The sequence below is a fragment of the Alosa alosa genome, chromosome 1, assembly GCF_017589495.1.
Source record: "Alosa alosa isolate M-15738 ecotype Scorff River chromosome 1, AALO_Geno_1.1, whole genome shotgun sequence".
In the NCBI taxonomy this organism is placed as follows: domain Eukaryota; kingdom Metazoa; phylum Chordata; class Actinopteri; order Clupeiformes; family Clupeidae; genus Alosa; species Alosa alosa.
Window position 1 is genome coordinate 3,838 of NC_063189.1, and position 72,089 is coordinate 75,926.

The window sequence follows — 72,089 nt, forward strand, 5'->3', positions numbered from 1 at the left end:
AGAACTGTTTTTACATACAAGTTGGTTCAATATTGCAAACAACTCATCTATATTATATTTTACCACGTCTGCTCGCGGACCACTTGGGATAACTTGCAGACCACCAGTGATTCCCGGACCACACTTTGAGAAACACTGGTCTACGAGTATGACAGTGGTCCAGTCAAATCTTTTACTGTCTATGGTCAAATCCCAGCCGAGCTATAACTGTAGCTCGACTTACCTGTGCATGTAAACATACTGACTGACAAACAATCCGAATGAGTAATTATAACAGACGAGTAGCCCTGTGGACACACAATATTGTTGGAAAATTGAGATGTGTGAAACACTATTTGACTCAAATGGTAATCAGAAATAATTTGTTATAAAAAAAAGACTAAAATGTGTTGACTAAAACTGACTAAGACTAAGATACCTTTAGTTTTCTTTTGACTAAAACTAGACTAAAATGACGAGACTTTTAGTCGACTAAAACTTGACTAACAAAAATGATATTTGAATGACTAAATATGACAAAGACTAAAAAGCACATTTCGTCACAAGACTAAGACTAAGACTAAATTAAAAATAGGTGACAAAATTAACACTACTAGTAATGTGAGCATCTGCTATTAATTTGAATAATGCTTGAATTGCTTGAATGGACTGATGCTAATGATTTAGCACCTAGCCTCTTCCCCTCAGCTTCTCCCTCCCTTCAACAGCCTGGACTAAATTCACTTAACCCTTAGAACCCTAAGCTGTTTTTAGGGCATTTTCACTACCTTTATTCATAAGGATTTATTCTGGTCATTGTAAATGCCACACACACATATTATATATTGTTTTTTTTTTCAGGAGAGTCTAGGCTATCCAGATCTGCCATCATTTCATGTATTAATACTAGCATTGATTTTATTTTGATTTTTAAAGAATTAAAATATAAAAAGTGTATTATAAAAATTCTTATATTCCGACATGTATCTCACCACAGCAAGCTCACAGCTCTACATGCATTTCATGTGTGTGTAGGGCAGACTGTCCTGAATCGGGCAATATAATTGCCATGTTGGAGGGATACTCTGGGGCTGAGCAATTTACAGAAATATGTGCTGTGTGATTTACAGAAATAAATGCCATTTTTTATTTAGTGATGAAAAATGACCTTTCTGCGCTCCATATCTGTGACACGAACTGATCTGACCTGACTTGACCCGAGGTTGCGTTTTAGCCTGCGTGCCTATGTGTATGCAGTCATAATAATTCTCAACTTTTTACTGCATTGCCATGAACAAAGTAAAGCCAAAAAGGTGTTTATTTGTTGAACAAATTGGGATGCAATGTGAGCCTTGAATTGGATGCCATGCAGGAATTTGCTAGGATCTCAAAACCGGAATATGAACATGCTTTGCCATAGAGAAACACATGATAGCGTTGGATTATAAACATGCTTTGCCACAAGAACAGACAAAAACGTGGGTAAGTCCAGCTATATGAAGTTATTATTTTGCTGTCACTTTGTCTGTTTTATAACCCAAAGGGTGTACTTGGTATCAAATGATAGCTCTGAGTCTCCTCTTTCATCTTACATGCGTGGCATATCTATCCGATCACGAGTCCGTGAGTAATTCAAACGAGAGTAATGGGTGTGCAGCGTTGGTTTGTGTACATGACGTTATTATTTTGCAGTCACTTCGTCTGTTTTTATAAGCCAGAAGGATCGATAAACATGGTACCAATGGATAGCCCTGTGCCCCCTTTTTCATCTGATATGCTTGCCATATCGATGCGATCACGGTTTCGCGAGTAATTCAAACGAGAGTAATGGGTGTGCAGGTGAACGCACAGAAGTATAGACTGTAAATATGATGCAATTTGATTTAATTTCATGATTTTTTTTTATTTTCATACTTGATCGTATAGACAAGTGTGTAGTCTCGTTGGAAAGCCCCAATTCTGCTCTGTCATGCAATAAAGGTTTCATCTCGCTGCGATGAACAGTTCCGGAGCAATGTAACAGAGAAGAAAGGGTGTGTTTTTTGACACACTTTGCGTCAATCGGGTTCTAAGGTTAACTCTAGTTCTGACTTATTGCGTTGCCTCCAAAGTCTACTGACTTAAAACTGCACTCTCTTGCCTTACTTTTTTGCACTTTACCAAATAATACCTGAACTCTCCTGTACCACAGGGTCAGTCCCTGCGCTGTCACCCTTATCACACTTATCACACAGCCTCAGCACATTCATGTGGACCTTGTTTGTTATTTAGTATCTTTTTCATAGTATCTTTATTCTTATTGTCTAGTGTATAGGATCTTTATTCTTATGTTTCTATTGGATTCATATTGACAGTGATGACTGATGACAGTGTGATGACTAGTGTTGTCACGATACCAAAATGATGACTTCGATACGATACCTGCCATAAATATCACGATGCTCGATACTGAAACGATACTATGGCGAAATCCTAAGATATCTGGAAAAGAAAGGACTCATACCTCCTCCAAGTGTATTGAGTCATTTGTGTTGAATCTCGTGCACTTTTGTAGTGTGCAGGTCAATTCTGGGTTCTAAACTTCCTACATAATTATTATTTTTATAGTCAGTAAAATAGTAGGCCTACTTTGTGTGATTAAGTCCTTTATTTTTTGTTATAGTTCATTTACATTGTGTTGTGTTTTGCCAATAAAGTAGCTTTAAATAGCCAAACTAGGCTAGATCAAGGTCAGTGTTGAAATTACTGCATGCAAATCACTGAATGCTATGCAGAGGGGCCTAATCTTTAGGCCATCTGATGTACAGTATAGGCTTCCCTAAGCCTTCCCGTGTTCATTGGATTTCTTTGGCTGTTGCAAAGGGAAAAATGTGAGGATAGTCTTCTCTGCGCCCAGTGTACAAGTACGACGTTCCAACCACTCAGGTCTTCGTCAGATAGGCCTACACCATTACCTGTTGCAATATGTCTGTGTGCATTCCTACATTACGTCTATTTCTTTGATAACATGATTTGCTACCATGTAACAATAACCCGCTATTATTATTAGGACTCAACACGCTTTGGTGGTATTATATGCTCTGGGCTTTAATTAGAGCATTTCGGGTAGCCTATCCTACATCTGGGCAATACTTATTGAACAAATTGCAGTCTACATGCCATGACAAATATTGTAAATACAGTAGTACTGACCGAACATGAAATAGATTTTTCACAAGTTATGGTAATGTTATTCTGGCGTGAACATTGCGCTTTCATCACGTTAGCACCCTATGATTACAGCTCGTTATGTCTCGTCAAAATGATTACAGCTCGTTATGTCTCATCAAATTCATTGATGAAGGAAGGTTCGCTTTATCCCAGAGAACCATACTCGTTTAACTTAGGCTAGACTAAAACAGAAGAGAAGAACTTGGCACTAACCATGTAGTCGTGTTTTCTATAGCATATTCGTGAACCTGTCGTTCTTTAAGGCGAGACACGGCAGGTGAAAACATCGTTTTTTCATGCACTGGTCAATTTCGAGATTTTGGGCTAATTTGCTACCTTAGCATGTATTCCTTCACACTACTACAACAACAAAGCCCGATTTACACATTTAGGTGTTTATTTCATTACATTTTGTCTACTCGCGCCTGTATATTTCTCCTAAATTCACCAAAAGTTAGTCTTCTAACGTTTCATGCTCTACCGCGACCGTGATACAAAACATAACATGTGTAGTACCGTTGGAAAGCTCTGTTTTTCCTGCATGACGTTGTGCTATCCAAATATGGACACTTCCTTTGTAACCGCAACTAATCGCGAAAGTTCAAAGGAGAGTCTAGGCTGAGAACGGAATCTCTTGGCTGTGTTCCAAGGCTGTTTTCTCAAATTGAGTTTTTATCATTTTCCAGTAGAAACATCTCAGCCTATGTAGCACCTATGTACACCAAACTTTCCAGATATACACTTAGCAGTATTCTGAAGATATTTACAGAGGGATTTGTTAATAAATCATTCCTGGCCTGATTTATGTGACATTTTAATCAAAAATATAAGGCAAAAATCGATTTTTTTTAAGGCTATGGACAGTATATTCTGATTTCCTAGGTAATGAAAGCAGATATCCTGAAATCCCTCTGTAATTTTATTTTTATCTTGTATGCAAACAAAATGAAAGAATAATTTTGTACCAGGCTTTATCATATGTTCAGATCTATCTACCGAAAATATATGCAAATGTGCGCATATTTAATGAGATAATGCCTAATTTGCATAATTAAACCTTCGAATTTCAAAAACTTGTAATACATTTTTTGTTCATACTTGTGTAAGTAATCAACTGAGAAAGTTTCATGGTGATGTCTATTATTTAAAAATTTTACCCTATTCACCTGTAGTGTCTCGCCTTAAACAAAAATGTTGGGATATGTCTGCGAGGTGTTTAGCCAAGTTCCATGCGTAGCCTACTGCTTTTAAATGACTTTGAAACATATTTCACAAACGGGCCTCTGTGTACCTGATGGCTTGCCTTCACTATTCGTGATGTATCCGAAATAGTTGCAGATTTCACTTCACCTTTTGTTTTATCCACAAGGCCGAGGACGGTCGGCAAAGAACTACTGTATGTTGACGTTGGCTGCACACTCACTCACTCAGAGCTGCCTGCTTGACACGCCCACTTGCCTAGATGCATGCCAGGAGCAGTGAGAGCAGCAGAGGAGGGAGGGCAGTTCACGCAGACACAGAATGTTAATTTGAATAAAGTATCGATTCTAAAAACGTCGGAAATCGTATCGTTTTTTGCGTGAAGGCATTGTGATACCTTTTTAGTATCGATACACCGTGCAACACTAGTGATGACAGTGTGACATCTGTAGAGGAGGGCTTATCTCAATGAGATGCAAATGAGCACAATTGTCTTTCATTTGACTCAGGTGAGGTGACAATTTGCAAATCTATCAGGCCAGTTTTCTTAGTAAAAGGTTTTCAGAGGGGTATACATTCATATGACCACAACTTATTCAAATATTATCAGATCTCCATTTGTGAGACATCATTGGATAGCTTTGAAACTACACTTTCAGAATTTGTCTCAACTCAAAATGTCTCTAGGGAGACATGTGGCTGGTTTTCATACGGCTGGTCACATATGGTTATAATTACGCTACTTAGTGCATCGTATGGTTATAATTATGCTACTTAGTGCATCGTATGGTTATAATTATGCTACTTAGTGCAGTGGTTCTTAGAGAGAGTAGAGCCTGTTCATTTAAAAACATAGCCAGAGGACATATTCTTGCTTTAATATAGCCTACATAGGCTTATTCTCAAATTCAGATTGCGTTATTAGCCAATTTCAATCGGACAATTTGACCGGAGAGATTTAATTTTGTTGGACATTTTATTTTTTTCCGGCCAATGTCCGGTAATTACCAGACAACGGAAACCCTGGCCACCCGTCAAACTCATTTCTACCGTTAGCCGTCAGCTAGCTTAATTTAACGTTCCGGCTTTTGCTAACATCATACTGTTGTGTTAACCAAAGAATCTACGCTCATTCTTAAAGATGCATTAAATTCAAAGTCATGTCTAGTGAGACAGCTCTCTATTTAGGCAGTGAGGCAGCAGGTAGCTGTCTTCCATTTCAAACAGACCCCCTGTCTCCTGCAATTGATGAGTCGCTTTGGATGAAATACATCACCTAATTGTATAAATGACTCACCTTGGAGGGGACTGAGTAGAGGCATATGATTGGCTGATGAAGGGCTGAATTGACAGGTCGGAATCAGACTGGAGCCCTAGTACCTGGTTGAGGAGATCTAGCGCCCCCTCTGATGGCATCACAGAATTGCACATGTTCAGCAGGGAGTACAGTACTGCTGGCAGCCATCCAGTACCAAGACGCATCCCACCTGAGAGAAACATTCAACAGCCCACTTGAGAGAAACATTCAACAGCCCAGCTGGGAAAATAAACATTCAACAGCCCACCTGGGAAAATAAACATACAACATCTCACCTGAGATTGAAACATGCAACATCTCACTTGAGATTGAAACATGCAACATCTCACCTGGACATGCTCCAGGGGGCATTAGGTGACTCCTTTTGACAAGGTGACTGGGTATCATCAATACATTTGACAAGGTGACTGGGTATAATCGATCCATTTGACAAGGTGACTGGGTATAATCGATCAATTTGACAAGGTGACTAGGTATAATCGATCAATTTGACAAGGTGACTGGGTATAATCAATCCATTTGACAAAGTGACTGGGTATAATCGATCAATTTGACAAGGTGACTAGGTATAATCGATCAATTTGACAAGGTGACTAGGTATAATCGATCAATTTGACAAGGTGACTGGGTATAATCGATCAATTTGACAAGGTGACTGGGTATCATCAATACATTTGACAAGGTGACTGGGTATAATCAATCCTTTTGACAAGGTGACTGGATATAATCGATCCATTTGACAAGGGGACTGGGTATAATCAATCCTTTTGACAAAGTGACTGGGTATCATCATTACATTTGATTAGATTAGATTAGATTAAACTTTATTGTCATTGTGCAGAGTACAAGTACAGAGACAACGAAATGCAGTTTGTGTCTAACCAGTGCAAAAACGCAGAAAAGTGCAATGTGATATACAAAGCAGGTGGTGCATGGACAGGACAAAAGATATAGTGCAGTGCAGACAGTACTATACAGTTGTTTTCAGAAGGTGGTTTAGAGTAGGATAAATTAAATATAAGTATGTGCAGTGTATTAGCAGTAAACTTTTAAGAGCAGAATAAATATGGCTATGTAAAATGAACAATGTATGAACAACATGTACAGATATGTGCAATGTAGTGGTAGTACCAATATAGTAGTAGTAAGAACAATATAGATATATGCGGTGTATTAAAATAATATATTACAGAAGAACTGAATAAATATGGATATTTAGTATGAACCATTTAAACAGATATGTACAGCTATGTGCAGTGTGGTAACAGTACCATTGTAGTGCAGAAATAGTAACATTATAATAGTATTAAGAATTAGTGTATGTGCAGTAGAATATGCACTGTATGAGTGTAATTACAGTATGTACATTTGTAAAAAAATAGACACTATGAATGGGATAGGGTATTGCAGTTGTGGTGGGGGGGCTGAGGGATGTCTGCCTCCTTAATGTCCCTGTCAAGGCTGTCATGGAGATCAATAAAGTATCTATCTATCTGGTCGTGGACACCTCAACAGGCACAGGCAAGGAGGCATCAGGCAGGGGCAGGGCGGGGGGTGATGGGGGCTAAGTTTGTTGGATGTCACCGGGATGCAGAGCTAGAGTTTAGTAGGGTGACAGCCGCAGGAAAGAAGCTTCCTCTGAACCTGCTGGTTCTGGTGCAGAGAAACCTGTAATGCCTCCCTGAGGGGAGTGGGGTGAACAGTCTGTGGTTGGGGTGAGAACAGTCTTTGATGATGCTGCGCGCCTTGACGTCATTTTCTATATTTTTGATATGTTGCTGAGTATAACATAAACAGCAAAGAAAAGTGATTGATAATGACTGACTGACTATTATTGTGTTACATGTTTCAAATGTAAAGCACTTTGAGCTGCATTCTGTGTATGAAAGGTGCTATACAAATAAAGCTTTATTATTACGCAAGCATCGCTTGCCCTGGATGGCCTCGATGGAGGGGAGTGAGGAACCGGTGATGCGTTGGGCAGTTTTCACTACCCTCTTCTTTGTCTTCTTTGTGTTGACAAAATCAGGTTGATATCAGTGCACCACGATGTTAGGTGCTGGACCTCCTCCCTGTAGGCCGTCTCATCATTATAGCTGATGAGCCCAATCACCGTAGTGTCATCTGCAAACTTGATTTGACAAGGTGACTAGGTATAATCAATCCATTTGACAAGGTGACTAGGTCTAATCAATCCATTTGACAAGGTGACTGGGTGTAATTAGAGATGCACCGATTGCAATTTTTGGGCCGGTTCCAATTTTTCATAGAGTTTCACCTGCCGATACCGATTTTAACCGATTCCGATTTAATTTCTTCTGACCATTTTACAGCACACACAAATAGTTATTTTCTATACTACTATACTTCAAACTATAATGCCAATGTAATTATAATGCCATATGCTATAATGCCAACTACAGTGTGGGACATTCATTTCACAGACTACTAATATAAATGCACTGTTATGGAACATACATTTTTTTATTCTCACATCCAATATCCAACTAAAGATATAAGAACAATTTTCATGATACATTTGAACATGCTACCATGTAACTATATATATATTTTCATATGCATTGATGAATGTATGGGAGGGAGAGGGAAAAGTGGGAGTAGGCCATCACGCAAACACAGGGGAGGAGAAGTGTTAATAGCGATTAGGTGCTCCACCATATGAAAACAGCGCACGTCTGTTTTGCGGTGAAAAGTGAAACTTTATAGAAACTTTCAGAGACAGCTGATTTAGTATTCAGAGCATCAGTTTTCTTCATTGTAGGCTACATTGTAGGCAACTTTAACTTTTGTTTGCCTTTTTAATAGGCTATCGTTTGTTCATTTTCACGACATCACTTCTCAATCTGCTAGGCATAGCCCTAGTCTACGTGCAGTAAATAGTTCTAGTATTTTTTTTTAAAGTGGAGTAGAACTACTAGGGCTATACTACAGTATGTCGCTGCTTGTTGACATCTTATTATCATGTAGCCTATGATCGCTAAACTTTGATTCTTTTTAATGTCGCAATCGGTTAATCTCCGTTCAGCTGCGCTTGTGGTTCAGCTGTGGGCACGCAATTAGCGGCAGGGATGGGCGGTGATGAGCGATGTTTACGTAGCCTATGAAGTGACAGCTTAGTAAATTCCACGCAATATGGCAAAGCACAGCGTTCGCTGCATAGAAAAACTCAATAGCCTATTAGCGCTTTCTGTGTACGTCCAAGGGGACAGGCGAATTCCCGAAAGTAGAAGAATCAATGGAGGCTGGAGGGACCACTTCTCTGCTAACCCCATAGAAGCCCATTCATTTTAGGATTTTTTTGAAATGCCATAACTTCATATAGCATATATCCTGTGCCGACATTGTAGCTTCTGTATTATCTACATAAACAATAGAAGGTTCCCGTAAGAAGTATAGTTAGCGAGTCCGGTTGTAGGGAAGCTAACGCACCGTAGGGAGATAACCGTATTGTTTGGATAAGAAGCTCTGTAGCCAAAGCTATGTAGCCTACAATACCATTGTATGTGAAGGTAAAGCATTGGAAAGAGGCAAGTAAATGAAAAAAAGGCACTAACGATAATCATTTGAGGTTTTCGATGGATTGACTGTAGGTCAGAAAAGTGTTAAGAAGATTAGCTTAGATAGATTATAGATAGATTGTCAGACACCAAACAGGACGAGGACCACAAAAGCGTCACGTTCAAAAGTTTATTTAAGGGTTGGGGGTTACGGGGTTTCAGGGTTCCGGGGGTACGGAGTTCCAGAGTCTGCGTGTGTGTGTTCCCCAGTAGCCAACAGCGATGGCAGGAGCTGGATGATCCGGGAAGTCCTGGGGAAACACACACACAACAGCAATTGAAACGAAGCAGCAGTACAGTCAAGGACTAGGCGGTATTCGTGAGAAGAGGGACGGAAGGCAGGTCAAGATTACCGGGCTGGAGAACACAGAAGTAGTCGAGCCCGGTCCGGGATCACAGGCAAAGAGTCAGCGGCGTTTTCCAAAACAGGCAGGTAACTGGTGCTGGTTGCAGACGATCTGACAAGTGTGGACTGAAAAGCAAGGTTTTATATACAGGGCATGATGAGTGGTGAATGCAGTGCAGCTGGTAGGTAACGAGGGTGAGGCAGAGCAGAGCAGAGCAGGAACAGGTGGAGGTCATCAGACTTCAGTCAGCGTGTGTTACCAGGCAGAGAGAGAGCTCATGACAGAACCCCCCCCCAAGGGACGGCCCCAGAAGTCCCCAAGAGTGACACCACGTCGGGAGGGCGGAGGGGAGCCGGTGGAGGGCTAGAATTCCTCCGAGCGGTCCGAGTGAACATCCTCATCCTCGGAGGGAGCTGGAGGGTCGTGGACAGAAGACGGGACGGGTACCGAGACAGGGTCAGGGTCAGGCACAGGACAGGAAGCCGGGCGGGCAGGACGGTTAGGGACCCCTCTGGGGCGGCCCCTACGGATTGCAGGTTGATCAGGATGCAGACGGTGGAAGTCGGCGACAAGTGTCCGGTCCACAATCCGACTGGCTGGCACCCAGGTTCTCTCCTCAGGTCCATAGCCCTCCCAGTCGACGAGATACTGAAGGCCCCTACCTCGCCGTCTGGACCGAAGCAGGCGTCGAACGGTGTACACCAGCCCACCGTCAACGAGGCGAGGAGGAGGAGGAGGAAGCGCCACGGGGACCAGCGGGCTTTCATGCGTCGGCTTGACTTTCGAAACATGGAAAGTAGGGTGCACCCTCATGGAAGTTGGCAACTGGAGCCGGACTGCGGTTTGGCTGATGACCCTCTGGATTGGGAACGGACCGAGCTTAGATAGATTATAGATAGATAGATAGATACTTTATTGATCCCCATGGGGAAATTCAAGGGTCTCAGTAGCATACAGACATCACACACAACAGAAATGGTAAACATAAGTATAAGTATAAACATATAACTAAACTCCACTGTACAATAAAGACAGTAGAAGATAAGAAAGATAAGAAAACTAACAAAACTAAATACTAAATACACTATATAAATTAAATTAAGAAAGTCCAATGTGCTTGAGGGTGATCAAGCATAAGATGCTTGTAGTGACAGGGCCGTGACTGGTAAGGTGCTAAAGGGAGTGAGTGTCATGGTGAAGGTGCAAAAGTAGTCCAACCATAGTCCTTTAGTTATGTGTGCATGGCAAGGTGCTCAAGAGAGTGAGTGTCATGGTGAAGGCGCAAAAAGTAGTCCAACTGTGCAAGAGTAAGGTCTAGAGACCAGCATAAATGATATGGACAAATAGGAGAGTAAAGTATAATGTAGACAAGGTAAAATAAAAAACTATTTCAGTGCAAGAACAGGTTGAGGTAATAGGGTTATAGCCATTCATTCATTCAGTACATACATTGTAGCAGAAGCCTGACCGCAGCCATTGATCATGTGTGCTAATATAGCATGAAAAACAATGTAGCAGTAAAACAGTAGTGGAAACATTAGGCTGTGTACATTAGTAAAACAGTAGTAAAACAGTAGTAAAAAGTAGTAAAGCAATAGTGGGCAGTCAGTAGGGCTGTCACTTTTGTGAAAAAATCCTGTTCGATTTTTGAGACATAAGTCGATTTTTTATGTCTAAAGACGTTTCCATTTTCAACGCCAAATATATGCCAATCCACAAACAACTAACAGGCATTAAAACGAATGTAAAGAGGGCGCTTGTAGACGCAAGCCAGCAATATTTCTGATGATTTATTGGTGTGAAGTTTCGTGCACAATGACAAACAGGAGTGCAACATTCTCGAAAAACAATAAGCCGAGTGGACTGCCATTACATCAGTGACAAACATGACTGCAGGTTTTCACGTAGCTGTGTCTGTGTTTACGATTAGAAATGTCAAACAAAATTCACCTACGTAGAACTCAATTTAATTGCACAGTTTGCATAGCCTACCGCTTTGTTCTTCTCCATAGTTTGATATACCAAAAATCCAAAGTACTTCCACATTGAACTCCTCAAGTTATTAGGGCCTATCACTCGTCTCTCTACATGTCGCACAGGTTGATAGCGTTGTCCTCCATTTTTTGGCAAAACACGAGCTGCACAGCAGCTGATTGAAACAGCTGTTTCCGCTGCGTAAAATTGGTGGGAATTTTCTTTTTAGCTTTCGCAATGCTTACTGCACTTCGGAATTCTTTTATATTCTTATATTTTTGTTTGTGAATTTTGTTACATCTATCCTTTTTGTTTGTTTAATTCGTTTAAAATTAATAGTGTACATATTCGGTTAAAATCGATTCCCTATTTTAGTTTTCGAAACTCGTGTTGTTTGTTTGGTCCAATCGATTGTGCAATCGATTTTCGAACGTAAAGTGACTGCCCTAGCAGTCAGTACTCAAACATGGAGAGGGTGGAGAGGCAGACAGACTAAGCAGAGAAGTCTACCTCTCCTCTTCCCTTCAGTGAGGCATTGAACAGTTCAATGGCCCTAGGAACAAATGACTTCCTCAGCCTTTCAGTTGTGCATGGCAGTGAGCGAAGTCTCCAGCTGATCAAGCTCTTTTGCTTTTTGCTAGTGCTGTAGAGTGGATGACATTCATTGTCCCAAGATGTTGATCAGTTTGTTTAGGGTCCTTTTGTCAGATTTTGAAGTGATGCACTCCAGTTCAGCTCCCACTACAGAGCCTTCCTTACCAGCCTGTCAAGTTGCCCAGCATCCTTCTTCTTTGCAGTGGTATGCTGGGGAGGAAGCACAAAGAAGAGGGCGCTGGCCACAACAGACTGGTAGAACATCCTAAGGAGCTTGCTGCACACATTGAAGGACCGCAGCCTCCTTCTAGTGGCTGCTTCCAGCTTCTAGTGCTAGGTAGCAGTGCTATAACCTGACCCTTACCAGATGAATTTCGTTCCGCTTAGCTCCACCTAGCTTCACTCACATCCATCTGGGACCTCTTCCATTGAGAGTGATGAAAATAGCAGTGCCAGGCTATAACTTTTTTGTTTGTTTAACCATGACTGTTTTTGAAGATGATCATGTGTGGTAGTTTCAACATTAACACGACTTGATATCACTTGTAAGGATGATATTAATAATAATACTTAAATAAATGTTTAACTTTGATGACTTTGAAGGCAAAGGAAGTGTGAGAAGAATTTCTGTGTAGCCTATCTATCATATGATTTAGTTCGATGGCTTACGTCACAAAGTTAAGTGCGAGTCTGCGCAGTACTGGGGGGACCAATGAAAAATCGTTCAATTTGACTCAGTGCCCTCCCATTGAAAACGACGGAGTCTGTTCGTCCATTTCTTTCACTGTCTATGCGTACGTCCAGCCCTGAGTGTTGGCCTGGTTGCTAACTTCTTTAAACTTTGCAAACTCAGGGTGTTACAATTGCAGCAGGCAAGTGTATTTGACCGGCATAAAATCGGCATGTCTCAGACTGACCGGCCGGTTGCCGGTCATGGCCGATCACGTGAAAATCGGCCAATTCCGGTCACCAGCCGATCTATCGGTGCATCTCTAGGTATAATCAATCCGTTTGACTGGTTGACCAGCTTGTTTGACCACCCTATGATGGTTGACCAGCTAGATCAGCAAATCTCTTGAAAAATCATAACTTCAGCTGGTTTACCCAGTTTACGATGGTGATTCAACTGGTTTTGCTTGTCGTACCACCTCAAGCTGGTCATTTTAGTTGGTGTTGCTGGTCTACATTGCTGGTTTAACTGGCCATGCCAGCTTATGTTGGTCATTCTAGCAAACCAGCATGACCATCTTACAACAACAACATCAAGCTTGGCAGGCTGATGGTCATGCTGTATCTGACATGAGGTGGGACAGGGCAGAGTGAAGTGCCGTAGAGATGGCATCCTCTGTGCTCCTGTTCTGACGGTAGGCGTATTAGAAGGGGTGCAGTGAGGGTGGTAAGCAGCAGTGGCGCCGCTAGGCGTAATCCTGTACGCACTGTGCGTACAATTTTTCCACGGCTTTATTTGTGAAATCATTCAATATTAGCCTACAACAATAAAACAAACTTGTGTGACAACTAGCCTATATTTATTGACTCGTGCAATATGAATATTGGCATTATTCCGAATAAAACCGGAATATGGTGTGCAAACCATAGACTATAAATTTATGAAAACGTAGCATTATAACATGATAACGATTGGCCTGTGGCAGTTTTCAGGCGTGGCTTTGGATGGGTCAATTCTGGCGCTTAAAAACAACGTTCTATTCATTCATAGAATAGCCTAAATCATCATGAAAAAAAACAACAGCAGATTAATATTTTTCAGGCATTTAACAAAGTTAAAAGACGTACTGTTAGCAGTGATGCTGACACTGACAGCAGTGAGAGATTGTCCTCTACTGTCACTTCAGGAAGTGGACACCCAAAGTGGATGAGGCTCTGAGAGACTGCTTCGAGTGTACTGACTGGAGTGTGTTACAGAATGGAGAGGACTTAGAGGAGGTCACACAGTGCACAACTGACTACCTGAACTTCTGCATGGACATTGTTGTTCCCACCAGAACTGTACGCTGCTTTCCCAACAACAAGCCTTGGATAACCAGCAATGTCAAGACTAGGGCTTTGACTTTTGCCCAAAAATCATATTCGAAGTTTGTTTGTTTATTAATATTAAAATTCGAATATATTCGAATATGTGTTAATAATATTTTAACCATTAAATGTCTTCAGTAAGACCGATATTGGTATCAAACTTAAGTTCTATATGTTCTGTCCACCAGAGGGCAGTGTATCAGTCAATGTCAATAGACTACGTGCACTAAAGGCTGAGTATTTATGCGTGTGTTAAAATTGTTATTATTGAGCACAGGGCTGGGCGATAAAACGATAGCGATATGTATCGCAATAGACATGTAATCGATATCAATAAAAATAATTCAATAGAACATTCATAATTAAAAGCAACACACACCTCCTGCCTTACGTTGTCCATAAATAAATAGACTATATATATTGCATTGTAGTATGTCAAACTCTACCAGAGTAGGCGATAGAAGTAGGCCTACCTCAACACAGACTATCCTTGCCCTGCCCCGTGCACTCTCTCTCTCTCTTTCTCTCCCTCTCAACAGGTGCATCCCTCCTCAGCATGCACATGTAATCCAAACATTAATCGTGCAAGATGACTGGCTAAATTGCTATTAAATCCGGTTAGCATCATTAGCACACTGCACGAATTTGTTCAAAACTGTTGCATTCAAATTGACTGCTAAGTTCTAAAAGTATTTTCCAAGACTCAAACGGGCCTGTCCCAAGGAGAAAAAGTATTCATTTGAAACTTAAACACACGTGGGGAAACTGAACAGTCTAACCAGTAGACTATGATAAAATAGAAAATTAAGCTAACGTTAGGCTACTTTGTTTACAATATGTCCAGGCTTCAACCAGTGCTGCTTTTCATTTAGACTTATCTGCACATTTATTTATTTGAGTGTTTTTCATGATTGTGTTGACATTTCTTTTCCCTGTTTGCTTTGATTGATAACTGAGGTGATTAAAATCAGAGGAAGGTTAAGTTTAAAATAAAGTAATAAAGGGTCTATTATGTCTGTGGGAGCTCACTAAGCACGAACCAGATGCTAACGTCACCTACAAGAGCCCAGATGACCAATAATAGCCTTGCTAATGAGCTCGCGATTTTACTTCACCAGGCGTGAAAAAAACCTTGGAATCTGAATTGAAAACAACGTTTACAACCAAATACATTAACAAAAAAATATTTCCATAGGCTACAGGTTCAAATAATAAGAGATCCCTAAAATTCGTTCGAATATCTTTAATTTTTAAAATAATCGAATTATATTCGAATAACGAAGTTCAGAGTCAAAGCCCTAGTCAAGACCCTTCTTAACAGGAAAAAGATGGCGTTCAGAGAGGGGGACATGGCAGAGCTGAGGCGCGTGCAAGGGGAACTCAAATTCAAGCTGAAGGAAGTTAAGGAGGATTACAGAAAGAAGGTGGAACAGAAGCTGCAGGAAAACAACTTGAAGGAGTCATGGGACTGCATGAAGGTTATCACTGGCCTGAAGAAGAACAGCAGCTCTGGAGGGGGACCTGGACAGGGCGAACCAGTTGAACCACTTCTACAACAGGTTTTATACTGCCCTGCTCCAGCTCCAATGGCGGTGGTCTGTCCACCATCCCCCAGCCCCCACCCCCACACCCCCTCAATACCAGCGCAACACTCACCTCCATCATCACAGGCTATCATTGCCCCCACCATCACTGGATTTTGCACCCCTCCCCACATGGCGGCATCCACGAACAATGAGGTGACAACGACCTCAGTCAACAGCCATCAGACACACAGATCCCAGATGCACCCCTCCCCCTCCCCTCCCCTAACCCTCACCATTACAACAGATCAAGTGACAGTCCAACTAAAGAAATTGCGCAGCAATAAAGCAGCGGGGCCTGACAGACTGTGTCCAAGGCTACTCAAGGCCTGTGCTGCTGAACTGGGGGAGCCACTGAAGCACATCTTCAATTTGAGCCAACGCCTTGGACAAGTTCCAACACTGTGGAAGACATCATGTCTTACCCCTGTCCCTAAGAAGCCACAACCTAGTGAGCTTAATGACTACAGACCTGTCGCTCTTACATCACATGTGATGAAGACAATGGAGCGATTGGTCTTAGGTATGCTCAGACCCCAGGTAATGCCATGCACTAGACCCAAGCACAGTTTGCATACCAGGAGAAAGTGGGCGGGACGATGCCATCACTTATCTTCTACACAGGACACATTCCCACCTAGACAAGGGGAAAAGTGCTGTGAGAATCATGTTATTGGATTTCTCAAGTGCTTTTAACCCTTTAGGCGCCAGAGGTTTTTTTCCGAAACGATCAATTTTGACATCTTCATTTCAAAAGGCTATATCTTAAAAGTGATAAGAGATAGAGACTTTCTGTAACTTTGAGAAATATTAAGGATGACCCAAAGTTTATGTAGAGATTAAATGGTTATATCTAATTTGCATATTATGACGTCATATGGTGGCGGCCATCTTGGATTATAGAATTTTCATGAAAAGTCGCATGTTTGAATGATAAAATGCACCACTTCTTCCCCCCCAAAATGTCCCTCACCTTCTGTATGCTATATTGCACAATACTGAATGCTCAGGTAAATAGTAAGTAGTGAACAAACTGTGTAAATCATTACTAATAAATGGCAGAAACAAACCAAATGCATGTAGCGGTAGACTGGCCTTTTGCTGTAGAGATTTTCCATTTACTACATACAGTAGGCACTCTGATTCCATGTATGGGGCACATATATATTATTCAGATGACACACAAACACAAGTAGACAATACCTGTTTAGTTCAAAGCTCATTTGCCACGGCAAGGCACAGATCAGGAGTGAGATGACGAGACAAGACAAGAGACGATGTTAGTATTTTTTTTTTGTTGTTGTTGTTTTTGTTGATGTTTTTTTTTTTTTTTTTCTTAGCTGACAAAGACACACACATCACAAGGACATGAACACACAAAAAGGAACACATAGTGTATGTCCTAAATGATCAGGGAAATAGATAGCAAATCAACAGTGTAAATCATTACTAATAAATGGCTGACATTTTTTTTTTTATGTAGCAGGCCTTTTGCTGTAGAGATAATGACTCCCTATCCCTATCCATACAGGGCCGGCATTCCCATCATCTTGTGATAGACTATGCATGACCTAATGTGTGTGTGTGGGAGAGAGAGAGGGAGAGAGCGTGTCACCACCTCCACCATGCGAGCAGCAGCCTCGCGCGCGCCGAGTGGAGAGAATTTGCGCAGCTCGGACTAGGCCTACTGTCATTCTCATTGCGACTCCCCACACTGCCACTACGTTCCCCCCTAACTATCCTATGAGCACTTCAACCTCGTCTAACATACCCAGTGGCATTAGACAAAGGCTCCACCACGTTACTGTCAATATTGACGAGGAGAAGCACGCTGGTCAGAAGACAGAAACTAACGCTACATGGACATTATGCTACCTCCAGCCTCGTTCGCCACACCACTAACACCCTGCGAACTTCCCGATGAACACTCCGAACCCGTGAAACATTATTCCCACCAGTGACATTGGGCAAACGATTCAACGTTTTTGTGCTTGGTGTAAGCTAGACTATGGAGTAAACTCTCACTTTGTCCAGCTGCATCATTGCAAGGCAGGGACGCATCTGAAGCCTCACTAAACGAATCACCGTCATTTTCTGAAGGCAGATATTCCCCTTCAGAATCAGGGTCCGCGAATAGAAGACCCAACACTTCATTTCAGGTACACTTTTTTGATGCCATTAGACGATAATCTAATGCAAATACTGCTGGCGTTAACAATATCGCCTGATAAAGTAGCTCACACGCACACTAGCTCGGTATTGCACGCACTGATTCACTGCAGCTGTAGCGAAAAGTTTTGTTTAAACCATGACTTTTTTTTCGACTCAGGGATGACGTATGACATGTCAGCCATCTAGTGGAGTGGAGGTCGAACGAAATATGACACCCTATTTGACTAAATCGGCCGTTTTATTCAGTACCGCATCTTGTCGACTAAAGTCGACTGTGGCGCCTAGAGGGTTAACACCATCCAGCCCCTCAGATTGGGAGACAAGCTCTTGCAGATGGGTGTGGACGCTCACCTGGTAACCTGGATTACAGATTACCTGACCGAGCGACCACAGTTCGTCAGACTGAAGAACTGTCTCTCTGACACTGTGATCTGCAGCACCGGAGCACCACAGGGAACTGTGGTCTCTCCAGTCCTGTTCACCCTGTACACATCTGACTTCTATAACTGACTCACTGCTCTGCGAGCGCCGCCATTGTGGCAGGCAGCTCACTGCGCCGGGATTAGTGTGTGCTTCACCTCACTGTGTGTTCACTGTGTGCTGTTTGTGTTTCACTAATTCACCGATTGGGTTAAATGCAGAGACCAAATTTCCCTCACGGGATCAAAAAAGTATGTATACATACATACATATACATATATAATGCAACTTTTTTTATCTTTATCTTTTAATTTGACAAGCTTCGGGCTTGCCGGGTTCGATCCCCGACCAGTAAAAAAAATGTGGGCTCTCCCATGCCCACATCCACGGCTGAAGTGCCCTTGAGTAAGGCACCTAACCCCTCACTGATCCCCGAGCGCCGCTGTAGCAGACAGCTCACTGCTCCGGGTTAGTGTGTGCTTCACCTCACTGTGTGCTCATTGTGTGCTTCATCTCACTGTGTGCTCTGTGTGCTTCACTAATTCACGGATTGGGAGTACAAACTTATTTACTATTGGGGCAGGTCTCTCGGCACTGCCTGATCTTTTCCTCCTAATCTTAATGTAGCCTCTTGTTTTAGTGTTACTGTTTACTTTGAGAAAGTCACCAGGTCCCCCTGGTTGAAAAACATCCCAAAGGAATAATTTTCTCACCCCCACAATTGAAATGGACATGGTGTCATTCAATCTCAGGGAATGTCCCTGGGTCAAAAAAATCCAGCGAAAGCTAAATTCATTGTCCAGGTGTGCCCTTATAAAGGTTAAGCTGAGTTGTGCATGTTTGGAGAATAGTGATCCATGATGATCAATTTTGGGATGGGGTGAACCACCAAAACACCACCCCCAAAGTGGAGAATAGCTATAGAAATGTATTAGTTTTGGGTGTTTTTCAGACAATGGGACCTGGTGACCTCAAAGTAAATGGTAACATTAAAACAAGGGGTTACATTAAGATTTTTGGAGGAAAAGATCAGTTAATTCACACAGGAATGTTTTACTCAGAGCAAAGAGATTTCTTAGATGTAATGAAATAATAAAAGAAAATAGAAATGAGAAAATAGAATGAGAATTCTTTCATCAATTCAGTGGTGGTGTCTTTTAATTAAGGAACATATTTATTGAAGTAATCTAAAAGTAATCCTAAAGTAATCAGATTATGTTACATATTTTTGGTAATCCAACTGATTATGTTACTGATTACAAAAATTGCCATGTAATTTGTAGTCAGTAATGGATTACATTTCAAAGTAATCTGACCCAACCCTGGTGATAGCATAGTGGCTATTGTGGTAGTGATAGCATAGTGGCTAATGTAGTGATAGCATAGTGGCTAAGGTAGTGATAGCATAGTGGCTACCTTAGAATAATAAGGTTCTATCTGACATTTTTGTCAAAATTGAGTTATTTACATATTCCTACTCTGGTATACCTTGTGAACATTATTTAAGGTGTTTTTAAAATAATAAAAAACAAATGGGTGTTTTATTCTGAAAACAAAAAGGTTCTATCTACAAAGTTACACTCAGACTTGGTGTTAAAAGGTTCTATCTGTGGCCCAATTATCTTTTGGAATATTCGTAGAAGGACCAATCAAATACTGTCTTTTTATGGTGTCAGGTTGTCTTTTTCCCTCCAGTAGGCTAGAACCTAGGCTGTTTAGAAGCTGGAAAACTGGAAAAATGTCTCGGAAAACTAAAGCAAAATTTAATCGCAATTTAAGGGTTCATGATTTCCTGGATGTTCTAATAAATAACAGGTGAGTTCTCTTCTTTAAAAATATTTTTGTTTTAATTCTAGTTGAGAAAATTGTCATTCCTGTGCAGTATTAGCTGAGGAGATAATCACTAGCTAACAAATAGGATATCTATAATAGCCTACCAGGCTGTTAATGTAGTAGCATGTAAACATGCAATTTAGCCATCCATTAGCTAGCAGTAACTAGCCTTAGAATATGATAGTGATACATACTTATTAATCAAGTTGGAAATGTTGTTTGGCAAGGACATTATTGGATATGACTGGATTTCCATTCGCTGAGGTCAACTTTTAGAATTAGGTCATGTTAGCTAACGATAGCTAACGTTAGCTAGCTAGCATATGATAAAAAAAATATATACTTTGAACTGATGTTTGGCAAGGCATTGTTTCTATGTGACTGTATTTGTTGCTCTAATGGTGTTGTAATGTGTATGTGGAGGAAAATGCCAGACGGGGAGAAAAAAAAGAAAGATCACCTGCAGGAGGGACTGCATCTTGTAAAAAAAGAAAGATCACCTGCAGGAGGGACTGCATCTTGTAAAAAAAGAAAGATCACCTGCAGGAGGGACTGCATCTTGTAAAAAAAGAAAGATCACCTGCAGGAGGGACTGCATCTTGTAAAAAAAGAAAGATCACCTGCAGGAGGGACTGCATCTTGTAAAAAAAGAAAGATCACCTGCAGGAGGGACTGCATCTTGTAAAAAGGTGACCTCAGGGCTCCAGACTAACTTTTTTTCTTAGGTGCACCAGCACAAAAGTTAGGTGCACCCAAATTTTCAACCACATCGCATTTAACACCGCAGCAGGTTCACTTTTTTCCCTTAATTACTGTCCTATATAGGTTGTCCTATGACTTATTATTTACAATTCTACAAGAAAAGTAACTTAATGAAGTGTTGGTGCTTTAAGTGCTTCACTGAGCTGAAATTTAAACTTAAAACATCTCAAGATGAATTAAATAAAAATAACAGTGAGTAAATTAACAGTGCACATCTTTTAAGGGCTTCAAACTGCACATCTCATGGCTCAATGTCTTTCATACTATCCTTCATGATCTTTAGGCCTTGGCTAAACCAGCTCGCCATGCTAGCATCTTCCATAGAAATGTATTTGAGCACAATTTAAAGAGATGTTCCAAGTAGCCTGGGGGATTTTTATGTGATTTTGCAATGATGATTGCAATAATCATTTGACAGTCCCACAATGCAATTTACTTTTTAATTTTAGTATTTTTAAATTTTCAATAAGAACATCACTATGGTTAATGCAGTAACGAAATGGTAGGCCTATTATTATAGGCTATTAGCTTAGAAATCTAGACGCACCCTAGCGGCGGCAAATTAATTTGCTCAGCCTGTACGTCTAGTATCAAACCATAGGGATTTCTATTGGCTGACGCCGTCGACTTCATCCAATCACAGCGCTCTATTTTGTTAGAGAGTCTTAAGGCGGGTTTAACAGGATAACGACAGTCCTGCGACTGTGAACAACAAGAAAGGTGGCTATGGCGAACGAAGAGCGGTTGTTTGAATAGGCGTTGGCGTCAACTTTGGAGGAGTTGGATTTGTGCTTTTCTTTGAAAGTTGAGCAACACAATGCACTTAAGTCATTACTTTCGAAGAAGGATGTATTTGCCGTTTTGCCGACCGGATACGGATATGGTCGTAGCGCTGGCCTATTGCATGCCTAGGCAGTTTGAAAGACAATTCTCTGCCCGCCCCTTGGATTAAGCGAGGTGAATGGTTCGATTCCAGACTATACATTTCAATGATATAGGATGGCCCGCCAGGCTAATAGGCTATTGCAATGACTTGCCATGCTCGATCTAAATATATCCATTCAATTCACCGTACATAATGACCACAGTTATACATGCAGGGAATATTCAGGCTTTAAATGTAGCAGCGATATTCGGTTTGCGCCAAATACCGGATTAAATTGATTGATGCCATCAGAATGAGTTTACACAACTTGCGCGCAAAACGAATATTGCTGTTGAAAACCGGGTTACTCCCTGCATGTAACTGCGGTCAATGATGCACTCCTTTTCGGCGATATCTGTATCTGTCGTTCGCGAAGGCCTTGCATGCATTGTTCGAAACTTTAAGACGTCTTTTCATCTGCAATGACTCCTATAAATTTGGCGCAAGTGGCATTCCTGTACGTCGGGTTTACGTTCAAACTATTTTTCTGGTGAATAATTATTTCGGACTGAACTTGGTGAAGGGAAGTTTCACTAGGCATATCGTAGGCAACGATAAACTTGATCATCATCTCGGGCTCGTCTGATCGGTTTGCTGCTGCCAGCCGCCGGAAGGCAGTGGGGAGAGGGTAGGCCTACATTTATCTCGGCCTATATGACCACACTGTAATGCAACTACATCCACTCTGTTTATCTGACGGGTCTCTGACCTCTCTCTCTCTCTCTCTCTCTGCAGCACACACATTTTCAAATTTACACACAGGCACTGAGCCACGGCCAATCAGAGGGGAGGTCCCGCCCTTCACTATCTGTGATTTGTTTAAACCATGATATTGGCCAAATATGTGTCTGTTATTGAACCAAAGGTAGAGTTTCAATGCGGACACTTTTTCCTCTCTCGAATAGCTGGTCGCACCGGTGCGACCTCCGATTTTTCTCCGATTAGTCGCACTTTTGAAAAATTAGGTCGCATATGCGACCAAATTGGTCGCACTCTGGAGCCCTGAACCTTGTCTCTGTGTGTGCGTGTGAGTGTGTGTGTGTTATAATTACAGCAATGCTATGATATCTGTAATTTTCCCACAGGCTGGTGACATTGAGCCAGATGCTGGGCCAGCTAAAGATGCAGTGAGGGCAAAATTTGCAACCCATGGTACTACATCTGAAGAGCTGGAGACTGCGGAGGACATTTCTGGGATGGTAGCAGAGGAGGTAGGAGCAGTGGAGATGGAGTTGGGGTCTGCAGACAACCTGTATGTTACTGTAAAAGAAGAAGAAGGTTGGGACTGTGGAGGAGGAGTTGGGGGCTACAGGCATTCTGGTTAGGACTGTGGAGGAGGGGGAGTTGGTTGCTGCAGAGGAGTCGGGCATGGCAGGAGAGGAGCCGGGGGACACAATTACCAACTCAGAACCAAAGAAAAAGACCAGAAAAAGAGCATCAAAACCATTTACATGGAAAGCAAATATTTGCAAGAGGCTAAGAATACACTAATGCAAGCAATAAAATGGTTCCAGCCAAAGAAGTAAGGTCACAGAAAAACTGTGCCCTCTCTTGTAAATTTAAATGTACACAGAAGGTAACCCCTACTGAAAGGGAGCAATGTTTCTTGGACTACTACAAATTGACACAAGACAGGAAACATGATTACATTGCAATGACAACAGAATGTGCGATGAAGGAAAGGCAAACATGCTGCGAATCACAAAGAAAACGCACATTCTCATTTAAATACTACCTGAATGTTGAGAGAGAGGATTAGAGTGTGCAAATCATTTTACCTGGGCACACTGGCAATTAGTCAGAAGCCAGTTTACAATACACACTTAAAAAAACAAAAAAACAACTGGCATGCCAAAACCTGATTCTAGAGGGAAACATGCAAAACGTGGGATAGATCTCCAACTAAAAGAGCAGGTCCGGGATCACATCAGGTCTTTCCCTGTTGTTGAATCCCATTGCTGCAGGGCTAGGACCGAGAGGCAGTATCTGGAATCCACACTCAATGTGTCTCGAATGTATGATCTTTACAAACGTAAATGTCTGGAAGAGGTTAGTACACCTGTAAAGAAGTCTTTCTATAGATTCATTTTCAACTCCGAGTTCAACCTCAGTTTCCACATTCCTAAATCAGATATGTGTGATCGGTGTGAATCTTATCAGACAACGCTTGACCAGAATCTTCTTAGCCAAGATGCTGAGAGCACACAGAAGAAACACATTGCAGACAAAACTACAATGTGCCAAGAGCGACAGGCAGATACGGATGCTAAAAACACATTACTAGTGTGTTTTGACATTCAGAATGTTATAACTTGTCCACGTGCAGAGATCAGTTCTCTACAAACGAAAACTGAACTTGTACAATCTTACAGCTCATAGCTCTCTATCAAAGAAAGGCTATTGTGCGATATGGACAGAGGGGATGTCAGGCAGGGGGGCCAAAAACATTGCAAGTGCATTTGTTAAAATTTTAGACCAAATTATTCTTGACCACCCAGATGTCACAAGGATAATTACATGGAGTGACAGCTGTATGCCCCAAAACAGAAACTCAATAATGGCGTTTGCCATGGCAGAGTACTTGACACGGAATACTAATATTCACCAGATCACAATGAAGTACTCTACCCCAGGTCATTCTGGTCTACAAGAGGTAGATAACATGCACAGTCAAATTGAGAAGGCAATGGCTTTATCTGAATTTTACTCTCCTGTGTCATTCTTGCGTGTGTTACTCAAAGTAAACAGGAACAACCCATACAGAGTTATACAGATGAGAGAATCAGATTTCTTTGACTTTCACTCATGTTCCAAAACGTTCAAGTACAAACAGGTGCCATTTTGAGAAGTGTGTCAGCTCGGATTTGATCAGTGCCCATATAAACTTAACTATAAAATATCACATGCTGCACATGCTTCAGAGGTAACGGTTGACCTTAGGGGAGTGAGTAAAACTAGAAACTTGGCACCTACTTGTACGCTACCAAAGCCAAGGAGGCTTCCCAAACAGGGCCACATTCCAGAGGCAAAAATTAAAGATATAGAATCAATGTTTAGATTTATGCCCCAAACAGACAGAGAGTACTACCGTGCTATGATCAAATGATTTTCAAATGGTGATGAAGAATAAGTGAATGTGATGTTAGTATGTGAATATATGAAGTGATATTTTTATAGCATGAAATTATTTTCAAATGAGTTCCTTTTGAAGTATTACTGAATAAGTGAATATGTGATGTTAGTATGTGATGTATGAGTTGTAAGTGATATTTTTTATTGCATGAAATGATTTTGGAATGAGTTCCTTGTGAAGTGTTGATGAATAAGTGTTCATAAGAAAAACATCTGAATGAGTGCTTGTATCCTTCTGGCAGTATTGATATGGTGATTGATATGGTGATATATTGATTGGTGTTTTACATATAAATTGTTAAAATTATTTGATAAATTATCAATAAAGACTAATTTTAAAATCAGACCATGTATTTTTTTTAATTATTCATTTACATTCAACTTACTGTTATCCTGAATAAGATAGAAAGATTAAAGGAAAAATGACGCGCTGGAAAAATGTTGTTATAGCAGTAAATGCATGGCGATTTAACATATTAACCAATAAAAATACACTTTTTATTATATAAATTGAACATTCAAACAGTATGTATAAGTAATAAGTTTTCTGTTTTTGAAGATAGAACCTTATCATTCCAAGGCGGCTGTTTGTTTTTAGAGCTATAAGGTTCTATCTACAATTGACCTGTTTCAAAATCTCTAATTTACAATTCATGTAGAATTTTGATATCTCAGATGTAGAATACATGTATGGCGTGTGTAACTCTGGTGCTATAAAGAAATGTGCTCCATTTGTCAGTTTTGCTATTAGCAATGCTAAAACTTCAATATTTCAAAACTGACCTGAACGCAGATAGAACCTTATTATTCTGAGGTAGCGTAGTAGCTAAGAATCTTGACAAGCATGCAGTAGTCACAAAAGTCTTGGGTTCGATTCACGATTGTCGTGTCCTTGAGCAAAGCGGAGTTGCTGAGTTGATCCAGAAAGACACTGGCTCTGTTCAAAACAGTAAAAACTGCTGTCTTTTAAAGGTGCTCTAAGCGATGCTGGGTAATGATAGATAGATAGATAGATAGATAGATAGATAGATACTTTGTTGATCCCCAGAGGAAATTCAAAAATGTCACTTCTGTTGACTTTCAAACAAAACAGAGAGCTAGCTCTGACCAAACCTGACCAAATCATTAAAGCCTTCAAACAGGGACGCTGACTTCACGGTTGTATTAGCTTACATCTAGTGTAAATAAAATAAATACATAAAAACTTGTTAATAGGACTGTGTCACTGTTGCAGTGTTGTGAATTAAATGTGGCATGTTGTTGCCACTGCACCCCAATTCAACAGATTTGTCAGGGTAAACCCTGTGTATTTGAAATTACCCACCTAGAGTGTCTAGTGACTGATGTGAATAGGTAGCCTGGCTAACGTCAGACCTCATCTCATTGTGATGGGGTCTGGGAACTAGACATTCATTTTCTCGTATTTGAAACGTGGTTTACGAATGCCCAGAACCATTTATTGGGCGCTACGAATGTCTATCAAATGCGTCTGTACGTAGCTCATAACGGCTTCGGTGTGTGTCGTCATCGTCTTGCTGCCCTCCCTCCGTTCTGTGATTGGTCCGCTAACTGAGGCGAACATTTGCTCCATGGAATTCAGGCTGCCTAGCAGCGTGAATAAAATCGTGCGCGTAAGGCAGCATGGGAAAACCCAGTGAATAGGGTAGCTGGAAACAAGGGAAAGACCATATGACGGCTTGGAAGGACAGCTGGCAGGAGGGATTGTTAGCCCATAGCGGGGCTGCTTTGACTACGGGCCATGTTTGTGTTAGTATCCCTCCTGGGGTCAGCACCATCAGATACCTTAAACAAACTTCTCACTAATGATTCCCACAGAGGGAGGTTTCAGATAACACAGGTGGTTTTTCAATATACCTAGGAATATAGTAACCTAGGATGGTTACTATATTCCACAACACATATATTAGCCAGGGAAGCCAGCCCGAACTTAGCCCCACCCACAAAATTTGAGGTCAGGAAGTTTAGTCTGGACTTGTTCCATTGATTTTAACATTCACGTCTGTTCGAAACCAAAAGTTCAAAACTTGTGATCAAAAATTGTTTTGGCCTTATGGACTTTTTCAATCTCACACTATCAGTCTCCAACACATGAGAACACACACATACACAGGTAAAAATAACTTTAGAACACACACACACACACACACAGGTCAGAATGACTTACAGCTCATGGATAAGGGACAGGAGGCTGCGATCACGTCCACATCTTTAAGAGCAGCCATCACAGAGGGAAAGCCCTGCCATTCAGCATCACCAGACACAAACTCATAGGCTGGTCTGAGGATGGAGGTGTGGCCTAGCAGCTGAGACAACCTGACAAGAAAGTCCAAATAACAGATGAACCAATCAGAGTGGAGCCAAGAAAACATGCCATCAGCAGCAGCAGACTGTGCCACAACACACACACACACATACATACACACACCACACACACACACATACATACACACACCACACACACACATACATACACACACACACACACATACATACACACACCACACACACACTCATACATACACACACCACACACACACACACATACATACACACACCACACACACACACATACATACACACACCACACACACACACATACACACACCACACACACACACATACATACACACACCACACACACACTCACTAACTAATAATTTCTTTGGTCCACTTATTCCATTTCCATTCACTCCAGGGTCTGAAAAAAAGGCCAAATTTTAGGTTGGCTACAGAACTCCAAAAAAATGCTGGTAAATCCACATAATTCTGAAACTATATACAAACAAAGCAGTTTTAATGGAAGCACTAACACCTTTTTTCTGCCACCAGCCATTCAGACCTGTGTTGCTGTTTCTTATCTCCATGACTACAGCAGGAGCACCAGGCAGAAGCCTACTAGGAAGTAGCAGTTTAAGGACAAGAAAGTGTGCATCAAAGGGTCAATTAGTAGCAGCCACAGATAATCGTTGATAACAGCCAGTAGCCTAAATAAAATATCTGGTTTGAGTGAGTTGATAACTGCCAGTAGCCTAGATAAAATATCTGATTTGAGTGAGTGAGTGACGTTGCCATAGTCATGCTGTCATAGCTGTCTCTGTCACCAAACGACTATGGTCCTCTTGAATCTATGTATCATTGTATAAAACAAATCAGCACCTGGATGTCTCAAAATGTTCTTCAGCTGAACAAAGAAAAAACTGAAGTAATTATATTTGGTAAAAAGGAGGAAAGACTTAAGGTTGCCACTCTCCTTGACACAAAAGTGTTGAAGGCAAAGGATACTGTTAAAAATCTTGGTGTATTAATTGACAGTGATCTAAATTTCAACAGCCACATGAAAGCGATAACTAAATCAGCTTTTTACCACCTCAAAAATATTGGCAAACTCATTCATGCATTTATCTCCAGCAGGGTTGATTACTGCAATGGACTGTTCACAGGCCTTCCTACAAATACTATTAAACAGCTTCAGGTGATATAAAATGCAGCAGCTAGGATTCTAACAAAAACTTAGAACTGACCACATTACTCCACTTCTTAAGTCCCTGCACTGGCTTCCAGTAAGTCACAGAATTGACTTCTGTGCTTGTTTATAAATCTATACCTTTATAAACTTATCAGACAAGCTTCAGCAGTACACACCTTCTCGGCGTCTCAGGTCCCAGGTTAAAAACCTGTTAGTAAAACCTACTGTTAGAACTAAACATGGTGAAGATGCTTTGAGGTGGGGTGCACATCAGTGAAGACCTCTCCTGGACCACCAACACTGCATCACTGGCGAAGAAAGCTCAGCGCCGCCTGTACTTCCTGCGGAAACTCAGGTGAGCAAGTGCTCCACCAGCCATCATGACCACATTCTACCGAGGCACCATTGAGAGCATCCTCTCCAGCTGTATCGCTGTGTGGGGCGGAAGCTGCACTAAATACAACAGGAAAGCCCTGCAGCGCATAGTGAACACAGCTGGAAGGATTATTGGTGCTTCACTCCCCTCCCTGAAGGACATTTACACCTCCCACCTCACCCAAGAAGGCGACCACAATTGTGAGTGATGCAAGTCACCCCGCTCACAATTTGTTTGATCTACTGCCCTCTGGGAAGAGGTACAGAAGCCTGCGCTCCCACGCACCACCAGACTCACCAACAGCTTCATACACCAGGCTGTTGGGATGCTGAACTCTCTCCCCCCCTCCCCCTCAGCTACATAACATCCTGGACTTTGGACCCACAATGGCTGCCTTGCACTACTCCACTTGTACATTTGCACACTTTGCAACTTGTTGTTGTTGTCCTGTTGTCCTGAAAACACTTCTGAACACACTTCTTCTGCTCTTACATAACTTGCACCACTATGCCACTTGCATACTTAGGTCAAACAGAAATACCTCAGCCATTTATTTATTGGCCTGACTTTTGCACTATTATATTGACTGTCTACTGTATGCACAATTGCACAATCTCAACCCAAATGTTGCTGCTCTTATTTCTTCATTGTATGTGCCTTCTTATTTACTTTTTATATTGTTTACTTGAATGTTATGTTTGTCTGTGGACTTAATTGGTAAAATATGTCTTGTCTCTACCGTGGGATAGTGGGAAACGTAATTTCGATCTCTTTGTATCTCTTGACATGTGAAGAAATTGACAATAAAGCAGACTTTGACTTTTAGCTGCTATGCGGCTCAGCTCTGGAACCAACTTTCGGATGACATCAAAAAGGTCCCAGCCTTAAAGCCATAAAGCCAGTTTCTAAATCTAGACTTAAGACCAAACTGTTCTCAGCTGAGTTACAAATTCTGAATCTGCCTTGATTTGTCTACCTTGTCTTTTATTACTTTTGCCTTTGTTTTTTTGCTTATTAATTATTCTTTATTTTTAAATGATTTTACCTTGTGTGTTTTATGTTGTCTTATGTCTTTTTATTATAGTGCATGAAAATGCACTATACTGTTCTTCCAAGGCTTCTTCTTCTTCTAACGCGTTTAATGCAGCTTCAACCGTTTAACGTAGAAACTTCATTCAAACATTGTCACGTAGGTCTTACTTAGGACAAGAGTGCTATGTATTTTTCAGCTTTGTAACTTTTATACTTTTTAAACTATTAATTAAAAACTATCAAAATTTCCCCATTGACTTAACATTGCCCTTTATGACATCACAGCACAGTGTTTCCCCTACAGTGTATTTAACAGCGGCGCAGCGCTGCCGCTGGATTTTCAGCGCCGCTGCAACATAATATCACGAGATTCACTTAACACACTGTAAAAGCACAACGGCCAACGTCATCTTGAAATTGTTTTCTGAAAGTCTTGAGTAAGTTAAGTGCATCAAATCCGCACTTAGCCTCTCATTATTCAGGACATATATGCGGCATGATGTGTCAGGTGATTACAAGCCCAAAGACAAGTCTGCAGCCCATATGGCTAGCCTACGTTCTGAACACGGTTACATTGTTTAGCTATCCGACTGATGGGGTCTTGCTCCGCCACAGTGTAGCCTATGGTGTCATCGTTCACTTGTAGGTTACACAATAAATAGCCTACTTATAGGCCTGGTGACAATAAAAATGATATTAGTTATATTTCATCAATGAAGCTGTTTGTATGCGTGAATTAAACTTGTAGCCTATGCCATATGTTAAGCTTGAGCAATTCCTCTGATCCAAAGCCTGCTTTGACACATTGACACTAATGTGAAACATGCATCCTCCTCTCCTAGCCTACATCAAATAAAAGAAACCAATTCATGATTACCGAAATGAATTTAACATGGGGGGAAAAAAGTTTGTTGCGATTTAGCCTACTGTTGTGATGCGGTTCTTTCTGCTGATTGGATTTACGTCCGGTGTCGTCAACTCTGAGAACTCTTGCTCCGGCTGACAATTTTATCCAGAGAGCTGATTTCCCAAAGATGAGCCTCCATCAACATTCAACGACAAATTATTAAAACGTAAGTAATGCAACAGAGTAAACCAATGTGCTACAAGGTGTATGGTCTTAACGTTAATTGTAGCCTAGACTTGTAACGTTAGCGTAGGGCTACATGTAATGTTTGCATGGGAAAGCTAGGCGAACACAGTCTAGGCCTGTTTAAACTTTCTGATAGTTAAAGGAAATATGAGCATATGTTGGCATATACGTATGGCCTAAATTCTGTCCACTTAGCTATAATAGGCTATCACAAACAGACCTTTTCTACGTTTGCGGCATTAGACATAGGAGCCTATTCTCTTATCAGAAAGACGTGTTCTCATAACATTGGTGCTTCACTCCCCTCCCTGAAGGACATTTACACCACCCACCTCACCCGCAAGGCGACCAAAATTGTGAGTGATGCAAGTCACCCCGCTCACAATCTGTTTGATCTACTGCCCTCTGGGAAGAGGTACAGAAGCCTGCGCTCCCGCACTACCAGACTCACCAACAGCTTCATACACCAAGCTGTAAGGATGCTGAACTCTCTCCCTCCTCTCCCCCCTCCACCCTCAGCTACATAACATCCTGGACATTGGACCCACAATGGCCGCCTGCACTACTCCACTTGCACACTTGAACACTTGCACACTTGTACACTTTACAACTTGGTGTTGTTGTCCTGAAAACACAACACTTCTGCTGCTCTTACATAACTTGCACCACTATGCCACTTTCTTTATTACTCAGGTCAAACAGAACTACCCAAGCCTCTTATTGGCCTGACTTTGAACTAGTTTTTTTTTTTTTTTATTGACTGTCTATGCACAATTTCAACAAAATTTTGCTGCTCTTTTTTTTTTTATTATTATATGTGCCCTCTTATTTACTTATTTACTTACTTTTTTGTTTACTTGAATGTTATTATTGTCTGTGGACCTAAAATTGGTAAAATATGTCTTGTCTTCACCGTGGGATAGTGAGAAACGTAATTTCGATCTCTTTGTATGTCTGGAACATGTGAAGAAATTGACAATAAAGCTGACTTTGACTTTGACTTTGACTTTGACTCTTGACGGTGAGACGAACGGTCGCACTTCAATCAAGTAGCCTAGGTCCTTTTCGAGTTAATTGTGAGTGAGTTGTATGGTAACTGTGGGAGTGATGTAGAAGAAAAGTGAGTATTTACTTTTTTATACGTGGGTTTGTTGTTTTGGGACTGAGAAATAGACTACAAGGAGAGCATCTGGCTACATGCATGCGTGTCAGCATTAATGGCCCCCCAACAATTCAATTCAATTACCAAAGAGCCTTAGAGATGTTCTTTGAAAAGCCCAGAAAAATTAAGTGCTCGCAGATTGGGTGTGGCCTTTGCCATTAAGACAAATTTAAATAAATTGTAAATAATCTTTTTCTGGGTTGTGCCATTTCATTTTTCTTCTATCATTTTTAACCAATAATGTAAAAGAAAGCTGAAAAGCCCCCCAAGTAATAGCACCGCTGCTGGAAAATTTTCTAGGGGAAACACTGCAGCAATTAGAATCCTATGGCAGGTGTTCAGGCCACCTGGCCCAACTGCCAGTCTCAGGCTTTAAGCATACAAACTGGCCCTATTAAGACTACACATCCTTTTCAACTGCTTCCTCTGCCAAAAACTGTTTCAAAATAAAAGTCCTCACTACAATATTTCACTGTTAAACTATTTAACCCTTTAAACTACTGAACTTTTTAACTGTTCAGCCATTGTAACTGTTACTTGTCATCAACTATGACTCCAACCCACTGTAGCTACTTAGCATGTTAACATTGCTAACATTGTTAGCATTTTTAACAAAACTGCTAAAAATGATTAGCTAAGTTAGCTAAGTAACATGGTTAGCATAGTTAGCATGCTAGTTAGCATAACTGCTAAAAATAATTAGCTAGGTTAGCTAACATAGTTAGCATGCCTACTAAAAATGATTAGCTAAGTTAGCTAAGTCACATGGTAAGCATACTTAACATGTTAGCATGCTAGTTAGCATAGTTAGCATACTTACTAAAAATGATTAGCTAGGTTAGCTAAGTCACATGGTTAACATAGTGCTAGTTAGCATAACTACTAAAAATGAAAACATTAGCTAAGTTAACTAAGTTAAGTAACTTGGTTAACATTATTATCTTTGATAATATAGTTAGCATAACTGCTAGCAAACATTAGAGCCATTCCAACTGTCAGTTATCGTCAATTATCTACCTAAATAATTTAACCATTTAAATTATCCACCTATTTAACCATTCAATCATTCCAACTATATTAAACCTTATCTACCAAGCAAATCATTTAACTATATAAACTATCCACCTATTTAACTGTTCAGTCATTCCAACTATATTAAACCTCATCTACCTAGCAACCAATATAGTTTGTTTTTACTCTGTATGATATTTTACATCATATTTTTTGCATTTTCATGCACTGTCTTTCCTTCAGGAAATGCTTTTCTAGTTATGTTATGTTATATGATTTTACCTTGTGTGTTTTATGTTGTCTTATGTCTTTTTATTATGTTATGTTATGTTATATGATTTTACCTTGTGTGTTTTATGTTGTCTTTTTATTATGCTCTTTATTATTCTTTACTTTTTAAACTATTCTTTGACTATTGCCCTTCTGACTATTGCCCTTCTTGACTATTGCCCTTCTATGCTTTTGTTTATGTAAAGCAGATTGAATGATCTCAGTGTATGAAATGCACTATATAAATAAAGTTGACTTGACCTGACTCTTTACATACCAACCCAACTGATGACCCACCTCTTTCCATTCCAACCCAACTGGTAACCCAGCTCTTTACATACCAACCCAACTGGTGACCCACCTCTTTACATACCAACCCAACTGGTGACCCAGCTCTTTACATACCAACCCAACTGGTGACCCAACTGGTAACCTAGCTCTTTATATACCAACCCAACTGGTGACCCAACTGGTAACCCAGCTCTTTCCATACCAACCCAACTGGTGACCCACCTCTTTACATACCAACCCAACTGGTGACCCAGCTCTTTACATACCAACCCAACTGGTAACCCAGCTCTTTACATACCAACCCAACTGGTGACCCAACTGGTAACCTAGCTCTTTATATACCAACCCAACTGGTGACCCAACTGGTAACCCAGCTTTTTACATACCAACCCAACTGGTGACCCACCTCTTTACATACCAACCCAACTGGTGACCCAGCTCTTTACATACCAACCCAACTGGTAACCCAGCTCTTTACATACCAACCCAACTGGTGACCCAACTGGTAACCTAGCTCTTTATATACCAACCCAACTGGTGACCCAACTGGTAACCCAGCTTTTTACATACCAACCCAACTGGTGACCCACCTCTTTACATACCAACCCAACTGGTGACCCAACTGGTAACCTAGCTCTTTATATACCAACCCAACTGGTGACCCAACTGGTAACCCAGCTCTTTACATACCAACCCAACTGGTGACCCAGTTCTTTACCTACCATACCAACCCAACTGGTAACCCAGCTCTTTACATACCAACCCAACTGGTGACCCAACTGGTAACCTAGCTCTTTATATACCAACCCAACTGGTGACCCAACTGGTGACCCACCTCTTTACAGGAACAGTAGAGATGAAGCTGTAGACAACACAGTGACGAGGCAGGTGCGCTCTGATGTCATCACACACCTGTGACAGGTGGCATGGCAGGCAGCACAGGAACAGCACCTCCGCCCAGGAGGCCAGGCGCTGGTTGTCATAGAAACATTCTATCCCCATCAGAGAGAGTTCTTCTGGAAGGGAAACAAAGGACCCATGCATCTTTCCTGATTAGCTTTACTGTCATTGTGCAGCGAGCATCAAATACATTAGCAGTTAGCATCTAACCAGAAGCTTTACTGTCATTGTGCAAAGAACATCAACAATAAACTATAATTAACTAATAAACTCATTAACTAATAAACTAATTATTAGTAATCATCACATCCAGTTAGGGCATTCCAACACTCACTTGTATGCAGTGAGGGTATTATGGGGTGTTATGTTGAGGGTATTATGGGGTGTTATGTGAAGGGCAGTGGTTAAAGTGGGATTTGGCAGGTGGGGGAACCCTGAAATCCAGTCTCGGTGCAATGGGGGAAAATGACTCACCGACAACATATTATGATGATGCCCCTAGCGTCCCCAGGCAGAAAACCAACCTTGAGACTACCGTCCCGGAAAGAGAAGTGAGAAACAAGAAACTCGTTTTAAATCGTGTTTCTTATCTTGTAACATCCACATTGTCTGCCTAACTTATGCTAACCGTTCGCTAGCTTGTAAACAAATCCATGTGCTTTATCATTACCTTTTCCCACAGTTTGAAATAGCATAATGCACAATTTCTCCAGCAGAGGGGGAAATCCTGCCAAGTTTCCCTTTAACTTCCCTCCAACATCTATGTGCTCTGGCTAGAACAGCAGCTGTAAACACACCGACTTTATCTGCATGTGTGAACCGACACATGAGCACTCAAATCAGACAGGAGACCCATGAGAACCTAACGTTGTGAACCGACACATGAGCACTCAAATCAGACAGGAGACCCATGAGAACCTAACGACACGTGCACTTAAATCAGACAGGAGACCCATGAGAACCTAACGACACATGAGCACTCAAATCAGTCAGGAGACCCATGAGAACCTAACGTTGTGAACCGACACATGAGCACTCAAATCAGACAGGAGACCCAGGAGAACTTAACATTGTGAACCGACACCTGTGCACTCAAAGCAGACAGGAGACCCATGAGAACCTAACAACACATGAGCACTCAAATCAGACAGGAGACCCATGAGAACCTAACGTCGGGAAGGGACAGCAGCAGTGCCGGCGCTATGGTGGGGCCTTCGTAGGCCGTGCCCCTCCTACCACAGGCCTTGGCGGGCAAAAAAAAAATCCCTTTTAGTCATTATTTTAATATTAAATGTGCAAACTGTAACTTTAATTAAATCAAATTAAATTAAGGGGAGAACACATCATTTTAGGTGTGCATAGCAGGTTGCTAGGCTTGGTCAATCCTCATTGGTTGCTGAGTAGCTAAACTTGTTACATTTGAATTTGTATCTAAACATAATGTTGAACTGCAGCACGCAGAATCCATTGCATTTCAAGTTGTTGGTTGAATCGAAAATAAGAATAGAACAGATTGTCTGTCCTCATAGGCAGTTAGCCTATAATATTTCCAACAATAAAATGGATTTTACGAAAATGGCTTAGGCCTGGACCTCGTCAGCCTCTTACAGCAGCAGACTCGGACAATCCCCCCACCACCAGTGCAGCCACGGTCTCTGAGAGCCGACCTGGCCCTTCGAATGCTCGCTTCGGACAACTGCCAACGGACATAGCAGACCAACAGACCAGCGAAGCCATAGCGCAACCATCTACAAGTCATCCAACAGCGGTTGATGATCTGGGGACTGAGAAGCCTGTTCAAACTGTGTTAAAACAGTATCCTGTAACTATTTACAATGGCAAGGGGCGGTCATTTGTTAATAAATGGTTTCACAACAGAGAGTTTTGTTTTTGCTGTCGGACATTCAGCTTCTCTAGAAAATCTGGAACATTGGATGCCTTCGCGAATGTGGGCTATCGTAACTGGAAACACGCAATGACCAAAGACCGTGGATTTCATAAACATGTAGCTGGGTTCTTGGTTGAAAACCAGTTGCCGCTACGGGGGAAGATTGATGCTTTTGATGACATGTCGGGGGGGGCTGGACTTTTCCTTTCCATGCTTTATCACACCATCCAAAAGGATCCCGAATTGGCTAATGTCGTGAAGACAATCCCTCGCAATGCTCCTTACACCTGTCATGATATGCAAAATGAACTTATAAGAGCACTCAGTAGTGTAGTGACAGAGGCTATAGTGGAGGAGGTTGGTGACTCCTATTACACCTTGAAAGTTGATGGAACGCGTGGCCCCACAGGCTGTGAAAATATATCGATTGTGCTTCGGTTTGTGGATGATTCATACGAAGTTACTGAGCGTCTACTGTGCATTGCTATGGCTCAGAAAGGTGACGCAGAGACATTAACTGACACCGTTCTGACTGAGCTTTACAAGGTTGGCCTGGATACCTCAAAAATTCTAAGTCAGGTATATGATGGAGCTTCGCTTATGTCGGGGAAACGTGGTGGTGTTCAGAAAATTCTACAGGATTTTTGAGACTTGGACGTGAGATAGGCTACCGTATGTGCACTGCCTCAACCATCAGTTGCATTTGGTTGTGGTTCATGCCATGTCTGCAGAGACTGCACTTTTGGAATTTTTTGATGTGTGCAATTCCCTCTACAAATTCTGTAGGAAGCCAACAGTTGCTATGCATTATAAAGGTGTTCATCTTAAACGTCTTCTGGAGCAGAGATGGACAGGGCATCTTGCCACTGTTTCAGTATTTTTAAATCATTTAATGACATAAAATTGATTCTGACCGATGCTGACTCTGTGCTGAACTATGGCACAGAGACGAGAATGGAAGCTACAGGCCTACTGCGCGAGGTATCAGAGCCAAGTTTCATGTTCCTTGCCAACTTTACCCACAGGATCCTTTCTCTATTGGACCCACCGAATAAGCTTCTCCAGAGAGAGGACACTGACTTGTTGACGGGTTTAAGTGTTGTGGCGAGTGCAACAGCATGTGTTAAAAAACTCCGTTGTGATGAGGAGTTTAAGCAGGTGCTGGATACTGCCACGGCCACCAGCGAGTCACTGACACCCGGGCCCAAACGGAGATGCATAGAGAGTACACGGATGGATGGTTACATCGTTATGGGGTCTACAGGAGGACACAGATGTGATGATGACTTCGAAATTGAAATTCGGAGAGTGTACTACAACACAATTAATTCGGTGGTTGGGGAACTGGAGCGTAGATTCAGCGAGCCCAACTCACAAGTGCACTTGCAGCACTAAATCCAGAAGGTGATAACTTCCTTAAAATGAAAGCTGTGAAGCATATTCTCGACCTGTCACAATCGAACATAGTTGACGCTGAGTTTGAAGTTGCTAAAGAGTTTTTAGTGTCACAAAAGCAAGCAATGGAGGGAGACTGGACTATACAGCACATCATCTCAACGTACCACAACCATCTGATTGCCATGCCCAGTGTGCTGACTGCTTTCAAACATGCATTAACATTTGGCGCATCATGGCAATGTGTGAGAATTCATTCTCCACACTCAGAAATGTTTTTTCGGAACACAGACGCTCATTGCTACACGAGAGAAAGGCCCGGTTGGTGCAGCTTGCATTCGAGAAAGACTTGACACGCAAATGCACAAGCGAATGGAAGGACAAAGTACTTAGAAGGTTCAGCAGCAAAACTCGTTGCCTGCAACTCTTCTAACCAGTGCCGCTGTTGGCCATTTTGGTGTCCTAGGGCAGTGGTTCTCAACCTTTTTTCAGTGATGTACCCCCTGTGAAATATTTTTTCAGCCAAGTACCCCCTTACCAGCGCAAACCATTTTTAGTTGAGACTTTGGAAACACGACTCCATCCATAAACTTCAACCACGACTCCATCGTTTGAGTTTTGACAGTGATTGACAGGTGATGGCGGGTGGCATGTGACAGGTTGGGTCGAACCATCCTGGTATGGGGGGGACTCTGAGTTTTTAGGATAATGAAATTGAATAGCCTACTGAAATCTAATATAAATTTTATGAACTTATATTTTCCTGAAATATTATTATTTATTAAATAATTGTTTTTAAAGTATTTTTGCATGGATTCTACTTTTTAAATCTATGTATATTTTAACCCTAAGCTGTTTTTAGGGCATTTTCACTACCTTTATTCATACGGATTTATTCTGGTCATAAGTGCCACACACACATATCATCATTTCATGTATTAGTACTAGCATTGATTTTATTTTTATTTTTAAAGAATTAAAATATAAAAAGCATATTATAAAAATTCTTATATTTTGACATGTATCTCACCACAGCAAGCTCATAGCTCTACATGCATTTCATGTGTGTGTAGGGCAGACTGTCCTGAATCTGGTAATGTTTCCATGGTGGAGGAATGCTCTGGGGCTGAGCAATTTACAGACATATGTGGTGTGTGCCTTACAAAAATAAATGTCATTTTTTAATTTAGTGATTTAATGACCTTTCTGCGCTCCATATTTGTGACACGAACTGATCTGACCTGACTTGACCCGAGTTACGTGTTATAGCCTGTGTGTGCCTATATGGTATCTGCACTCATGATTCTCTACAACTTTTTACTGCATTGCCATGAACAAAGTAAAGGCAAAAAAGGTGTTTCTTTGCCAAACAAATTTCATTGGGATGCAATATGAGCCTTGAATTGAAAGCCATGCAGGAATTCGGTAGGATCTCAAAACCAGATTATGAACATTCTTTGCCATAGAGAAACACACAATAGCGTTGGATTAAACATGCTTTGCTACAAAAACAGACAAAAACGTGAGGTAAGTCGAGCTATATGAAGTAATTATTTGCTGTCACTTCGTCTGTTTTATAACCCAGAAGGATGTACTTGGTATCAAATGATAGCTCTGTGTCTCCTCTTTCATCTGGCATGCGTGAAATATCTATCCGATCACAGGTCCGCGAGTAATTCAAACGAGAGTAATGGGTGTGCAGCATTGGTTTTTGTACATGACTTTATTATTTTGTAGTCACTTCGTCTGATTTCATAAGCCAGAAGGATCAACACACTTGCTATCACGGGCTCGCGAGTAGGCTAATTAAAACGAGAGTAATGGGTGCGCAGGTGAACGCGGAGAAGTAAAGACTATATGGTGCAATTTGATTTAATTTCATGATTTATTTTTCATACTTTAACTTACAGACAAGTGCGTTGTCTCGTTGGAAAGCCCCACTTCTGCTCTGTCACGCAATAAATGTTTCATCTCGCTGCGATGAACAGTTGTGGAGCAATGTAACAGAGAAGAAAGGGTGTGTTTTTTGACACACTTTGAGTCAATCGGGTTCTAAGGGTTAAAATCTCACGTACCCCCTGGAGTGCCTTCACGTACCCCAAGGGGTACGCGTACCCCCATTTGAGAACCACTGTCCTAGGGGATTGCTTTGTGGTGCCACCAAGCCCGCACGACGCAAAAAAAGATTGTAGTTGATTGTGATGAATTTACAGACCATTACTGTCTGTGTTGCTGTGTTTGTTTTAGTAATTCATTTGAAATGTTGTTTTTAATCAATTCCTTTGAAATAAATGCTGTTTGCATTGTCACTTATAATGCCCTTTCGCTAGCTCTTCCTTGTTTGTTTGAGCCACATTCATAGCACAATATTAACAATATGCACACTATTACGCTATTAGCAACATGCATTGCTTTGGAAATTTATAGGGCTGTAACGATACACCAACCTCACGATTCGGTTTGTATCACGATTTTTGACCCACGGTTCGATACGAATCTCGATTTTTCTTTTTTTTAGGGGGGGGGGCTAGACATTTTATTCAATAACACTTTAATAGCCTCCCTTAGAACACCAGAGGATTACAATATAATGTATCTATTATTTTATATCCTGATATAAAAATATTTTTCTGAATGACTGATATTAATGACACTTTATGCAGATTAGCCTATAGCCTAGGCCTGCTATTTTTTATTACAACTCTACCTCTTTAATTCAGCTGTCTGGTTGAAGCCTGGAAATATTTTAAACAAAGTAGCATAGTTGGCTAGCTTAGCCTATCGTAGTCTACTGATTGGACTGTTCAGTTTTCCCATGTGTGTTTAAGTTTCAAGGTAATACTTGTTCTCCTTGGGACAGACCCTTTTGGGAAACGTTGGTATTGAGATGATCAGTCAACTTCAATGCAAGAGTTTTAAACAAATATGTGCAGCATGCTAATGATGCTAAGCAGATTTAATAGTAATTTAGCTAGTCGTCTTCTATGCGTCCTTGCTTTCACGATTGTGAATGTTTTATTTAAGTCGCACGTGTACATTGAGCAGGAGAGGGAGGGAGAGCGCGAGAGAGAGCGGGGCAAGGAGAGGGGGTTTACTTCTATACTGTTTGGTAAAGTTGCACACATAGTCTACAATGAAAGCAAGGAGAGGTATGAAATTATTATTTATTTATTTGTTTGTTTTTGGACAACGTAGGCTACCGATAAGTAAAGCGGGAGATGTGGGTTGCTTTTGCGGCCGCGTAAGATGCAAAGCACTGCGTGAAACACTCGAAAGGGTGTGTCGCGATTCTGCCTTTTCACACCCGACACAGTATCGTTGATATGAATGTCGCAATTTCGGTTTCGAATCGTATATCGTTACAGCCCTAGAAATTTAATAGCATTTATTTGCTTCACATTTATGTTTGTAATTAAAAGTGAATTATGTGCCTGCAGCTATCTGAATGGAATGTGTTTCAATCAGCTCTGCGTGTCATGTGTTTCAATGTAAACGTGTCTTATATTAAAAAAAATAGATAGGCTACACAATGACAAGCCAGCTGGAATCTGCCACTCTATTTACAATGACAAACCTCCCTCCTGCGCGCGCAAGGTGCGTTTAAGTGGAGTAGTCAGATCTGCTACGTGGTGGAGGGCGGACTCAAGAGTAGCATCCTTGCATGTACCATAGCGTTGTTATATTCTGACATTGTAAAGTTCACAAACTGTTCAGAGGTGGATAAACTATTTCTGACATGTCAGAGGTGAGTAACTGTATTTATTTTGTGTGTCATCTGAGTGATCCTCCGTCCTCGCTGGAGTAGAGAGAAACTATGCTACCCCACCCCTTTCTATTTTTTATTATCGACAGTATGTGTAATTAACATGATATGGAAATTAATTCGCTAAAGAAAGAATAGGCCTTATTAAGGAAAACATAAAATATTTCTCAAACGGCAGTGTCCCCCCACCGATGACCCAATGCCCCTCCAGTAGATCTGCTCTGGCGCCGACTCTGAACAGCAGGGGGGATAACAGGGGTAATTGAAGGCGTGGCCAGGGGGTTATATTTTGATAACGGGTGTTAGTGTAGGGTTAGCCCAGCCCAGGGGATGATATTATATGATGTTATATTTTTATTTGTTAAACACCGTGTTCCTGAAGGAGAGGCAGGCTGCAATTTGACGGTAGCCTACACACGAAAAATTAACTCACCATTTATTTTAACAATATCATCACGCTATATTGTTGGTGTGAAATAATATATTCCCCAAATGGTGACGTATCCCTTTAATTCTACCATAACATAAAGTGGACATTTAAAGGAGCTAGGTGGAATTCTGTCTTGTCTTGTATGCTGCCACATAATAATACAATAAGCATTTCAACTCAGCACTGTTGTGAACACACAATTTTATGTACCGTCTATAATGTAGGTTTTCTTTATGATTTTCTCCTTGCAGCCCGTGGCTCTTTTGAAGTGATAAGAAGATACAAGAATGTCCTGAAAGCATACAATCGGGGTTTGAAATTGTCGCGGTCTGTGCATACGCAGGGGTAAACGAACTCACAGTTAGGTCCACGGCAAGCATTGCAGAGCTGACAACAGCGTCGCCTGCCGAGTTCACAAAACTCCTCGATAAAACAAAACAGGCAAAGCTGAAAGATGCAGCAAATGTATGCGAAAACTACATCAAAGGGGATGCTCAGGTTCAGACAAAAATAGATGACTTAAAAAGTCAATGCAAATGAATCCCGTATCCAAAGAGAGCATAATTATTTTTTTTTTACCCCAGTTTGTGTTGTTTTTTTCAAGTGAAATATTGCCTGTCTCTCACTCTCTTTCTCATGCTCTCTCCCTCCCTCTCTTTTTCCTCACACTCTTTGTCACACTGTCTCTCTCGCTCTCTCCCTCCCTCACTTTCTTGTGCTCTGTCTATCTCAGCTCTGGTTGAACCCCCTCTCTCTTTCTCTGTTTATTTGATATACCATTTTATACATTCTGTTGTCATTCTAGTTTGATCAGTTTAACCATTAGTGGTCAGTGTTACATTCGAAAACAAAAAGCTATTAGAGAGTTCTTTGGAGAGTTCTTTTCATCCCCCTTCCCAACTGTGTGTGCTGAGATCATTCATTTCCAGTGTGAGAGACCCACTGTAAAATATTTGCTATCGTTAATAAATGTTATAAGAAATATTTGTAAATAATTAATAACTACTGTTCCAACTTTATTATAAGGGTTAACAATTATATTATATATAATTATTAAGGGCTAATAGTTATATATGTCACACCTCAGTCTGCCAGGAGATGCCGCCAGAAGGCTCAAGCCCCTGAAAATCACCCTGAGAGACCCTGTGGCTGGTGATCATGGGGCTCGTTTTGTGTGGCCTTCTTAAGCCTATGGTACGGTCCCGCGTCTGCGTCCCGCGCACGCGGCACTGGTGAGAGCGTGACGAGAATTGCGTCATTTTTAAGGCATGTGTCGCGTCTTTGAGTCGACCGAAATTTAAGGCTGCGCGTCAAAGTGACGCGTAGACTACGCATGTGTGAAACGGAACTGCTGTAAACACTCCCCTCCAGTAGGTGGACCACATAGAAGAACATCACTTAAAACCTAGAAACAGATCTAGACAGAAGAAGACTTGTTTGGTTACCATAACGACGATGGAGCAGAACGCATGTCCTCAGTTTGCCTGGCTATCGAGTTACGTGAAACACCACATGGAGTCAACTTCGACCGATGTAAAGCCACAATCCACAGATACATTCTTTAACATTATCTTTAACGGTTACTTTACCATCTATGGTGTAGACCCAAAGTATTTCAAGACACCACATTTTAGATGAGTTGGGGACGTAATTGTCCACTCAGGCTGGCCGTTCTGTGCGTTATCTTTCATTGTCGAAACAGGGCATTTTGGCTACTGGCTATTATATTGGCTTGATTTGGTCATGAGCCCTGGATCATAGAGCACTGAATGAGATGGCAAACAATAAAATAAAACTAATCATAGACTGTAGAAATGCGCTACACAGCACTAAAAACCGAATAGTTTATTTATAGTTCGACTACGGATATGTCACGTCATGTTCGAATAAAAAGTGACAGCCCTACACCCTGCATAGAGCTGACATGACTTTGGATTAAATGCATCTTTTAAAAATGAGCGTAGCCTAGCACCTATTACTGAACAATGCTGAAATCAAATCGCGAACCAGAGCCATATAAAGGTATCTACAACGCTCGGGGCGTGAAACCCAGTAACACTTGTTGATCGAGATGCATTCTCGCCTGTTCCGTATATAATGCGTTATCAATAGTGATTATAATAATAAAGGGAATGTAGCCTACCTCTCCCAGGTGCAATCATTATCACCTACTCCTGAACAATGCTCAACTCAAATCTCGAAACTCACCTGTCAACACTGGATAATGCGTTATCATAATAATAATTGAAGGAATAACCTAGGCTACCTCTCGCTCTAAATACACCCATTATCACAGTGAGACATTATACATTATGAACACAAAGAGTTAGGCTACTTCAAAACTTTTATTGACATGTCATAATGACAGGTTTTTGGTTCATACTTTTTGGTATGAGGCAGGTGTGAAGACTCAATTCAAATTTAATTGAGGACATCTGTACGCACAACTCTTTCTTACCATGACACTGCTGTGTTTAGAAAAATCTTTACTTTGTATCGCACCAATATTGCTGCCCTCGCGGCACCGAGTCACTTAGCTATAGGCACTTAGCTATAGGCAAGCAAGTAGGCTAAGCTATAATCAAGTCTCTCAGCTATACCAACAGGTGTGCTGTGTGTGTTCTGGTGGATGATAGGCTACATGGAGCGGTGCGATGGGCCAACTTATCAAACTTCCCAGCAGACAGGCGAAAGTAGCCTACTCGTGGTGCTTTTTCCTTCGTTAGCTCTCCATTCGTTCAGTGCTCGCACATCCCACGTTCTTATTTTCTTCAGGCGTTTCAGGCTTCTTTGGTGGTTGTGTCCTACTTTCAGGCTCGACGTACCGCCCCAGTTGGTGGGGCAGAGTATCACAGTTAATCCATAGTGCACAGGCGCTAACCGTAAAGATTTAACGTGCATTCAGGACAGCAGAATGTGGAGTATGCTTCACATCCACGGCAAAAATGACGCACGTCTTGGACACGCGCAAATGTGACGCGGGACCGTACCAGAGCCTTTAAGTCCCTGTTTTCTGCCATTCTATGCTCAGTCATGGTTTTCACCCCCGTGGAAGGTGTTTACGCTGCTTCTGTGGATCCTACTCCTGTGCTGCCTACTACTGTGCTGCCGACCCGGTCTTTAAGGTTCACTTGTTATTCTTGTTATTTTGCCTTGGATTTTTGAACTGCTGGCCCTTTTTCTGGATCTACTTTTGTGTTTTGAACCGGGACTTCTGTTTCTATGTTTTTTTCCTCTATTGGACGAATCTTCTGTGTGTTAAGACTATTTTTGATTGAAAGACTTTACTGAAGAAATATCTTAAATGTTGACTACATTACTACTTTGAACTGTTAATGTTTGATGATGTTTATTGTTATTATGTATTGGTGTTAATATATTGTTGTATGTTGCTTTGGACCAAAGCGTCTCACCTATCCAAAACCTGAACCTGTGGGCTATACCACTGGGCTACGCATTTTCATGGTGACATTGGCATGTGGGCTATTGGTGCATTCATGGCACTTTTACATTACATTACATTACATTACATTTAGCAGACACTTCTTGACCAAAGTGACTTACATATGTCAGCTATATTACATTGGATCACATTGTCCCCAGAGCAACTTGGGGTTAAGTGCCTTACTCAAGGACACAACGGTGGAAGCCGGGAATTGAACCGACAACTTTCAGGCTACTGCACGCTAGCCCAGCTCCTTAACCATTACACTACCACCGCCACCTACCACTACCACCTACCACTACCACTTCAGAATGACAAGGACCGCTCCCGTGGCTACTTTGTTTTTCCCACAGCAAGTGTTCATGTGCTTTGCCGTCGGAATGTGTGACAAACACGGAAGCCACAACAAAGGTCAAAACATACACTCACTAATCCTAAATAAACAACTGTATTTGCTTAAAATATAGTGTAACACACTTGTGAAACAAAGATATGCAGCTTTCAAGTGAAAAAAAAAGCCAAATTCCCAAGTTCACATTAAAACATAGTTGGACATGAAAGGCCACATGGACTACAAACGAACTACGTGACGACAAAAGTGATGACGAGCCCCTAACTGGGCAACTCTGTTAGCAAAATCTAGCCCCAGTTTCCGACCTCTGACTCACACATTACGTGACGTGAATGATGCGGAAAACTGGAAAATGGGTTTTTCCGAAGCCCATGAACGCTAGGTATGTCATGGGGCTATGGGTTTTCTAGGCGATGCGAGCATGGTTTGTATGTAAATTGCACTAGTTATATCTGTTAGTGGCTATTTATAAGTAGGCTAATTGTAAATAGTTGTATTAATATCACTTTATTTAAAAGTCTCAAAAATGTAATTTAGAATCCTTTCTTTTGTTTTGATGACTGTAAAAATGTCCTACCGAGTGCCTCTGGTCTTCTGGATGAGACTTTGATGTGAGCAGGTGTGATGCAGGTGTGCTTCTGCAGTGCTCGTGCCAGCTGCTCGCCCAGGTGACCCCCACCGATGATCCCCACGGTCAGCTCGCGTTGGGTCAAGCGCTGGGTCATCTCGCTCTGGGTCAGTTGGGTCAGCTCGCGTTGGGTCCCCCCACCTGCACTGGAGTCAGTCAGCTTCAACAGATGTGTCCTGGTGAACATAATGTTGGTTTGAGAGAGATTGAGCACCATAATATATTGAAATATACATTTTCACTTCTAAAAATTGCTCTTGTTCTTGAATCTGAACTCTGAGTCAAGGAGGACATGTTAAACTATGAGAAACACCTATCGTGCCTTCTCAGGATGTTTAAATGCAAAATCAAAACTCAATGACAGAATCAATGTAAGTGTCACCTTTCACTTCCTCTGAAAGGTGTAGGCTATGGGAAAGGTGTAGGCTATGGGAAAGCTGTAGGCTATGGGACAGGTGTAGGCTATGGGACAGGTGTAGGCTATGGGAAAGGTGTAGGCTATGGGACAGGTGTAGGCTATGGGAAAGGTGTAGGCTATGGGACACTTTATGGTATTTTATAAGCGTGACAAACATAACATGGGGGCAGTGGTAAAATATTAATGATTTGTAGAATTTGTGTATGCTAATTTAATGTTATACATCTATAGCTGTTAGTGATAACAAAATGCAGAGAGGTAAAGTAACTAAGTAGAAATACTTAAGTAAGTGCAGTACTTAAATATCAATGGGGAGTATTTGTACTTTGAGTTTTTTTCCTACTTTTACTTTACTACATTTACATTGGCAGCATTAACGGCGCTCTAAGCGTGTGTGTGTGTGTCTGTGCGTGTGTTTACACCGTTTCTGAGCTAAAACATTTTGTCACATACAGCAAACATCTCCTCACCATCCGCTAGCTGCCTATCTCCTGAATACACTGTAAAAAAATGCAGTCTCTGTGGACAGCTCAGGCTCCAAAAACGGCAACAAAAACAACCTGGTCCAGCCTGGACCATAAAAACATAACAAACTGTTCCATCCAATCACCAACGAGATGTGCGTTTAAGAGTGTTTCCACTTGTACGGGAGGGAGGGGGAGGGAGTAGTGAGCTAGCTCTCTGTTTTGTTTAAACGTCAACAGAAGTGACATTAGGTCAACCATCATAGGGTGGTCAAACAAGCTGGTTAACAAGCTGGTCAACCAGCAAACCACCTTAAGCTGATCAGGCTGGTCAACCAGCAAACCACCTTTAGCTCATCAGGTTGGTCAAACCACCTTAAGCTGATCAGGCTGTCTTTTCAGCAGGGACAGTCTCCATTCAGCATGTTAGATATTTGCAGATTTTCTGACCTGATGTCACCATGGGACACAGCAATGAATGAAGACATAGTGACAGAGTTTAGGCCTAGCAAATATAGCAGTACATATAGCATATAATATAGCAGCAATAAGACAGTAAATGTGTTTGTATGGCCTCTTGTGATAGAATTGTTCATTTATCTGTTTATGTCTCAAGTTACTGTGCTACATTTGTGCCTACATAATGCTGTGCGAGTAGCCACTCTGTCTGGCATCTGGCTAGTTTGTGTTTGTAAATTGTCTTTATTTTTAAATTCCTTTTGTGAAGAGATCTTGGGTGTCTCGAAAGGCGCTTTATGAATAAAATGTATTTTTTTATTATTAGTATTAGGCTGTTGTAAGGAGCTGAAATAAATTAAAATTCTAACTGCTTGGTTTTCATTAATATCACTTTTGTTTAGGCTTTCAAAGCATGTTTATGGAGTGTGATATAGCAGCCTTTCTAAACATGTTGGCTAAACTTCATTATAGGCCTACAAAAAGAAGCAGTTTTGAAAAATTAATGCAAACCATACAGCTGTATAACACATTGTGTATGCCTATGAAGTGAAGTGTAATAGCCTATCCACTGACTGCTTTCTTTTTTCCCATTAAAAGCATAGCGAAAGGAGTGGGTTGTCTACCCACCTGGCTTCGGAAAAAAAAAAAGATCTGATAGCCTAATGAATGAAGCAACTGACAAAAACATCAATCATCTAGTCAGTTTAAAACTTGTATTAACCGTAATAATTTCAGGACAGAGATTGTTAGTTTGCCTACCTGAAGCTGTGGGCCAGTTTACAGTAAAATAAGGCGTGCGCGCAGCTGCACGCTGTTTGAGCTGCACATCGCGAGCGCAGATAAGTGATTTTCTTCTCTTCGTCAGTCAGGCCAGCCTCGAATTGCAGAGAGTGCAGATTCGCCGTGAGGTCAAACATATTCAACCGGCGATGTCGCACGCTCAAATGCGCGTATGTAGGTTAGCCTACAACTAGCCCGGTCCCAAAGTTTGTTTGGTATCCTCGGCAACCGTGCAAGAAATTTGTCTCACTTACGGTAAACGCCCACACCTAGAATAATACACCAAACAACCTGTCATGTAACGCTAGCGATCAGTGGTCAGGTTGTAGGACTAAAATGCTTTCTGCAGAAAGGGCTGAATTCCCTCTTGTGATGCTTTAGAACGTTAACTCCACAAAGCACATCTATGAGAACGTTTCCATTTGTTGATGGCTCTTCCGAGTGCTGCAGAATGCTCCATTCATTTGAATGGGCATTCCCAACGTTCGGAGTCAGAGGCGTCGCTACCCCAAAACATTCGGAGATGTTATGGATTTGGCAGACGCCTTTGTCCAAAGCGACACATAAATACAAAACAACATAATATTTAAAATTGAACAGGAAACAGATTAGAATGTTGGTCAAATATAAGGAGAGTAGTAATAATAAACAACAATATCAATTCAATCAATTGCCTAATAAAAATAAGCAATGAAAATGAGGGGAAAGGCAATAATAAAACAATAATATCCATTCAATCAATAATATAAAAACAATGACATGGTAAGACTACATTAAGGAGAATATCAATAATAAACAATAATGTCAAATTAATTAACAGCCTAATGAAATAAAACAATATTATACAAACCATAACACATAAGCGCTTAAACAACTAAGTACATGTTGAATAGGAATGTCTGGTTAGGTCTGAATAGGATGTTAGGTCTAAACGGTTCTCGTAATTCCCATTTTGCCTGCTCTCGCTGCTCACTTTTGATAGATTCATCCACTGGTTCTAGTCTCATTTCTCATATTGACAATAACCATATATTAACCATCATAAGCAGTCGTCATTGCTTTGACAATGTATTCGTATGTCTTGAATTTCCCCAATAAAGTATCTATCTATCTATGTAATGACCTGTTGCTATCTTGACATTGCTGTTAGCTATTACCTATTAAAAACGAATACAGCCTGCCACCTACCCTATATCCCCAGGAGGTAGGGTGGCCAGACGTCCTGCTTTAGTTAGGACAGTCCTGGCACAGGCAGAGCCGGTCTACGGAGAGCCTGGCCACTCCATATTAAGTCCCATTGTACCGAATTTTGGTTGCAGTTCCACCAAAGTTCCACTGGGGGCGATCGCCATGAGTGCAAAATGAATGGGAGTCAATGGAGCTAGACAGCTAAATGTGTCTCTTTCACCTGATTGTCATTGACAAATCTCAGATTTGATTGTAGTTTGTGTAACTTCAACATGGGTTATAGGTCAAAAGTTAAAAGAACGAGTGCTTATGTCATTTTGATTTCTTACAGCTTGGGTCGTTGTTGCCCATAACACGCTAGCATTGTGCTAATGAATGACGTCATTGATACGTTTGAAAGGCTTTTTAGAACAATTAAGTAACTTTAAAAAATATAATACTCAACCAAATGTATTTTCTTTGCCTCCCCTTTCGAATACAATATTCAAATTACTTGGGAAAAAATTATATCCCGAGAAAAGTGTTTTGAGGGGTACAGCTCCATAGACCTCCATTCATTCTGCACTCGTGGACGAGCGCCCTCATGTGGAACCATAAAAAAATTAAAAATAATAGGAAAACGTAGAAACACAATGAGGTCCTCACAGCTTCGCTGCTTGGCCCCCAATTACTTGTTCATATCTAGCCTACTGGTTAGCGCTTCGGACTTGTAATCGGTGAGTTGCTGGTTCGAACCCCGACCAGTAGGAACGGCTGAAGTGCCCTTGAGCAAGGTAAGGCACCTAACCCCGCGCCGCTGTAGCAGGCAGCTCACTGCGTCGGGATTAGTGTGCACTGTAAAAAATTGAATTACGCTTTGTTCAAGTAATTACATGTTCACAATTGAATGGACAGGAAATAGGAATTATTATTAACGAACAGAAAAATCCACATCAAACTGATAGGTTGCATCTCAGTGATGTGTGAACATACAATAGTGAATATTCCGAATTGAAAATACATAATTGCCACAGGTAATTATTCAGCGCATGCGCTTGCTGGCCAACACGCGGGGTTTCTTTTCCTCTCAGCATTCGCAAGGGCTGGGCAACGCGCTTCTCTCCGGTTGAAGTTTTCTCCACTTGACTTGCAGGATGGCCAAACTTTGAAAAGATACGTGTTTAACAGGTTTTAAGCATGTATTCCTCATTGTGTCCTACTCAAGAAATGATTTAACATGTCTGTGTGCGTTTTTATTCATTTAAGATTTCGATTGACCAGGTGCTAGTTTTGACGCAGTGTTTGCTATTGGGCTAGCTCATATGGCATTCGCTTTAGCTAACTTTCGAGCGACGGTCAGACCATATTGACGGTTTGTTTATCCCATTTACAAACTGTCAGCGCATCTGCGGTACATTAGGCTAAAGCCCTCTTCTTTAACCAGTGCAGTATTTCTGATTTCAGTGTGCACAATGATCATGCGTCATGCAATGTTCACAAGTTGAGTGCATTAGTCCTGTGCCACAGGTGCCTGTCTATAATAATAATAATAATAACCTTTATTTGTATAGCACCTTTCATACACAGAATGCAGCTCAAAGTGCTTTACATTTGAAGCATGTAACACAATAATAGTCAGTCAGTCATTATCAATCACTTTTCTTTGCTGTTTATGATCTACTCAGCAACATATCAAAAATATAGAAAATGACATGTCATAAGACTGGCAGCCTTAACCCTCTTTCCCCCCACATCTATCTGGCACTAGCCATATAATTTACCAGACCAGATAGAGCTCGGCATATGGCAGATTTGAATTCAGCACACCCAAATTGACAATGTATGACTGTTTGCCGACTTTGTCTCACAAATGCCTTTGGGTGTCACAATCCTGGATTTCAGTACCAGTGTAATAGTCGTGTTCAGAGAATTGGATAAATTACACTGTGTCTCTTTTATAAGTACTATGTCACCTGGTTAGCTTTGGTGTGTTCACCTGCCATTGTGGGATTGGCAAATGTGATTGGTCATGCCATAGGCCCTGCTGTAATTTGCAAATTCACTTATTGGAGCTCACTGCTTTCTTTCTTTCTGATTACATGTTTCAGATAGGAACACCAAATCTCTGATGTTTTGCAAGTACTGCGGTTTTTCCTCAGACCAGGACAATCTTGTCAGACACCAAGAGCTTCACCATAGGAGACCCCACCACTGGCCTTGTGTTCATTCCAACTGTCCTTGTGTGTTTAAAACTCGAGGAGCCTTAAAGTCACACCTTTCAAGACCTCATCACAAAGGTGCACTTGTTCATGATCAGTCTAATTTCACCTTCAAATGTGAAATTTGTTCTGAAAGGGACTTTTTTAAACACCTGGGAAATCATCTTAAAATTCAGGAAACCGTTCAAGTGTCCCTTTTTAGGTTGTGACTTTAAAACAAATGCTTACAAAACATTCAGTTCACATAAAAGCAGAAAACATAAGCAGTATAGTACAAAAGACTTTAGAACTGTGATTCAGCCGTTTGCTGTAACTGCAGCTGGAAGTATTGATGATGGTGCTGCTTCAACTTTAATTCAACAAGAATCGAGTCATGTGTTGGAGGAACATGCAGTAGAACATTTTGATGGTACAACAGTTGAGAACAAACTTGCAAGTCTTTTACTGTCTATGCAAACTGTCTTGCATGTCTCACGAAGTGCAGTTCAAACAATAATTGAGGGTCTACGTGATGTATTGATTTGCTCCAAATCCAACGCATTTCAGGCAGTTTCAGAGGTTCTGGCAAAACACAACCTTTCATCAGAGAACACACTAGTTAAGGAGATAGTTGACTCTGTTTTTGCTTCCAATCCATTACTGTCAACAATTTCTGAAAAGGGCTGCCTATCTACTGACTACAGAAGAAACTTGTATTTTGCACAGCATTTTCCTTTGATTGAAGCAGTGGAATATCGATACACTCAAGATGGTAGAAACCCGTTTGTTTATGTACCATTGACTTTGGTGCTTGAAAACTTGCTGAGACGCCCAGATTATTCAAGTGCATTAGTTCTGAATCAAGAGCACTTGCCTGGTGTTTACAGGACTTTCCAGGATGGACAGTACTTTAGGCAGCGCAATGTTTCCCTTGGTGAAGAGACAGAAATCAGTATAGCTCTTTATATTGATGAATTTGAACTGTGCAACCCGTTGGGAACATCACGCAAGATCCACAAAGTAGTTGGAGTGTACTGGGTCATCCTAAACTTACCAGTGAAGTTCAGGGCAGGTTTGGCATCCATTCAGTTGGGAGCTTTAGGAAAGAGTGTTGATGTCAGGAAGTTTGGTTATGAGAGTTTTTTAGAGCCCCTTATAAAGGATCTTAAGCTGGTTGGTCAACATGGGGTCTTTGTGGAGAACTTGAAGACGACTGTTAATGTGAAGCTGTTTTGTGTCTGTGCAGATAATCTCGGAGCACATAGTTTAGCGGGATTCCAGGAAAGCTTTATTGTGGATAAGTTCTGCCGTTTTTGCTTAGTGAGTCATAGAGAAATAGCAACTGTTAAATCAGGGGATTTTGTTTTGAGAACTGTTGAACAGCACAATGAGTTTGTGGACGAGCTTAAGCGAAATGCAACACTTAAGAGTGAAAATGGTGTTAAACGTGAGTGTGTTTTGAGTAAGCATTTGTCTAACTTTCATCCTGTAACGGGTTTCCCCCCTCATGTCTTGCACGATACTTTTGAAGGCATTGTTCCGCTCGAATTAGCATTGTGCCTTTCAGACTTAATTTCTAAAGGCTTTTTCACTTTGGACCGATTTAACCACAGCATCAGATCATTCCCCTATAAATACACAGATAAAGTCAACAAGCATAAGGTCATCGCTAAATCAGCCCTTTCAAAGAAGTCTATTGGGGGGAATGGGCATGAAAACTGGGCGCTGCTGCGGCTGCTTCCTCTCATGGTTGGTTGCCTCGTCCCAGAGAGTGAACCGTCATGGGAAATATTAATGGACTTGAAAGAGATTGTTCAAATAGTTGTTTCTGACAAATTCACAGAAGAAACATTAAGTTATCTGGCATTTAAGTTATCAGATCATCGCTTACTACTTAAAGCCACGTTTCCTGATTTTGTCTTAAAACCAAAACATCACATAATTGAGCATTATCCACACCTCATACGCTGTTATGGTCCGTTAGTGGAACTATGGACCATGAGGTTCGAATCAAAGCACAGCGTCTTTAAAACAGTCGCTCGGGATGTACATAACACAAAGAATGTACTGCTTTCCTTGGCTGCAAAGCATCAGCAGTTAATGGCATACAATTTGGCTGGAGAAAGCCTCTTTAAGTCTGACTTGTACATCAACAAAGTTGTAGCTGTTCATGTGGGAACTTTGGACAGTGCACAGAGATCTGCGGTGTTAAGAAAATTGCCACATGTTGACACGGTTTCTATTACTCGTAAACTCAAACTGTTTGGAACAGAATATTCTCAAGGCATGATTGTCACAGCTGGCCATTGCAATGGGCAATCAGAGTTTTTCAAAATTTTGAGCATCATTGTCTATGGTGGCAAAGTATTATTCTTGTCAAAGAAGCTTGTTCCCCATCCCTGCTCTGTCTCTTGATGTTGAGCTGAAGTTAAGAAAAGGCAATGAATTGCCCATGCTGCCTTTGATATAAAAGCGTACCCTGAGCCTCACGAAGTAGAATCCATTGCAGTTGCTTTGATCACCAAATACCCATGCCTCAGAGATGTTGATGGCAACGGTTATGATGGCTGGCTTGGCAGTATCCGGAACAAGTTCAGCAACTTCAGAGCAAAACTGCGACTGGCAGGTTGCAGTGACGTTTCCCTCAACAGCAAAAGGAAGGCCGATGGAGAGACTGGACCATACACACTGAAGAAGGCCAAGCGTGGGGAGATCAACCATTTTCCTGAACATCCAAATCAGCAGGATGATTCCTCACTTGAACAGCAAAGAAAGCTCTTGGTGGAAGCATCAAAGACAGCCAAAATAGATGAGAAATTCGTAAGAGAAACGATGGAGATGACCTTTTCCCTGAGGAGAAGGGAGATTGTTGATGACAAGCCGATGGTGATAGAAGTGCAAGACAGATGGCCTGCTTTATTTTTCAAGGAGCAGGTAAGAATTTACAAATTTGATACTGCTGTAGACATCTGGTTACATTTCCGTATGCTGAGAACCCTTCCATTGTTTGACCTTTTTGTGTATGTTGCTTTGGGTATTTGACAGATTGATGCTGAGTTTTTTCGCATCACAAACAAGATGCTATTGAGGACCTTAAGAGCTGCAGTGGACAATTACACTCCCAAACTACTTCCGTCTGTACCGTGCCCGAAATGCAGCCTTTGGAAAGGCTATGGATGATGTCATGGCGAAGCTTGATGATGAGGTATGTTGTGGTGGAAATTCTTAGCTTTTTGGAAGAATGCTCAAACCAGGCCAGGCTTTTTTTTTTTTTTTTTAAACTGATTAAAAACAAAGAACATATGTTGCACTGCTTCAAAAACATAAAAGGAACAGCAAAGCAATGCAACTCCCAGGTCAGCCATACTCCTATGTCAGCCTGTCCAGCTAGAAAGAAGCAATTGTTGTGAAAGGGTCTTTGTGCAAATTTAACAGGCAATGGGTAGAAATTAGAGGTACTAACAAAAAAAAACAGCCCATAGTTATTCTGTTGTGGTGGCCACAGACCGTTTCTTTCTTTCTGGCAGATGATTTTACCGAGAGGCGGTGTCGATCACTCACTGAATTTGCTCAGGTAGTGCTGCTCATCCAAGATGGCACATTGTGTGCTGTTGAACATCGAAATTGTCACATCCACCATTGGCGCCCTATGCTCTTCACAAATGTTGTAGGCAGCATTACCTATGATATAAGCAAATTACTCCCCGGACCTCATGCCCTCTTCATGAAGTCTGTTTCTGACCATTTAGAGCAGAAACATTCACGGTAGTGGCCTGCAAAGCTCGTTTTGCAGGGCTCTGGCAGTGTTCTTCCTGTGCCATATGTTGCAAGGAAGAAGATCGCAATCTTGCTGCTGGGTTGTAAACCGTCTACGTCCTCAACGTCCCCTGGTGTGCCGTCACGTCCCCTGGCATCTCCTCCATGCTCTGCACACTACTGATGGGTACCGCACACATTAATGAGCCATCTTGGATGAGTACCATTAGCTGAGCAAATTCAGTGGATGATCCACTACCTCATGATGCCATCAGGGATATGAAACTGTCCATGACCAAAAAAGATGATCTGTGGATGCCACAGAGGAATAACTTTTTTTTTTGGGGGCATTATTTGGTTATTACCTCTAAATTCTATCCATTGCCTGAAAGCAAAATAAATTCACATTGTGTTGTTTCCCAACTGGACAGGCTGATATCATAGATTGACTTGATTATGATTCACTGAGTTTTATTGCTTTGTTTTTGGTGTCCCATTTATGTTTCTGGAACAGTGTAGTTGCTCAAAATCATTCATTAATATGGGAGTAGAAAAAAAATGAATGAGTAAAAATAGATGCTGCTCTCCGAGGACATCCTCAGGCACCGTAAAGATGCCTCCTCAGGCACCGCAAAGATGCTGCTCTCCGAGGACCTCCTCAGGCACCGCAAAGATGCCTCCTCAGGCACTGCAAAGATGCTGCTCTCCGAGGACTTCCTCAGGCACCGCAAAGATGCCTCCTCAGGCACCGCAAAGAGACCTCCTCAGGCACCGCAAAGATGCCTCCTCAGGCACCGCAAAGATGCCTCCTCAGGCACCGCAAAGAGACCTCCTCAGGCACCGCAAAGATGCCTCCTCAGGCACCGCAAAGATGCCTCCTCAGGCACCGCAAAGATGCCTCCTCAGGCACCGCAAAGAGACCTCCTCAGGCACCGCAAAGATGCTGCTCTCCGAGGACATCCTCAGGCACCGCAAAGATGCTGCTCTCCGAGGACATCCTCAGGCACCGCAAAGAGACCTCCTCAGGCACCGCAAAGAGACCTCCTCAGGCACAAAGAGACCTCCTCAGGCACCGCAAAGAGACCTCCTCAGGCACCGCCAAAGATGCTGCTCTCTCGAGGACATCCTCAGGCACCGCAAAGATGCTGCTCTCCGGGACATCCTCAGGCACCGCAAAGATGCTGCTCTCCGAGGACATCCTCAGGCACCGCAAAGATGCTGCTCTCCGAGGACATCCTCAGGCACCGCAAAGAGACCTCCTCAGGCACTGCAAAGATGCTGCTCTCCGAGGACATCCTCAGGCACCGCAAAGAGACCTCCTCAGGCACTGCAAAGATGCTGCTCTCCGAGGACATCCTCAGGCACTCAGGCACTGCAAAGATGCTGCTCTCCGAGGACTTCCTCAGGCACCGCAAAGAGACCTCCTCAGGCACTGCAAAGATGCTGCTCTCCGAGGACTTCCTCAGGCACTCAGGCACTGCAAAGATGCTGCTCTCCGAGGACTTCCTCAGGCACTCAGGCACCGCAAAGATGCTGCTCTCCGAGGACTTCCTCAGGCACTCAGGCACCGCAAAGATGCTGCTCTCCGAGGACTTCCTCAGGCACTCAGGCACCGCAAAGATGCTGCTCTCCGAGGACTTCCTCAGGCACTCAGGCACCGCAAAGATGCTGCTCTCCGAGGGACTTCCTCAGGCACTCAGGCACCGCCAAAGATGCTGCTCTCCGAGGGACTTCCTCAGGCACTCAGGCACCGCAAAGATGCTGCTCTCCGAGGGACTTCCTCAGGCACTCAGGCACCGCAAAGATGCTGCTCTCCGAGGACTTCCTCAGGCACTCAGGCACTGCAAAGATGCTGCTCTCCGAGGACTTCCTCAGGCACCGCAAAGAGACCTCCTCAGGCACCGCAAAGAGACCTCCTCAGGCACCGCAAAGAGACCTCCTCAGGCACTGCAAAGATGCTGCTCTCCGAGGACATCCTCAGGCACCGCAAAGATGCTGCTCTCCGAGGACATCCTCAGGCACCGCAAAGAGACCTCCTCAGGCACCGCAAAGAGACCTCCTCAGGCACTGCAAAGATGCTGCTCTCCGAGGGACATCCTCAGGCACCGCAAAGATGCTGCTCTCCCGAGGACATCCTCAGGCACCGCCAAAGATGCTGCTCTCCGAGGACATCCTCAGGCACCGCAAAAGATGCTGCTCTCGAGGACATCCTCAGGCACTGCAAAGAGACCTCCTCAGGCACTGCAAAGATGCTGCTCTCCGAGGACTTCCTCAGGCACTCAGGCACTGCAAAGATGCTGCTCTCCGAGGACATCCTCAGGCACCGCAAAGAGACCTCCTCAGGCACCGCCAAAGATGCTGCTCTCCGAGGACATCCTCAGGCACCGCAAAAGATGCTGCTCTCCCGAGGACATCCTCAGGCACCGCCAAAAGATGCTGCTCTCGAGGACATCCTCAGGCACCGCAAAGAGACCTCCTCAGGCACTGCAAAGATGCTGCTCTCCGAGGACATCCTCAGGCACCGCAAAGAGACCTCCTCAGGCACTGCAAAGATGCTGCTCTCCGAGGACATCCTCAGGCACCGCAAAGATGCTGCTCTCCGAGGACATCCTCAGGCACCGCAAAGATGCTGCTCTCCGAGGACATCCTCAGGCACCGCAAAGATGCTGCTCTCCGAGGACATCCTCAGGCACTGCAAAGAGACCTCCTCAGGCACTGCAAAGATGCTGCTCTCCGAGGACTTCCTCAGGCACTCAGGCACTGCAAAGATGCTGCTCTCCGAGGACATCCTCAGGCACCGCAAAGAGACCTCCTCAGGCACCGCAAAGATGCTGCTCTCCGAGGACATCCTCAGGCACCGCAAAGATGCTGCTCTCGAGGACATCCTCAGGCACCGCAAAAGATGCTGCTCTCGAGGACATCCTCAGGCACCGCAAAAAGAGACCTCCTCAGGCACTGCAAAGATGCTGCTCTCCGAGGACATCCTCAGGCACCGCAAAGAGACCTCCTCAGGCACTGCAAAGATGCTGCTCTCCGAGGACTTCCTCAGGCACCGCAAAGATGCTGCTCTCCGAGGACTTCCTCAGGCACTCAGGCACTGCAAAGATGCTGCTCTCCGAGGACTTCCGGTATTTCTCCGTGAGGACCCTACGGAACTTTTCAAAGAATGCCTTGTAAGTAGTCATTAGCATCAAACAGGAACTACGCTTTTTCCAACAAATCATATAATGACTTACAGTGCCTTTTTTATGTTTCATACTGTGTACACTATACTCATGCACACTCATACTGAAAGTATGCTGACATACATGTAGGACAGAGTAATAGAATACAACAGAGAATAAAAATAGAGTATTAGTGTAAGATGAGGTAATGAATAGAAGAGGGGGGGGTGTGGGTGGCACCTCCCTGAGGGCAACAGCTCAGACATCTCAGTGTCATTGATCAGCTCAGGGGGTAAATGCATAGAAATTCAACGTAAAACATGCAGTGGTATTAGGGGGGGTAGAGTGTCACAGACTGAATAAGTGAGTGTGTGTGTATGTGGTGGTGGTACTGGCATTTCTCCTGGCATCCCCTCCATGCTCTGGACACTGCTGGTGGACACGACAAATCTTCTTGCCACACATTGATGTGTCATCTTTGAGAACCAATAGCTGAGCAACCTCAGTGGATGATACTCTGCCTCATTTAACCTACATTGTAGGTAGGCTACAGGGGTGTGAATACACGTGACCAAAAATCAGACGGAAAGTATTTGGGTGGGGGTTGGAATGGTCTGTGGATGCCACCTGCAGAAAAAAAAAACTATTTCTGGGGCGTAGTTTGGTTATTACCTACAATTGCTGCTAATTGGTTGTTAAATTTACAAAACTGCAGGCAAAATGAATTCACAATGAGTGCTTCCTTTCTGGTATGACGGGGAGTTTCATTGCTTTGGGTTTGGTGTTCCCTTTATTTTTTGGAGCAGTGTATAATACTAGTGTTGTGTAGTGTCATGTAATAAGACCCAGCCCCATGAGTTTTGTCATGAGTAGATGGTACAGGAGGGGGCAGAGCAGATTTGCAAAGTCAATGTGAGTGTAAAAATCCTTTTTTTGTGCTTTTGTTTTCTGCAGGAGACAGATGCAGATGATGTGGCTCTCCAGGGCGTGGCTGTGGGCATTCTTTATGTTCTCGAAGACTGTGGTCCAGGGACATCTACGCGAGTGCAAAACATTGCAGTCATCCTCGAAGAGAGAGTTGTTTTGGAAGATATCCCAGATACTCCAACTGCTCTGGCATACCTTTTTGGCTTCCTTTATGCCCTGAATATCTCCTACCCAAAGGCTCTGAAGTATACCTTCGATACTTTGCAAAATGTCTTCATGGAGATTGGTCCAAAATGCACACAGCGTGTACGATCTCTGAAAAACAAACTGGCACTGTAAGACTGACGACGAGGCTGTATTTTGAAATGCGTGTTGGTTACATCAAGTTCCAATGATGGCCCATGTTCTCACGGTGTTGGAGTATGGCTATGTTTCTGAGGAAAAAAATGTGGATGACATTTTAACAAACTTGCACTGTAAGACTGAAGACGAGGCTGTGTTTTGAAATGCGTGTTGGTTACATCAAGATCCCTTGATGGGGGTCAGCTCTATGTTCTCACAGCCCAATGGTCCCACAGCTTATTCCTGCTGCTCCATTTTCCCACTTTTTAAGAAATTATTCAAATATAGGCCCACAATTCCATGCTGCCACATTTCCGAGTAAACTGAGAGCATGTGCCTTTCTCCCCGCCATGGAACATATGGCCTAAATTTGAATAAAATCTTAGAAATGTGGGAAATGGAGCAGCAGGAATATGCAGTGGGACCAATGGGCCTAAAAATGTTAACGTTAAAAGTCTTAGTGATGTGGGACCAATGGGCTGTGGGAACATACACGCACCCCCTTGATGGCGCATGTTCCCACGTTGTTGGAGTATGGCTATGTTTCTGAGGGAAAAATATGGATGACATTTTACCACATTTGCACTTAGAGTGAATACAAGGTTGTATTTTGAAGTGCATACCAATGTTCTCATTGTTAGCGTATGGCTGTTTCAGAGAAAAATGTGTATTTTTTTATGGGTTTTATTTTGACCTCAAGGAAATTTTTATTTCAAGCTCAGTTTACTTACCAGACATGTTGAACCTTATGGTGTTTAGGTTGTGCAGGCCCATGTTCTGAATCAGCCATTGTGTATTTAGGCTGTGTAGGGTCAATCAGTATCTACCGTTAGAGGGGCCGTGTCAAACATGCAGCTTGTGTTTCAGAGCAAGTAGATCAGAATGACATGACGCCCCAATACAAGTGCACTTGTTATTGTGGCTTGGCCTGTGAAACCAAACTACTGAAGGGCCATATTTTGATTTTTTTTTTGATTTAGACATTAAACCCCATTTAACCTCTTGCTTAAAAAAACAAAAAATAGGTATAACTCAGGGGGCATGCTCTTAAATTGTATGAATACTTGTGATTTTCTTCAAAAGTACTTGTTGAAATAAAAAAAATCAAAGTGTGAAGTTTGTTGTACATTATTGAAATTTTGTTATTGTGTAGAACAATGACAAAAGAAATGTATACTTGACTCCCTCATTTCCCTCATGGGATCAAAAGAGTATAGGCCTATATACTCTATACGTGATACACACACACACACCACATACTGTGAACCAAAACTTATTTCCTATTCAGCTACACAAACATCAACTTTAACGGACCCCCCCCCCCCATCTCCCCCCAACATTCAAAATCAATTGTATGCACCATATTGCTATGTAGCATAGTAATATCATATACATCATGTGAAAGCTTCGACTCTTGGGAATCCAAAAAGGACCATTTTTTATGTACAGTCTGTATATAGTGCTTTACATAGTCAGATTGATCATAATTATGTCTGACACAGTCTTCTTAATTAAATTTAATCCCTGCTGCCCTCCTCCACTTTTGGTGCTACCCTGACCTCTGGCTGCAGTGTAGCTGCAGCACAATAAATAGATGCAACATATTGGGTACTGAAATATTCACAAGAATCCTTAGAAATTGAATCTTCATGTATCCAATATTAGTTGTGCAGATGTATAGTTTATTTTATACACAACCATTGAACCAACAAAGTAAATGCAAAAATAGAGACTTTTGTGTAATTATTCCATATTTTGTGTAGTCATTCTATATCAGAACACCTGACATACAATCCAAATAGTCTACAACCTCAGAGTGTTACCTTTCATTTGAGACCAAATTTATGCTTCTAGAGAGGTTGCTACACATTAAGGCTTTTATTGTCAGTATGCATTTTGGGTAATCAAAAGTATATGAGGAGTTTCCATAGGGCATTTTACAAAACGCATGAACATACCTTGGTAAATAATGGTCTAAAGTACTCATTTTTCATTCTATATTGATCTAGTTTTGCACAAAGCTTCACAAGACCTGGTGCTAGGGCTCAGTTGTGTTTCTAAGTCCATTCAGGTGACCTAGAGGGCTGAATTGTGGTCAGTTCAGAGATGCTTGCAATCCAGCAGGAAGAAAAAACTATATTAGCCTCTGTAGCCCTGTGTCAGTACATCACAAAGTTATTCTGATGGTCTCTACTGAAACTACTGTGTCTCAGCTTTCCAAAGAGGTCAAGCATTTGATGGTGGGCCAAATTGGGTGAGAACAGTGGCTTGTGGAGTATAAGAACAGTGCGATTTCGGGGTAAAAGCCTAGAGATGACCCGTCCGTAATAGTTAAACCACACAAAATTGTATTGTAAATGAGAGTATACCAGAGTCCTATGTACACCATAGTAATTTATTGATATGCCGCATTATGTCCTGCTTTTTGGTATTATTGAAATGGTCACCCTACCAGGAGGTCCGCCCCTTCTCACCAGAATGCCAGCCATCAGCGTGCCCAGGGTTCTACATAGCTGATAATCAGCGTGCCCATGTTTATACATAGCTGATAATCAGCGTGCCCAGGGTTATACATAGCTGATTGACAGCCAGTCACTACATTATGTTTTATGGTAATGTAGCACCCCTCTACTCTACTTAATAACAAATGTACTTTAAAGTAAAAGGAGGTGCTTCTATGGGTTACTGTTAAGTTTAGGCCAGTTCTAGGTTCGGCATTAAGGGGGGAGTAAATTGACAAGGACACCAGTATGTAAAATGTTATAAATAAATAATGCAGGTTTATTAAATGCAAGAATATCTTTTCTCTAAGAGAAAAGAAGAGAAAATATTAGTAAATAGAAAATAAATAATAAATAAATACAAAACCCTATAAAATAATAAAAGAGCTCTTAAAAATTCAAAGTATCAAATCAATAGTAAAAAACCTCAAATGTCCAAAAGAAAAGAAATACCCGGGTAAGGTGGTGTGAGTGTACAATGTCAGTGTATGTGTGAAGGCTTATCTGTATCCAGGGAACAGATCCAAGGGGTTGGTTATCCAGTATGAAAGGGCAGTTCAAGGGGTTGGTTATCCAGTATGAAAGGGTAGAACAGTTCAATCGATCCAAGGGGACTGACTCGCCATCCAGTGTTCCAGTGTACAAAAAAAAACAATCTGCATACAGCAGTTTGAGAATACAATTAAGGATATATATTCAATATCAAAGTCGTAAGATATCATTAAATTCCAATTGAACTACAATTCCAGTTCAATTAAGTCCTATTAACTTAGCTAGGCACAAACTACGACGTTAGCGTCGCTGGTAATGAGAGAGAAGAGGTGCCGTTCTCACTCACACACACACACACAGGCTACTACTGTGCGCGCTCCTCTAAACATTCTAATATTAACGTCTCCTATCTCTTAGGAGTTCGTTACTACCAACGATCATATATTTAAAATCATGTAATTCAATACATTCATTAACAACTTCTCTATTACTCAAAAACATCCTTAAAGACAATATTATTACAATAGCAGCACTTAAAAGAACAATAAAGTAAAAGCATCTCCGATTGGTTTCTAATTAGTTAGCTCAGTTTTCTAGCATGCTAATCATCCTATTGACTTGAATGCACTATCAGCTAACGGTGCTAATCACTTTCGGTAGCAGAATGCTAGCTTAAGTATTTTAATTCACGGAGTTCGAGGTTCAAACAACACAGGTCTTCAACAATCAGTAGAAAAATAGGTATAAGGAAAGGTAAGATGATTCAATAATGATCAATAGATTTAGAAAAGTTTTAGATTAGAGTTTTTAGATTAGAGTTAGATAAAGTTAGTATTCATTTTCTTAAGAGGATTATCAGTAACGTCTAATCAATTTCATTCAAGTGGAGTCTCGAGTGAAAAAAAAACCGTCACCTAGGAGATGACTATACCACAATAAAAGTATTTTAGAATACCTGCACTTTCAAGCAGACCAAAAAAGAAATACATATAATCATGTAAACTCAGCTTCTTGCTATTTATTCATATTTATTCTATTTATATATTAAAATATTATTGAACTCAAACTGTTTTAAAACTAAAGTTATGGTCTTAGTAACCAAACTTTAAGGTGGGTTACACCAAGGTAACGTTCAAGTTAGATCTGCTGCATGAAGAAGAGTGAGAGGATAGATAGATAGATAGACAGGCCTACTTCATTTATCCAAAAGGAAATTAAGAACAAATCATTGAAGACTCACTAATAGAGTATCGAAGCCATGATGTAACGTTGTCAAGGCAGTGATATCACTGGATCTAAACAAATTAATCTAACCATAGTAATCACCATAGCGGTGGCTTTCTTAATCTATTTGAATAATTTTACAATGTTTCTAAGGTTGCAGCTTTCTGAAGCTAATGTAACAACAAATACCACCAATATTGTTGTGTGGCAATAAAAGTATCCAGGGTTTGCGCAAGTAGCCTAAATATATAAATAAAAAAATCCTTAACGTGAAAAAGCTTAACATAGCTTAATGGCAACAAGTTGTTTTATGCGCTCATTATAAAGAAAGTTTAACATGTCCCAAAAACAGCTATCAATTAATCACCAAACGTCTTATAAACAAGTCTTGCCAGGACCAACACCTTGCAAAAAATAAAAAGATAAAAATAGGCCTAGGCCTAATAATGGTTGGAATGGAAAGATGCAAGTTATGTTTTAAAAACAAATACTCCCGTTACCCCGCAGAAGTTTCAAAGTAGCATACAGCATACACACAGACTAAGCCTAGGCTACTTCAGAACACCTAACCGACTGTCTGTAGTAGGCTACAACTTCGATTCAATAAAAAGATTTCTAAAGAAAAACGTTGCATCATTACTCCTGCCTAGATTCGAACTCAGGACTGCCTGAAAGTTGCAGACCTGTTCTGGAAATACCTGCATTAACCCACTCGACAGTCAGACAACGTTTTCCTTTTTCATTATGCTGTCATTTTGTTAACATTACTGTTAAGGAGATGCTGTAGGCAAAGGCTATATTTCAACCTCGTTAGTGTAGTAAAAAAAATCAGAACTATTCACAAGGTTTCTGGGCAGCATATTTATGCTCTGTTAGCAAGCGAACTTCTCATGACTGCCGACAAAGTAGCCTACTGCCAGCTGACGAAGCTCTCATTTTAAAACATTACTGAGAGACAAGCACTGTACAATCAAGAAATCCTGCCACTGAAACTAAAACTATGTTTGACATTATGTACAAAGCTTATAGGCTACAGTGGACTAGCATGTTGCAGGGGCTGCTAAATACACCGACAAACAACACATTGAAAACTCGGCCAATCACAGCCCTTGCTGTCGAACGCTCCGTCCGGTTCGACCACGGAACGCCACAGCGGACTATGCTGCCCGCAAGTGGCTGCAGTTGTACTTACATTTCACCCAGCTGCGTGAATCACCTTGATCGTGAATGAAGTGTCCATTCTTATCTACTACCCACTGTAGATGCTATATCATACACTGTTAACCCTAGAACATATAGATGCTACAGTGGGCATCGGTTTCAAATGGCCACTTCAGTCACACATTACGAGGCGTGAAGCTGCATGAAGCTTTAGTACCACTTTCAGCCACTGTGCTTCGCTCTGCCACTGTACATCGCTCTGCCTGCCACCCCTTCTGAAAAATAAGGAGGCTACCATTAAACATAATTGTTGCCGAGAGTAATCCCAGCCTGCGAACTGAATAACAAAATAAATCATGCATATTTAAACATTACCTCGATTTAGGCTTCTTGGGTATGTCTTAAGGCTTGACTACACGGTGGTAACGAAAATCGAAATCGAAATCGAAATTTGCAGTCTACATTATAGTCAGTGTTGGGGGTAACGCAACTACGCAAATCAAAACAGTGTCTTGTGTGATAATTAAGCCAGTAGAGAAATAACTGTTCAGAATTAATCTGTAGCCTTGGGTAGACTTCTGCAGAAAACAATGTTGTTGCCGATTTAATACTATCTGGCGACGTTTTTAACAGGCTACGCAATAGAGGCTTAGACAACTATGACCCACGTTTTGGTTTTAGTAAATTAATTTGCCCTACTTCTTGAATGCAATGTAGTCAATTGACTGCTTGACATGTCATTTTTATTTTTCTGTACAATAAACAAATACATCTGCTTTATGCCGCAGAATTACATTCATATTTGGCTGACTTCTGCAGGCGCCAAAAAAAAAACACTGCCAGGCCATCCTTAAAATATTTTTAGTTTGCACTTAAACCTGACCGACCCTGTCAATTTAGAACCGACCCAAATATTTTTTTTTTTTTCCCCTTTTAGTCCGACCGACTTGCCGGTTGTAAACTTGCGTTAAGACCGACCGATTTTTTTTACTCCCAACCAACAACCAATACAAATAAAATACTATTTATTTTAGTAGGCCTAAGTATTGTGAATATAAATTGTCTACATACAAACATAGGCTCTCTTAAATAAAACCCTGTGGCATCATCTCTACACCATTGGTTTACGCATGTCACACTATGGCCTATACGCTTTGTTTCATTCACACAAACATCTCGACTCAACGCTTATTACTTGGCACGAAGCTCTGGAAGAACTGTGCCCAGATCTTTTCCCATTCTTTCTCCCCTCTAATCTAACGGTGACCATGTTGAAGAATTGAAATTGGTTGTGGTCTATTCAGCATTTCTCAAAATATGGGCTTAACCCAGATTCGAACTCCTGGACAGGGGACTGATAACTGCTGCATAACGGCGGCTGTCATCAGCCGGCCTTAACGCATTGTGCCACAGAATTGACGGCGTGGGTGAATAGGGATAAATAACAATAGAGTACACAACTGTCACCAGCACATTTAAATGACTTGACTAAAACCGTGCAGAACTGGAGGTACACCTGTTATCTGAGCAGTCTGTACCTGACAAACACGGGACGTCCCCCGGACCTTATGCCGACATTCACGACGTCCCCAATTGGTCCCGAACGTCATGTTCTCTAGCGGACGTTCCGGTGACCTTATTGACGTCCGGAGCAAGTTATCGTTTGGTTATTGCGTGACGTCCGGTGCAGGACTTTCTGGGGACGTCACCGTCAGGTCCCTCGGATGACATTTGCATGTGGTCATTTCAAATACCTTCTAAGGACCCGACAATAACGTAATACCGGGGACATGGGGGGGACGTTTGTTTATTCACACATGGCAGCGGAGTTGAGAGCGCTCTGGCTACCGCCTGCAGGACGGAGACATCACATCCATGCACGACTTCACGTTACACGTCTGGGGATGACTAAAGTATCTATCTCTCTAGCAGTAGCTGCTTAGCCTACCGTAGCCTAGTCTAAGGCTATCATACAGTTTATGAAGTTGTGCGTCTATCAGCAAAGTTCATAAACTGGGAAAAGGGTCGTTAAACTCAAAATGTAGACATGCTGAATTATGTAGCACATACATTTTGAGTTTAACGTTAATTTATAACGTTACAAACTAGGGAAGGGATTTTATCAAAATGTTAGCTGATGTGATGCTTGGTGTTACGTTATCAAAGTCGCTGTTCTTAGCTTCTAGCTTAGCCTACAATGCGCATTTCTTCAGATAACTGTCATTATGTGATGCATGTAACATGCTCTAAATAGGCAGTGGTTTATTTAACGTAGTCACATACTTATTACACGGCCGAATTGGGACTGAACCCGCTTTTGGAGCTGAAATAATTCAGCCAAAAATAATTCAGTGGAAATGCATGGATTCCAGTTTCTTCCAGTAGCAGCAACTGGAATCCATGCATTTCCACTGAATTATTTTTGGAATCTGATCCCTTATCATAGCTGTTCATTCTTACTTTCGTTGCTCGACTTATCGACTAAATTCAAGATGGCTGCAAACGCTAAACCGTTGAAGATACTGTCTGTATAAATCGTCTTGTAAGTAAACTACCAGTGCTTTTTCAAAGTTCTCAATGTCTCGTTTTAAATGTCAGGGCCCTCGGAAGTCTATCAATGAAGTGTGGAGATACATTGAGCCTCGTAAATGGGTGTAAAACAGTGATTTATTTGCATGGCTAGCCCGATGCTGAAGCACCACTATTGAAAAAGCTGTTGGTAGCATCGGCTAACTAGCGCCAGATTTTGGAGTGCAGGGGACAAGCCGAGATGGGCTATGAGACATACGTTCACACTCAGTATCATGTTTCAATACACTTTAGGTCAATATCACACCGGAATTCTCCTTTAAGGTAGCTCAAAATGACATCATTGGGTGACATACACCAGTATACCCGTAGGTCCAATATTTGCAAATGTGATATCTCCAACATATCTCAGGGCTGGAAACAGTCACTTGGATTCAAAAACTAACTTGTAACATTTTGGTAGCCAAAGGTCAAAGTCACTGTGACCTTATGTATATCCCTTTGTGGTGGATAAATCTCAAAAAATCCCTGACATAATTTCATATGTGATACAAATATTCACTTTGACTCACAGATAACAAATTTTTGAATCTGGTGGTCAAAGGTCGAGGTCAAGGACCTTGCATTCTTAAGAAAATTATATATCATAAATGCCTGTAGGAATGTTTTTTCAAATTTGGTACAAATATTCACTTGCACGTTTGTCTTCATCATTCATCGGTGACCTCCAGAAGGCTCAACAGTGGTATCTGGCATCTCAGACCCAGCTCCCTTCCACACTCATGATAGGTTGTCTACCAACCAATACCGACACATTTTTTGGTAATTTGTCTTCTTTGCTGTGGCTGTTTATGATCCAATCAGCAACACAGCCAAGCAAACTGCAGTCCCTTGATATGGGCACCCACAAATACCAACAAATTCTTCAGTTAATCATCTTTTTGGCTGTGACCATTTATGATCCCATCAACAACTATACAACAAACAAAACACCAACCCTTGATGAGGGCACCAAGAAGTACCACCAAAGTCTTTGGTCATTCCTCTTCTTTGCTCCCACAGTTTCTGATCCCATCAGCAACATAACCAGACCAACTGTAAGCCCTTGATGTGGGCACCCACAAATACCTACACATTCTTCAGTCAATCCACTTCATTGCTTTGGTGGTTTATTATCTGATCATTAACATACCCAGTCAAACCACAAGCCTTTGATGCAGACACCAACAAATATTTAGATACCAACTACCAACCATTGTCACAAATTCTTCAGTCATTCCTGTTTGTTGCTATGGCCATTTATGATCCGATCAGCAACATACCAAGCAATATCATAAATTCTCCAGTCATTCCTCTTCATTACTGTGGACACTTATGATCTGATCAACAACATACACAGACGAAACGCAAGCCCTTGATGTAGGCACCAACAACTACCACTCCAGAAACACAGCAGCAGCGTCTCAGAGTCAATTCAGGTTACAACATGACCCCAAATAGCATGTGAGTGCCATAGCCATTGGCTTGCCTTTTCAGCAGCCTCCGATATTTGTTACAGCTCCTTTCAGTGATCGTCCTCAAAAAAAATCTAACAGAAGTTTTGTGGCTGATTATATTTGTGAACTATTTCACTATTCACTAAAAAATAGTTTTACAACTTGAACACAGCTGATTTCTTGGAGGGTGATCCAGCACGAGTGTGGAAAGGACTCCGAACCATCACTGACTTTGAAAGAAAGTCCCCTCCTATGATGAATGTGAGTAAAGCCCTCCCTGATGAACTTAATGCTTTTTATGCTCGCTTTGACATGAAAAACACAGAGTATCTTGCACTAGCTGCAGCATGTGAAGCAAATGAGGATGCACCTTTCTGTGTCTCTGAGGTCGATGTGAGCAATGCCTTTAGGAGGGTTAATTGTAGAAAAGCTGCTGGACCGGATGGAATTTCTAACAGGATTTTGAAATCCTGCGCTGCTCAGTTAGCTCCTGTGCTCAGTTATATCTTTAACACATCATTGGCTCAAGAGACAGTTCCTACTTGCCTAAAGTAGTCTGTTATTGTTCCAGTACCGAAAAACAAAAGTCCATCATGTCTGAATGACTACCGCCCAGTAGCCCTGACGTCTACAGTGATGAAGTGTTTTGAGAAGCTTGTGAAAAACATTATCTGCTCATCCCTTCCTTCGACCCCCTCCAATTTGCTTACAGAGCCAACAGGTCTACAGAGGATGCCATCTCCAACCTCATGCACACCACTTAACTCACTTGGAGGAGGGGAATGGGAATTATGTGAGGATGCTGTTCATCGACTTTAGTTCAGCATTCAACACGATAGTACCTCTCACCTTGGTCACAAAGATGAAGGCCTTAGGACTGAACTCCACCCTGTGTCACTGGATATTTGACTTCCTCACCAACCGTTCACAAGTGGTTAGAGTGGGGGGTCTGACATCTGACTCATTAACCATCAGCACTGGTACTCCCCAAGGCTGTGTTTTGAGTCCACTGCTGTACAACATCTACACACATGACTGCAAAGCCAACAGTAGTCATACCTCCATCATCAAGTTTGCAGATGATAGATAGATAGATACTTTATTGATCCTCAAGGGGAAATTCAAGGATGACACAGTGATACCAAAAACCAAGGAAATGGTAGTGGATTACAGAAGGCAGCAGCAGAACTACAGTTACACCCCACTAATGATCAGCAGGCAACCTGTAGAGAGTCACAAGTTTTAAATACCTTGGTGTCCACATTACTGAAGACTTAACATGGACTTATAACACTCAATATGTTCTGAAGAAGTCCAGACAACGACTCTACTTCCTTCATCAGCTAAGGAAATTCAAAGTTTCTACATCCATCATGAAGGCCTTCTACACTTCAGCGGTTGAGAGTGCTCTAACTGGTAGCATCATCACCTGGTATGGGAACTCCACAGTTAGAGATTGTAGTACTCTGCAGAGAGTAGTGCGCTCAGCTGAACGTCCTCCTCTATATACCTGCTGCACACTGCCCCCCCTCCCCTCCCTACATACACAGCACATTGTCTTCAGGATCTTCTCCAACACACATCCTCTACATACTTACAGCACACAACAACACACGACAACAAAGTGTGAATTTGGCTCACTGTCTTCAAGCTGCTCTTGATGGCTGAGGATAATGAAATACATGTTGCTGGGGTAGAGAGGAATAAAAACGTTTTATTCAAGCTGACGAACACGATACGTTAGAGATGAATAAAAACATTTTATTCTCAAGCTGACAAACACAATGATAAGTTAGAGAGAAGATTTGGGACGCAAAAACAGCTGGGTGATGAGGAGCACACAAGACGCGACAATCAACGGCAGGAAACGAATGCTCGCTAAAATAACGAGGCGAAGAGAAGAGAATGCAAGAGTGCTGGCATGACTGCAAGTGAGTCATAGGTAGGTTATCCTAGGTTGTTCACTTACGACAGCGTTACGTGTGGTCTGAAGCAGTCGTAATCTTTTTTCTTAAGTTACATTACATGTAGACTTGCGAATCATTTCAGTTACAATTGAATCTTTTTACGATAGGCTTACGATATGCGTAAGGTCTACGAGCAGCTAACGTTAACGTTAGCTAAAGCTTTGATTTACGGAGCCCAGAATACTTATGTAAATGGAATATTTCATACTTTTTGTATAAATTTACAAAACACTCCAAACACCTGTTTTTTTTTTAGTATGGAGTATTGTGTATCCATTTTAAGATCTAAAACAACAAAATGAATTGAATCCATTTTAAGATCTGAAACAACTAAATGTGGGAAACTGAAAGGGAAAGTGAAAACTTTCCAGTTGCACTGTGTATGAGATAGAAGGTAATGTAACACACACACACACGCGCACACACACACACTTACACACACACACACATCAGACAT

At 41.7% G+C, this 72,089-nt stretch overlaps 1 protein-coding gene across 1 annotated transcript; it reads right to left on the minus strand.

Moving 5' to 3' along the window:
- Positions 1 to 5,686: 5,686 nt before the first annotated feature.
- Positions 5,687 to 49,040, minus strand: noxred1 (NADP-dependent oxidoreductase domain containing 1; the record flags this gene model as incomplete). Its single annotated transcript, XM_048257231.1, is given in 5 exon segments — positions 5,687 to 5,876; positions 27,250 to 27,398; positions 34,622 to 34,802; positions 46,537 to 46,763; positions 48,688 to 49,040. Coding segments are annotated over 5 exon segments (905 nt in total), but the record flags the coding sequence as incomplete, so codon positions are not given.
- Between the last annotated feature and the right edge of the window lie 23,049 nt (positions 49,041 to 72,089).